This window comes from Malaclemys terrapin, chromosome 7, assembly GCF_027887155.1.
Source record: "Malaclemys terrapin pileata isolate rMalTer1 chromosome 7, rMalTer1.hap1, whole genome shotgun sequence".
Lineage (NCBI taxonomy): Eukaryota > Metazoa > Chordata > Testudines > Emydidae > Malaclemys > Malaclemys terrapin.
Window position 1 is genome coordinate 37,516,418 of NC_071511.1, and position 72,089 is coordinate 37,588,506.

The window sequence follows — 72,089 nt, forward strand, 5'->3', positions numbered from 1 at the left end:
AGAAGGATGTGGAAAAATTGGAAAGAGTCCAGCGGAGGGCAACAAAAATTATTAGGGGACTGGAGCACATGACTCATGAGGAGAGGCTGAGGGAACTGGGATTATTTAGTCTCCAGAAGAGAAGAATGAGGGGGGATTTGATAGCTGTTTTCAACTACCCGAAAGGGAGTTCCAAAGAGGATGGATCTAGACTGTTCTCAGCGGTACCACATGATAGAACAAGGAGTAATGGTCTCAAGTTGCAGTGGGGGAGCTTTAGGTTGGATATTAGAAAAAAAATTCACTAGGAGGGTGGTGAAGCACTGGAATGGGTTACCTAGGGAAGTGGTGGAATCTCCTTCCTTAGAGGTTTTTAAGGTCAGGCTTGACAAAGCCCTGGCTGGGATGATTTAGTTGGGGATTAGGTCCTGCTTTGAGGTCCCTTTCAACCCTATGATTCTATGATCCATAAGATTTGCCATACCAGATCATAACAATGGTCCATTAAAATTGGGGTCCCTGCTCCAGTAGTGGCCTTTGCTGGATTCTCCAAAAATAGGCAAACTTCTTATATAGTGCACAATCTAATTGTGCAATGGTATACATATGTAGGAGACTCTCTTGACACCTTACATATGCTGTTTCATTACCCCTATCTTAGCTTGGCATATCCACAAAATATTGGGTATAAAATTATCCAGTCTCAGTTTTAGAATTCAGTCCAGATCAGTAGAACAGGTCAGCCACCGACTCGCCGCTCGCCTCCTCAGCCCCCCTCCCCCAGCTTGCCTACTCACCCCCTGCCACTGCCCACCCACTTGCCTCCTCTCCTGCTGCTGGCTCACCTGCCCCCCCGCCACTGGCCGCCCGCTCGCCTCCTCAGCCCCCCACACCCCTCAGCTCACCTACTCACCCCCCCGCCACTTCCCGCTCACCTCCTCAGCGCCCCTCCCTCACCCGCCGCTTGCCTACTCACTCCCCCGTGGGCCGTACAGTGAGCCCAGGTGGGCCGCATGTTGTGCAGGCCTGCTCTATGCTATGGCCTGCAGCCATATTGCAAAGCACTCCACAGCATTCCTAGGTAGAGGTTATGGCAGAGTCAAAAGGAGAAAGCTGGAGTGAGTGGCACTAAAAGGGTATTTGTGGGTTTTAAATTGAAAAATGTACAATAGCTCAGGTCATAAGACTAATGATATCAAACAGAAATGGAGTAGTCAGGATAAGATTAATATGGTCATACTGCTAACTGATGGGAGGAAAGTGTTAATGCAGATGAAGGATGTCACACCGGTACCCAGCTGGCAAGCAGAACAGGAACAAACCAACCATGGTAGAGTAATCCTATTATGGACTTCTAGCTCTCTCATCCTTTGATATAGTAATGAAGACAAGAGAAGGTCAAAGATAAAGCTTCTTAGCGGAGACCCAAAAGTATGCTAAATAAATTTGCAAAGCAAAGTATCTAGAAAGAAGGAAGCAAAAAAATATGAAAACAATTTTAAGTTGTCAAAGTGGAACTGAGTTAAGATGAGATATAGAGTTTAAGGTATTATACCTACACGAACAGGCAAAAGAATCTGAGTAGCTAAGGAGGACAAATAGTAAGTGTGCAAGACAGTAGGGTCTCTCAGAATGTCCTTCATCTCCTGTATCTGCATTTCAGAAAGGAAAATGTTATGGTAATTTTTTGTTCAACAAAAAATGGGACAGGCCTGAGTTTTAATTTTATACTTTATCATGTGAGATACAGCCACGTGGTAGCATGACTGACCAACACTAATGTAATTGTATCTAATTAAGAAGTCAGCAGATGCCTTAAGGGAAGTCATGCCCCATGTGTGCAGTACAATAATTATAGGACAACAAGGCTAGGACCAGACTATCTGCAGGCTTTCGTGATCAAAGGCATAACTAGAAAGTGCCCTAGACCAGTGCTTTTCAAAATGCGGGTCATGACCCAGTACTGGGTTGCGGAACGTAAGTCACTGGGTTGCGGCAGCTCTGGTCAGCACCGCCAACCAGGCCGTTAAAAGTCCTGGCGGTGGTGCTACCCAGCTAAAGCAGGCTAGTGCCTACCTGTTCTGACACCACGCTGTGCCCCGGAAGCGGCCAGCAGCCGGTCTGGCTCCTAGGTGGGGGGCCATAGGGCGTCGTGTGCTGCCCCCATCCCGAGCACCAGCTCCGCACTCCCATTGGCTGGGGGGAAAGAGGGGCGGTGCCTGCGAGAGAGCACCACATGGAGCTGCTTGCGCACCTCCGCCTAGGAGCCAAACCTGCTGCTGGCCACTTCCGGGGCTCAGTGCAGTCTGCAGTGCCAGGACAGGTGGGAAACCTGCCTCTGAACCCCCGCTGCGTTCCTAACTGGGAGCCACCCAAGGTAAGCCCACACCTCAACCTCACATCCCAATCCCCTGCCCCAGCCCTAAGCAGCCCCCCAAACCCAGAGCCCCTTCCTGCACCCAAAACCCCTCATCCCCAGCCCCACCCCAGAGCCTGCACCCCCTGACCCCTTCCCACAACCCAACCTCCTGCCCCAGCCCAGAGCCCCCTCCCACACCCTGAACCCCTCATTCTCAGTCCCACCCCACAGCCCTCACCCCCAGCCTGAGCCCCTCCCACACTCCAGGGGAATCAACAATTTTCTTCAACTGGGTTGCAGAAAAAAAGTTTGAAAACCACTGCCCTAGACTAGGGGAGAGCAATTAGAACGCCCACTTTTGGAACATTCATGTCAACAGTTCCATTGGCTTCAGTGGAACTACTCACATGAATAAGGGTTGTGTGAGAGGCTCAGAACTACTGTGAATGATCAGAAATACACCTGGGGAGGTAGGTGAATTTGCTGAAGGTTTTGAACCCTAAGAGTAGGAGTATGGGGGCTACAGGATTGCAGGATCTTTCCAGATACAATCTGGAATAATTTTAACAGTCAAATTATTTTGGCAAATCCTTCTGGTCACTCTTCTCTCTTCCCAGGATACTAGGATTTGGAGACTGGGACTGACAAGGCTATAGTAAGCTGCCTGCTATTTTACTAAACTCCGAGCCCCATTAATGGTTCCTTACCACTGGGGAGAAGAAGCCGGCTCTTCTAGTACCCCTCTCACGTTTCCTTGGCTCAGGTTCAGGTACCTTAGTTGAGCCAATGTTCCTGGTTCATAAACATGGGTGCTAAAGGATCTCTCTACCCAGCATGCCCTCTTAAAGGGCCTATTTCTAAGCAAGTTTCAGAGTAACAGCCGTGTTAGTCTGTATCCGCAAAAAGAAGAACAGGAGTACTTGTGGCACCTTAGAGACTATCCAGAGATTGACTCTTGCTAGCCAAGGAGGCTCCAGGGCAGGAGCCCTGGGGAAACAGTATTGGCATCTGTCTTGTGTAGCAAAGGAGACTTGCTCACAAAGCAGTCAGTAGCTCCTACCTGCAAAGCAACAAAAAATTAAAGAAAAAGGTTATGAGCAAAAGCTGATAGCATCATACCTTTCTTGGTTATCCGCTCAAGTATATTTAAACATTAATGTAGGCCAGAAATTAACTGAATAGCAATTGAAGTTTGTATGACCCACTCCCCAGGAGTCAAACAGGTATTGGGGAAGGATCACAACCACCCTGCCCTTCCCATATTGCTAAGTGGAAGATGAGTCCCAGCATGCAAGGGGTTGAGAACCACTGCTTAAGAGCTGCATGTAGCTATATCCTTCATATGGCATAACAATCAAACAATGTGCAATGGTTGAATTCTGTAATGTCACGCACACAAACCTGCTGAGGAGGTTCATTCCTCCAGAAGATCTGCAGCTTTTCAAAGACTCCTAAATTGAGTCTCAGTACTCAATCTCATGGCTATGCTCAGTGGGATGTTAATACTAGATTTTTTGCATAAGCCTACTGAAATTGAACTCTTAAGAGAAAAAACTGGCAAAAGCCTGAAAGTGCTGTGAAGTCTTTAAATGAAGTGAAAGGACTATAGTATTGAATGTTATAACACAAATACTTATGGTGCTCATGTCTCTCATTCATTAACCCTCTTCTACAAACAATTACCATGACTTTCCCATCCATGTTCTTTGCAGAGAGAAGAGGGGGAATTAAATTAAACAAGCTTGCTAAACAAACTGGTTGAGTCAAATCTTGGTCATGAGCCTAAAGTCAGTCAAATTAACCCAATTAGGCAAGATATTAATGCAACAGTCAGCCTAGAATTATGTTCTATAATTACATACAATATCTGTTTTTCACATTAAAACTAAATGAGCTTTCTTCAGTTGCTAACTGGAAACAACCCTTTTCAGCAGCTGGTATTCTTCTCATGACCCATTTTCAAATTTCTTCTGAAAAAACATCTTTTCCCGCTACCTCTTATTGGCTCTCATTTTACCTTAACATACTGTAATTCCATGTGTATGGGGATAAAAATCACTGCATACAACCATTTTCATAAAATAGTTCAGTCATGTTGCTAAAACACATGGAAGCCCATTACATAAACCACGTTATGATGTAATAAACACTACTCTGAAAATATCTGAAGTCCTTATAGGCTTCACTGACCCTACTCAATGCAATTTTACCCCAGAGCATAGCATAGACATCGCACTGGGTCTTGGTGGTAGGTATTTGTGGAAGTAGATAAAAAAATTAAAAAGCCTCAAGTGTTCATATTGCCTTTACGGTCACTGAGCACAAGATGGTGTTGAAAAGCTGCAGTCCCTGTTTGAAGAGCTCCATTTTCAGAGGATCTAGAGGACAGCACTGAGCAATTGCTCATCTGTTCCAAGGGCTCTCTTAAGCAGATACAGTAGGTTTCTGTCAATCATCCTGTTCAACACAAGATGCTGCCAAGAAAGTTAGTGAAGTGGTACAGGCTGAGGGGCTTTCAATATGCAGGTCACACCCAGCTTTACATTTGTTTCAATGGACCTGTATGGTAACAGCTGATGGCCCTTGCCACAGTGGCTGACCAATATCAGAGTTCAGATTAGGGCAAGATGGCAAACGCTCTGCCAAAAGAAGACTGATCTTATGCTGGCTAGCTAGGGAAAAGACTCAAGAAATTGTGGTAGTATCAATTCCTTTGATTGAGGTAGATATGTATTTGTTACTCAGGTTTCCAATTGAGGTGTTGTCAGATTCTCTACTCTTCTTGTAGGTCCAGAAATAGTGGTAGTGGCCTTGAGTGCTTTTATTTTTTTTTAAACATGGATACTAGACAAGATACAGACCTCATCACAGGAATCCATACCTTTGCCACCTTCAGACTGGATTACCACAATGCGATACACAGGGTCTACATTTTAAGACTGCCTGGGAACTTTAGCTAGCACAGAATCTGCCTGTTTGTTGAACGCTACATTTCTCACAGACTATGTTCTGTGAAAAGGAGTGACTTCCAGTTAGTCTCCATTCATGCCTGTACACCAAGATATTCAGGTTTCATAAGTTATTAAAACTACATAGCTTGGGTACCTCAGAGATTGCCTCTTGTCATGTGCTACAGCAGCCAAAAGCAGCTGGTGATGAGAGAGTTAACAGCCCTCTGGCTAAGGGATCTTATGACTTTCCTTCTCTGTTTATAGTAAGGAAAACACACATTATTTTGAGTCAGACTGAAAACAATATAGAAAAAAATAGTTTGTATAAAATGCTTTACTAAAAAGATCTGAGTAACTTATTACAAAGGTGAAAAAGTAATTACAATAATTGCTGAAATATCCAGCACTCTAGCAATCCATCCGGGAACAGTCATGAATCAGAACAGGAAAAGAGTTTCAGACAGACTACAAGAAAACTGCATCGCTTGGGCAGATAAATGAGAGTTTACTTCAGAGTTTGAGTGATTTTTCTGAAATTTATGAAATAGTCATAGAAACTGTCTTCAAACTCCATCTCAGACTAACAGGTTATAGGCTAGCCTAATAGTTTAGAATTAGCAGACCTCCATCTAGAGGTCACCATAGGACGGTAGAATTAATAGTCAGAATGTGGAGGAATGAAAAGTATTTGCCAGCCATGTCACTCCTAGGGCATCTCCTCTGGCTTCAGAAGGAAACTCTTTGGTTTGCTTTTCTATTCAAGAGTGGTCGCTATGGAAGTGACCACTAGAGAAAGGGAAAACACGGAAGTAGGGGAAATAAATGGAAGCTAGAAAAAAAAAAATAGTACTGAAAACATGAAGGAGGCCAACTTATTTTTGTTGGTCATTTTTTGAGACTGAGGGACAATAAATACATTCCTTAGGGTGGAGACAGAGGAAAGGACAAACCTATATGGAGTAGGCAGGAGGATCACCTTTTAGTCTTAGCATTAGGAAAGACTAACACAGTTGCTGATGAGTCTATATTTAAGGGATCAAAGTAATTGCTGTCAGGATGGATTGTAAAAAATAAAAAAAAAACATGCCACTAAGTGGTGAGACACTACAACCCGAGAAGTCTTTTAGCGTCTTCACTTTGGGCCATGAGAGTTTCACTGGCATACTTCTGGAGAAGCTCCATCTTCTTTCTCCGGACAAGAGCTTCCTCAATCTGTAAATACAAAATATAAAATCATTCATTCACTATTCACAATTCAATCACTAATACCCAGAGATTCTAGATCAGGCAGAAAAGAAAGCAGTCTGTGAAGGCTGGAAGAAGTTGGCCTTTTATCAGAAAGTGGTACTACACAGGGACAGAAGCAGCAATAGCATTCATATTGCTCTCAACGTTCAGCTAAAAAATAATGTTGGTCAGCAAAGGCTATCATTGGAACGGAAGAGACTGAGGACTTTACACAGCTTTGCTACTGCACATTAGTATTTAAAAACCTTCCGTGGTTGACTCATTTTCCATTATTTTGGATATGATGTTCCGCTCAGAACTCCGATTGGATAAAATAATTCAAGTGAGTCATTTTCCCGCTACAGGGCTTTGCAATGAGATTTGGATGCACAAACATGACCGCTCTTAAAATAGGCTAAATCCATACCACAATAGGTTAATTAATTTGCACTGTTTACTCTTCATTTCAAAGTCTTGAAAACAAGACTAGTTTGTTTTTTTATCAAAGAAAACTGCCTGCATATGTTGCAGTCTTAATAAAATCACCACTATGTTCCCGACACAATTACAGGATTAAACATCCCCACTTGAACTCTATATGCTCAAATACATGCAACAATTTTTTTTTAGAAAGAGACAGCCCTTAGCCACAAAGTCTGGATCTGAACTTCCAGCACATGAGAAAGTTCAGATCCTGGGTTTTGGTCTGAACCAAACTCTAGTATTTCAAAAGTTTTGTGCAGAAATTCCAAGTGCATGTAAAAAATATGGATTTTCCGTTATTTAAGAGGTTGCCAAGGAGAAAATGATCAAGAAGTTCTACATTTGTCCTAAGGATATAAATCAATAGGTGCAATTCCACTTATTTTTACAATCAGTGTTGTCATTTATTTTCCCCCCCTCTCTTTAATTGTTCTCTCTGAAAGTCAAATATGACCACAATGAGTACAAAATAAGAAGTGGAATTGCAGCTACACTGATTTAAATCTTTAGGATAAGGCCTTGTTATTGATCATGCCTTTTTCAGGAACCTTTACATCATAAGAAGTTCAAAGCTTAGTTAATGTAAAACGGCATTTCTATACAAACATCACAAGATAAATTAAAATACGCTCCTCATTCCTTTTCAAATCCACATAATTCTTATTCACAGTACACTGCAAAATAAACGTTATTCCTACTAAAAAATATTACATATTTATCTAAATGAGACTGTACCTAGTACATGACCTTTAAAAAGTTCATTCAAATTCCAGAGGATGAACACCATTATAAATGATATCCACACTGATTTTGATTAAAAATAACACTCTCTTCAGCTCTAGGCTGCAATAGGCAAACCTCATTAAAATAAGAAATGGATGATTTAGTCATTAGAAACAGATTATTATATTCCAGTGAGTAACACTGACAACGGAAAAGGGTCTGGTCCATTAACACTTGCATATATTTACCCAAGAGACAACTTTTCTGCTTTACAACTGGAATCCCCCTAGAATTCCCCTTGCCTACATCAACAGTAGTTCAGCATCAGATACCCTGTTCTGACTGTTCCTCACAGTGCTGTACTCACTGAATCAACAGTACTGCTATTCAGTCTGCAGCATTTCTCTCCCCTATAATTTTGCCATCTCATTTTAGCATAGATTAATACTGTATGCTTCAACCGCTTCATATGGATACATTACTGTTGTCCTTTCTTTCCTCTGCAGCTCCGGTGCCAAGCATTATGGGGTATGTGTGTGAGGCAGAGGCACATGTAGTGCTAGGTAAACAAACTGGGTGAGAAGTCTCAAGAGTTGTTTCAGGCAAATTGATAAAATTAAGCTAAGTTGTACCCTAGAACAGTTTCAAAAGTGAACAAAAAGAGTGACTGATTTCAGGCTCATCTAATAAGGCCCATTTTTAAGAATGGTCACTTGATTCCCTACACAAACAAACAAAGCAATCAAAAATAGAGGCATTAAAAGTGAACAAGAAAAAAAGCCAGATGCTAAAACTCCAAACACAAAAACTTAGAAAGTTAATGGTAGCAAACCAGGGCTATCTTTCGAGTAACCCATCATAATGTATATTCTTATTTGCACACTACTTTACAAAACATTTGAGACTCTCAGATGAAAGCATTTGAAACTACAAACTTTATGTCTCATAACACTCCTGGAAGGTAAACATCCCCATTTCAAAGATGGGTAAATGGAAGTGAAGAACTTAAGTGATTTCCACAGCGAGAATATTCAGGAAAAGAACCCAGGAGATCTGCCCCCTAGTAGGAAACACTTTCTATAGGATGCCTGCCATTATTTAGGTCCTGAATTGTAATAGCCTGTGAATGTCCCATGTGCCTTTGTCTCCCCGTTATTTCTTACCTCTTGTTGTGATGGCACTGGAACATGGGCAATAAATTTCTGCTGGCCTTCTTCGCCTTCTTTTTCTTTGCCGCTTTCCTCATCAGACTACAAAATTAAAGAAATTTACACAAGCTTATTTTGCAGTTTCCATCAACAGGTCACTACAGCTAAACCTCACTGATCTGCAGTAGTGGAGGCAAACCCAAGGCAAATTAATGAGGCTTGCGAACCACAAAGTGCTGGGGGCATGACCACTGCAGGAGACACTGCACTCCACGCAGCAATAGGGAAGCATCACACCACCCTGACCCTGCTTCTTAAAGTCCTAAAACAGAGTTGCTTACTTTCCTCTGTACCAGGTGCCATCCCTTGTGCTGCTGATGTATGGATGTGGGGCCACTTTCTTACTTTTCCCACATTTCTCAGCTGGGGCAGTGCAGAGAAACTAGTTAACTCAGGCAGGGGATTGGGGCCTTTACAGAGACAGCCATGCCATTTTTCTGTTGAGTGGTTGCTCAAGAGCTGGCACCACCACCCTCCTCGCTCCCCACAGCTGGGCTCAATGTAGCCATGGGAGATAGCATAGATATAGATAGAGCAAGGTGGTGGGGAAACAGCAAGGCAAACTTTGTCAGCTAGACTAGTTCCTATGACAGGCCCAGAAGAGCTGCATGCAAGCAATAAGAACATGCTTCTGCAATGCTGCTGACCTCCCAGGAATAGGGCTACTTCTGTCTCCTATCTCAGGGTCTCAGTGAGAGTGGGATAGGGTTAGGAGTGACATGCACTCCCCCCGCATTGCTCTGCAGGAAGCATGATGTCACAGCAGTACCCCTGCTCGTTAACACCAGCAGAAACTTGCTAATCTGTGCTTCACAGAAGAGCAAAGCTGGAGGATAGTTTTGTAGTACATCAAAGTGTGAATAAGTGAAGTTCTACTGTACACAAAACAACTCGAGTTCAACTACAGACACTAAATATTCTACATATTGCACACTGTTGTATCTGTACTGATAAGTAAAACCTTTTGAGAGATTCAGAGTCTCAAATGCCATCTACATCAATATCCCCCACAATAAAAACTCAAAATTAGTCTTCTTACTTCGTTTTCATCATTCCAACCACTGGAAAAAGCCTTCCCAGGCTGCTGACTTTGGTCTCACTCTAAGCATGACTTAGAATCAAAAGCCCCATTCTAGTGTTAATTTTTATCAACCACAAACATTTATGCATAGGGCCCTAACAAATTCACAGCCATGAAAAATGCACTGTGAAATCTGGTCTTGTGTGCTTTTACCCTATACTGTACAGATTTCATGGGGGAGACCGTTTCTCAAATTGCGGGTTCTGACCCAAAAGGGAGTTGCAGGGGGACCATAAGGTTATTTTAGGCAGGTTGCTGTATTGCCACCCTTACTTCTTCGCTGCTTCAGAGCTGGGCATCCAGAGAGTGGCAGCTGTTGGCCGGGTGCCCAGCTCTGAGGGCAGTGCCCCGCCAGCAGCAGTGCAGAAGTAAGGGTGGCAATATCATACCATGCCACTCTTATTTCTGCACTGCTTCCTTCAGAGCTAGGCGGCTGGAGAGTAGCAGCTGCTAACTAAGGGCCCAGCTTTGCAGGCAACAGAGCAGAAGTAAGGGTGGCAATACAATATCATGCCACCCTTACTTCTGTGCTGCTGGCAGTGGCTCTCCAGCTCTGAAAGCTGTGCCACTGCCAGCAGCAGCGCAAAAGTAAGGGTAGCAGTACCACATCGCCCCTACAATAACCGTGCGACACCACCACCCCCAACTCCTTTTTGGGGCAGGACTCCTACAATTACAACACAGTGAAATTTCATATTTCAGATTATCAAAAATGATGATTTTTTAAATCCTGTGACAGTGAAATTGACCGAAATGGACCATGAATTTGGTACGGCCCTACTCATGCAGAGAATACAGAAGGTAGCAAAATTCTCCTCAGAACAAAGCTGCCACTCTGCTTCCAAGTAATTAATGCTGAAGACATCTAAAAGGATACTCATGCTATCCAGGCTAACATTAATTGCTATCAAGACTTCAGTCTCTTATTCACTGGGGTACCTCATCATCGACGGCATAGATGTTTATTTCCTCTTCTTCCTCCTCCTTGTCACCTCCCGCAAGTCGTGCCTCTCTCTCTACTTTCCATTTTTCCACTGCTTCTGCTATGACTGGTTGGAAAAATAAAGTGAGGATACTATATAACTAGGTTTAAAAGCAATGTCAGACAAGAAAGTCAGTTCTAGAGCTGACGCTAATTCTTCTGAGCGCTTGTATACAGACTTTTACCACGCACTTGTAACAATGCTCCTGGTTAGATCCACAGGGATTGAACTTGGGACCTCCATCTAAAAAGCATGAGCTTCTGCTGATTGAGCAAAGGATTAGGTCCATTAGTTCAAAGGCAGAGGAAGACCCCAAACAAGTAAAGGTAGTTATCCACCAGAGGGAGAAAAAGTCACACTTAGGGCACGTCTTCACTACCCGCCGGATCAGCGGGTAGCAATCGATCTATTGGGGATCGACTTATCGCGTCTAGTGAAGACGCGATAAAATCGATCCCCGATGGCTCTGCCGTCGACTCCAGAAATCCACCACGGCAAGAGGTGGAAGCGGAGTCGACGGCGATGCGGCAGCGGTCAACTCGCCGCCGTCCTCACAGCCAGGTAAGTCGACCTAAAATATGCAACTTCAGCTACGCTATTCACGTAGCTGAAGTTGCGTATCTTAGGTCCACACCCACCCCCCACGTCCCCCATAGTGTAGACCTAGCCTTAGTGTGAACTGCACTGTAACCAGGCTAAACCTTGGACGTGATCAAGTTGTTAGACTGGTTACAGAACATGGTTAATGGCCCAAACTCCACACTATAATTGTGTTGTAACCAGATCCAGGGAACACTGTTCTAAATGGATTCCATACCACAGCTATATTTATAGTGCAAGCAGGCACAAGAAAACAGGCTGCTTGATGGCAGTTATTGTACCATAAGACTGTCAAATACAAAATTTCTCTTACTTGAGTAATTTCTACATGGTTTAACCATGTTCTCTTTGACTTATTTTTATTTTCTCCATTTTATAATCCATGCCAAATGAAGTGTACTTTTTTTTTTTTTATTAAGGTAACTGGAATTGGTTGTAGAGACTTTATGATGTGGATAACCGCTGTTGGGCTACTATACCTGGGGTACTGCAAATGCTAATACACCCTTAACTATAAGAGTAGCAGTGCTACTTCAAGTTATAAGTAGTGTGAACATTGCTTCACTCCTCTTTTCTTCATGCCTTTACCTGATATTGCAGCCTTCACGTTAGGGTCCACATCTATCTCAAATGAGCCTGCAAATATCCTGCAAGGACTACCAACGTATGCAATGACAGCCCATTTCAACCATTCAAGGTTAGTCAGTCTCCTAGCAAAGAAGACAGCAATGTCTCTAAAAAGCCCATAGAGATTTGCTAATAGCTTTCTTATCATGCAGTTAGAGTTACAATACCCAGAAAGCAGCAATTTTTCATCTTTGACAGCAACTGGGGAATTACTAGCCCCTCTTTATTCATGTAAAGAAACAAAACTACAGGAGGAAAAACTGACCACAATCATATAGTTGTTCTGCTATGTGATAGCATCAGTAATGAAAAAGAAAGCTATTGCTAATTAGGAAAGTTCAAGTAGTGTATAACCTTTTAATTCTATATCTCACATGAGCAGACCATAAAAGAGCCTGGATGATGTCTCACATAACTGGTGACCTTTAATATTTTTTAATAAAAAAATAAAGATGTCATGTGCTGTTACTTTGGGGCAGTCCGTCACATTTTTTTTCCTCCCAGTATATCTGAAGCACCCATCCCAACAATTCTAGGAGCTTTTGAAACACACACACAGGTTAAAAATCCAAAATATTATTTTCCCAAACTCCAATGAATTGCCCACCAAAATAACCACCTTCTTCATGGGACCCCATAACCCTGAACCTCCACCCAATCAAAGGATGCTAGAGAAAACATATACTCTTACAGCATGCTCCAGAGGCCAACAAATTCCACCTTACATGAACCAATTAAATTCCCTGCCTCCCCGCATTCAAACCAAAGGGCTTGAGCATCTCCATTTATTACAAATGGCACAGCGTCACTTGGGGAGAAAGTTTCTTAGGCAGTCACGTGAATCTAGTATACTGCCACTCCTGTCTGTAACCAATGATGCCAAGATAAAACACTAGAAGTTTTTAATGTTTGCAGTAGCCCCTATATGCTCAGATCTTGTTTTCACTTTAATGCTTCACTCCTTCCTATGTATTTGAGCTCCCAGACCCTCCCTGTTCCCACCTATTGCTACCTTCCACCCACTTTAGGCTCCATCCCACAACACTCAAACTGTTGCTACTCTCATATCCCTACAAGAGTCTGACCCACTCCTTCCACTGTGCTCTCCCACTATTCCCTCCACAAAGGATCCAATCCCATTCCTGCCAAATGCTTCTATCCCATGGTCAATGGCAGCCCAGTCCCATGCCATTACTGCTGCCTTTACCCACCCCTCTTGTGCGCCCAGCACCCTGCTCCTCTCACCGCTCCAACCACTGCTGGATCCTCACCCTCTCACTTAGATCAGCTTGATCTATTCTTACCTACTTCTGGTACTCCCTCCACATTCTACCCAGGAGCAAGCCAAATTGTGCTCCGACCCCAGGTTTGCAGCAAGACTCTGATTTGAGGCACTAGCACTAGATCCTGTAGTAAGTAGGAAGCTAGGCAGCAGCCTGCAGTCTTTAGAGGCTCTCTTAACATGGTTTCCTAAATACCTCCCCTTACTGCACAGCTTTCAGCATTCCTGTGCTACTGAAATTGCAGGTAGTGAAAGGGGACCTGGCTTTGCAGCTGAATTCAGGTGCTGTGTACTGTGCAACACATGGGGCCTGCTCAAACATATTACAACTGAATGTTTGCTCCTTCTAGCTGCAGCAAAACATATGCAAGTTGATGAGTACACAGCCTGGATTAGCATTTATGGTAAGATCAGGTCACAGAGTGGCTAGCCAAAAAGAACAACTCTGCAGGAAAAACAAGGGGGGAAAAGCCATGAAAGAAAAGTCTGTTGTAAGGGACTTGAAAAAAGATTGAATGCATTACCTGTGGCTCTGACATCATCATCATCATCATCATCTGACTCACCTGAAGTATATAATGCAGATTTGTCTCTATGTATTCAAAAGAGACTGAACTAAACCAGAAAGGGACGAAGTCAATGGAATAATATCAAGTCTACAACTAGAATGACACAGGCATTAAATTCAAGAAGGTAGAACCTGAGACTTTTACTGGTTGCTATGCAGATGAGCTAACTCAAGTCAACCTAATGTTTTCCCCATAAATATTGATGTCATACTGGGGAGAGAAACCAGGTGAAAGGCAGTATTTCATAACTATTTATAGAGCTTCCCCCTATAATCAATTACAGCAGCTCGGCTATTTCCTCTGTGGCTCATCTAATTCCCTTTAGACTCATTCCTTCCATACTATAGGAATTAGTTTTCCCTGTATCCTTGTGATTACAAACATAACAGTTTGGAGTATGCTTAGGCTAACTGGAGTCAGATGGTAAATCACACAAATGGTTTCTACTCCTTTATACAGGAAACCATTTAGGATCAATAAATAACTTAACCAGTTTTACCAATGCACATTTCTAAATGCTAAGTTTAGGTTACATTCCAATGGACTTTTTTTTTTGTGCAAGATGTTCTACTGAATTCATGTATGCCCCACCATAGCAATACTAGCAATCAGGGCTAAGTATAGACCTTTTCCAGTGGACCTTAAAGTGCTACACAAAAGCAGGAAAACTGGTATCTTCATTTTACAGGCAAGGAACAGAGGTACAGAGAGGCTAACGTGCCCAAAGCCTGTTCGTGGCAGTACCTGGTATAGTACCTAGATATCCAATACCCACTGGCTTCAGTGGAAAGGTGTAAACCAGCTGGCTTCCAACAAAAATTAGTCCTTGCAGCTTTATACTTTTGTTTGGAAGCAGATAGAGGAATGAGAGAGATTGCATCCCCTCTTTAAATGAAAATATGCTAGTTTTCCTGAATTTGATTTTTATATAACTAAGTCAAAGGTTGCTGAATAAAGTTTTACATTGAGATTTCAGCAAGAGACATCCAGAAAGAGTGACAGGAAGATGCCCACTTCCCTTGCCTATCCTTTTATTTTAAATGGAAGCATAGTAGTTAAATGGGACAACAAAAATATTCCTATCAAAGAGCTGTACAGTACACTAAGTTAAAAAACTATCAAAGGTAGGAGTACTGCTTACTCACTGTAGTTAGAACTATGTACAATGAAGATCTACAAACCAGAAGAAAAGGCAGTGAAGCACCATTTTAAAGAGTAAAGGCAAAAAAAAAAAAAAACCCTTCTGCTCTAGTAACATGCAACTTGGAGATGGTTACATGTAACAAGCTGGGGACACCAGAAACAGCCTTAAATGAAACTGCACCCCATTTATATAGGACTTTTTGATCTCACATACCTTTCTTTTCATGTTCCTGTTCCAATGGCTCCAAGACACCATCATCTTCATCCCTGTAGCCGTAATACTCCGCATCAATAGCCTTCATAAGCTCAGCTCGAGTCTTCCTTGGAGGAGGGAGGGCTGAAGGAACAAGTGACCATCACACTTTCAACCATCCCAAAAAAAAAAAAAAAAAAAAGTGACATTCTACTAAATTTAACAGCTGGTCCTGCCCTCATGGATCACATCAACCCTGTACCATTTGTCTAGCAAGGCAGATTAATTTGCATTCAGATTGTGTGATTTCTGACCATCATCCTAACCCCTCACATTCCCATCAGTTTCCACTTTCTGGAATTTTCTTTAGGTTGATACCAGCTTCATGCTGCCAACCAGTGCTCCTAGAAAGTAGTTTTTCTTTGAATTCTACAAACCCTACTTCAGCTGTGGATGACAATATCTAAAAGTGGATAGGGAAATCCCACCTGGCCCTCTGTGGCTATGTCTAGACTGCAATGAAACAACTGCAGCTGGCCCATGTCAGCTGACTCAGATACACAGGCTCGGGCTGTGGGGCTATAAAATTGCAGTGTAGAGGCTCAGGCTGGAGAGCACACTCTGGGACCCTGCATGGGGGAGGATCCCAGAGCCTGTGCTTCAGCCCTAGCTCAAACCTCTACACTATAGCCCTGTAGCTTGAATGCTGCGAGTCCAAGTCAGCTGAGACAGGCCAGCTGTGGATGTTTTATTGCAGTGTAGACATACCCAATGAGATTCTGGAGCAAGGCTTCCTGAGGAAAAAGTTTAAAATGGTTCCAGTTGGGCTTTTAGGCCCAAGTGCCTCTTGACCAAATTATGCAATATTTATACATAAGATTGGCTAGGACCAGCCAAAGGGTAAATAGGTCCACATTACAGGAGATATCCATTGATCACCTGCCTCTTAAGAAAAATAAATGACTGAGATAGAAGATTAGATAAGCCATTGATCAGTAACAGTATAGCAGTCTATATATAGTTTCTGATTAATGGCCTATCTAGTTCACAAGATAGATTAAATCCAACTCATACAAATAAAGAAAAAAAAACTTTTTCTATAGGATATTTACCTTTTCCTTTGACTACAAAATTAGTTAGCGTTCTTAAGCATTACAGTGAATACAAGAAGCAACTTTTCATGAAGATTTAGTCAATATGAAACTTGTAGTGGAGGGCTGAACACAGGCAGAGTCATTTTAACAGGACAGCATCAAATAGTTTTAACCAAAGGTTAGTTTTATGAGCTTACAGGCATGTCATCCTCTCTTAGAAAAGTAGTGTGGTCCCTACTTCATACTAAATACAGGAGGTGGAGCATGAATTTAAAACAAGGAAGGGAAGAGAAGACACACAATTTCCCCTTTTATCATCCTGCCCTTGTTTGAAACAGTCACTGAATTAATATAAAATATTTGAGCTTTGGGAGTGCAGAAAAACAATTTTATCTAATTCCATTCAAGATAATCATGGCTGTGAAAGAATAGGCATGTAAATAAATGGGTTTCTTCTCAGTCAAAGAAAGAGCTTTTAATGGATGATGACTTAGTTATACTGTGGTAAATGTTTGACTAGACTGATATGTACACAAAGATTCTTTTCCCCACCTCTTTCGCTAGGATTCACCCTACATTTCAGATGACACATTTTGTATGACAGGAGAGATGCTAAAGAAATTACTCTGATGTTATCCTGGCTGAAAAAGTCACAATTCTGAAGAAGGGAAAACTTCACATCTGTGATAGTGACCCATCAATAGAGAAATAATGAATAATTCTGAAAAGTAGCTAAAGTTACTTACGTTCCTTTTCAAAGAGCTCTCTGACACCCGGTAAATCTTTAGCAGCTCCAAAATATTTGTAACCCCTGTTTCCTGGAACTTCCTTTCCTTCATGATCTAGCATTTTAGGACCAACTCTCTTTAAAAATAAAGCAGATAAAAAAAATCATTGCTCCTGTCCACGGTCATTTTTCTTTCCCCATGTTAATTAGCATTACCCATGCTCTGGTTTACTAGGCTAAAAAACTGCTCTCAATCTATGTCAGATGATTCAGGAGTAGCAGCCCACTCAGACAATCTTTTTATTTTTCAAAAGAGAAAATGTCCTTTTACTGAGTGCCAAGCAGTTAGAAGGACTATGCAAAGCATAGAGTACTCTGACCCACGGCAGACCCACCTTGTCACCCCACATACTGGATTTTACAGTAGAGGAACAAGGTGGGATTAAAATGCCATACACAGAAGTTTACTATCTGGCTCCCTATGTGATCCTTATCAGTCCAACTTTTAATAGACGGCCCTGATAAATCAGCACAAAATTACTAGAACTGTCAAGCAATTAAAAAAATTAATTGTGATTAACGGCACTGTTAAACCATAATAGAATATCATTTATTTAAATATTTTTTGATGTTTTCTACATTTCCAAATATATTGATTTTACTTACAACACAGAATACAAAGTGTACCGTGCACACTTTATATTACAAATATTTACACTGTAAAAAACATAAATAGTATTTTTAATTCACCTAATACAAGTACTGTAATACAATCTCATCATGAAAGTTCAACTTACAAACATAGAATTATGTACAAAAAATAATTGCGTTCAAAAAAAAAAAAAATCAATGTAAAACTTTAGAGCCTGTAAGTCCACTCAGTCCTATTTCTTGTTCAGCCAATTGCTCAGGCAAACAAGTTTGTTTACATTTGCAGGAGATAATGCTGCCTGCTTCTTGTTTACAATGTCACCTGAAAGTGAGAACAGGTATTTGCATGGCACTGTTATAGCCGGCGTTGCAAGATATTTAGTGACAGATGCGCTAAAGATTCATATGTCCCTTCTTGTTTCAACCACCATTCCAGAGGACATGCATCCATGCTGATGACGGTTCTGCTCGATAATCATCCAAAGCAGTGCGGACTGACGTATCTTCATTTTCATCATTTCAGTCAGATGCCGCCTGCAGAAAGTTGATTTTCTTTTTGGTGGTTCAGGTTCTGTAGTTTCTGCATCAGAATGTTGGTCTTTTAAGACTTTTGGAAGCATGTTCCACACCTTGACCCGCTCAGATTCTGGAAGGCACTTCAGATTCTTAAACCTTGGTTTGAGTGCTGTAGCTATCTTTAGAAATCTCACATTGGTACCTTCTTTTTGTTTTGTCAAATCTGCTGTGAAACTGTTCTTAAAACAAAAAACGTGTGCTGGATCATCATCCGAGACTGCTATAACATGAAATATATGGCAGAATGCAGGTAAAACAGCAGGAGACATACAATTTTCCCCCAAGGAGTTCAGTCACTAATTTAATTAACACTTTATTTTTTTAAATGAGCATCATCAGCATATAAGCATGTCCTCTGGAACGGTGGCCGAAGCATGAATGGGCATATGAATGTTTAGTATATCTGGCATGTAAATACCTTGCAATGCCAGCTACAAAAGTGCCATGTGAATGCCTGTTCTCACTTTCTGGTGACATTGTAAAGAAGAAGTGGGCAGCATTATCTCCTGCAAATGTAAACACACTTGTGTCTCTTAGTGATTGGCTGAATAAGAGTGTAGGACTGAGTGGCCTTGTAGGCACTAAAGTTTTACATTGTTTTGTTTTTGAGTGCAGTTATGTAACAAAAAACCCTACATTTGTAAGTTGCACTTTCACAATAAAGAGAATGCACTACAGTACTTGAATGAGGTGACTTGAAAAATACTAATTCTTTTATCATTTTTACAGTGCAAATATTTGTAATCAAAAATATTAATATAAAATGAACAGTGTCAACTTCATATACTGTGTTGTAATTGAAATCAATATACTTAAAAATGTAGAAAAACATCCAAAATATTTAATAAATTTCAACTGGTATTCTATTGTTAAACAGTGCGACTAAACTGCGATTAATCACATTTAAAGTCGCGTGAGTTAATTGCTATTAATTGACAGCCCTACAAATTACATTTTGATTTTTCATCATGAGATGTTTTGTGTCAGAGACCTGAATGTCAAAAGTCAAGTATTTCATTATTTCATGATCAGTCAGAGCCATTTACTCTCTGCTAAACACCTTTACACACTGACATGTAATACAGGACAGTGGAACCACAGAAAGTGGCAGGTAGAGTTTGTGTCTCTCTTCGGATTCTGAACAAAAAGTACTAATAGCCTTATCTTAACAAGGCCCTAAGGCTGAAAGAAAGTCATCAAATAGTCATTTTCAGAACCAGGAGAGGGAGAGAAAGATAAGACATCACTATTTGATCTAACATGCCATTCAGCATGTTTAGAGGTTGAACAAGATTTGTTGATCATTGAAATACCAGCCACTAGGAAAAAAATAACCAAGTGTGTTTAATACATCTCTGTTGTACGCACTATGAAACAACGATCATGCAATATTCAGTAGATTAAAGTTTCTAGTCTTGGGTCGATGGGCTTTCACTTTGCTAGCCATTCACAGTTAACTGCAGAGATGCTGTTTGCCAACACAGTTGTTTTATACTTACTGCATAATCAGGACCTCCCAGCTCCTTTATCCGGACCTCCCAGTGCCCCTTCTCTCTTAGGAGTTTGTTAATTTCATCATTCAAGTCTCGAATTCTGAATTCACCTAAACCAGCTTCAAGATAAAACAAATCAAGAAGTTCTTATAGAGACTGTATATTAACCACTTCAGAAAGACTCATTTCTCTCTGTTCCTCTATGGGGAATGCTCCCCAAACTCTTGTTGGAGTCCCAGCACTTTTCTTGCTTTAACCAGAGGTCTTGCCTCATAACGAGCAGTTTGGGGGCTCAAAAGACTTAACTTGAGCACGCTGCTCCTGCTTGGAGAGAAAGACACAGTGCTCCTCCTTGGACCAGGTACTGACCCTCCTATATTTTTTTCTATAGGAAACTCATTTTTATCCACTTCGCCAGGAAGCAAAATCTTAAATGGGGATGAAAAGTGACTGCTCACTGGTCCATGACCAGTACTTAAGAGTACATTATTCCTAAAAGCACTGGCCTATCTATTTTCAGTCCTGGCATGTCATGAAGTGTATAATGCCCGGGTGTCATTTAACTTAATTTTCTTCAATATTTGTAGTTGAATACTGACACCTAAACGTCAATAGTTTCACAAAACTAAATTAATGAAACCTTAAGACATGCTTCAACAGCACAGTTAGGATAAAATATTGGACTTTTCTCCCTTATTTAAATTGGGCTATTGTAGCTCTTCATGAAAGCAGAAACAAGAACTGTTCATAACAGCAGTTCACATAGCCTCTCAGGTTTCCTAGTGCAGATAATCCCAGTGGCATTAAAGATTTTTAATTCGTGAATTTTTAAAGGTAAATATTTACCAACAAATATTGAAAAAAGTGTAAGAGTTAAGCAAAACAACACAACACTTTAAAAACTAGGTCTAGCCATAGATAGCATTAAAAGCATCCACTAAAAGCAGGTCAGAATTGATGTGAGGGAAGGAGGTAAGAGGGCAAACAGAATGATGCAGTTTTAACATCAAATCATTATTGCTAGAAACAATTGCTATGCCCCACTGCAGAGGTGGAGTTCCTTCCAGCTCTAGTGGCAGATATTGAGCATTAAAATAGTCACCAGGACCACTGTCCAGCAGTGCTATTTTGAGACCAATCCACAACTTAAAAACAGCAGCCAATATGACTTTATAGCCAGGTAAATTGCAGCAGTGAGTTAACTGACACTGGAACCAAAGTTTCACACAAGTCAACTGCAATTAAAAGATGCTCACCATTTTGAATCTGTGCCACTTTCTTGGAAATTTCTCCAATAATCTATTTAAATAAAAACAATTATGCAGAAATTAGTTTTTCTTGATGAGTCAGAAGTCAGGGTAGTTTCAACTGTTAAACCATTCTACATGCTTAAGAGAACTCATATTTGAAATATCAGTAAGATGTTAATAAAAGTTTAATTTGGGCACAAATACTACTTATAATGAATGAAGAAGTATCCATACTGGGAAATGCATCATCCATGACTCCTTTTTGTTCAGGCATTTGCACCTTTGTGCTAACAATAACCTGCAGTCTATCCTTTAACTTTCTGGTCATTTTGGTTAAAACATGACACACACTATTTTAGCTCAGACCTAGGTCAATTCTTAATTTAACTGTTTACACACAAGCTAAGGAGAACAATTCTAGCAGCAAAGAAATATTAGACTTAGTTCAGTGTTCAGTACAATTACCTCATTAATTTTAATTGTATACATATTTTGTTAAAATTATGCATATTTCCTAATTTGATTATTTACCAGTTCATCCTCTACAGAATTAGAAAAGCCTGATGTTCACTGACTATATATGCGATGCATACCTGACGTCTCCATTTCTCAGCTTTAGGCAACTCATTACATTCTGATGCAAGAAAAGGTCTTCGTTCCTGTTTGGGAGAAAGACATGTATAGTAACTCCTCACTTAACATTGTAGTTATGTTCCCGGAAAATACAACTTTAAGCGAAATGATGTTAAGCGAATCCAATTTCCTCATAAGAATTAATGTAAATGAAGGGGTTAGGTTCCAGGGAAATTTTTTTCGTCAGACAAAAAGACTATTTTTTATTTTATTTTTTTTATATACACACACACACACACACACACACACACACTATAAGTTTTAAACAAACAATTTAATACTGGTACACAGTGATGATGATTGTGAAGCTTGGTTGAGGTGGAGGAGTCAGAGGGTGGGATATTTCCCTTACTGCTAAACGATGAACTAGCAATTGGCTGAGCACTCAAGGGTTAACTCTCACTTTACAAGACAGCAGGAATGGAAGGAGATAGGCGCATTTCCCCTTTAAGTACACTGCTTTGTTAATTAGATCAGCTTGCTGAGACCTTAGATGCTGCAAGCTCCCTGGTGTGTCCCCCCTGCTCTATGGAAGATGGGGTAAACGGGGTGCAGGAGCAGGGGAGAGTGGAACACCCTGACATTAGCCCCCCTCTACCTTCCCTGCCCCCCACACAGCAAGCAGGAGTCTCGGGGAGCAGCTCCAAGGCAGAGGGCAGGAGCAGCACATGGCAGTGGGGGGAGGGACACAGCTGAACTGCAGGCATCTGCTGCACAGGGAACTTAGGGGAGCGGGGAGCTGATATGGGGGCTGCCGGTCCACCCTGGTTCCAAGCCCCCACCAGTTAGCTGCAACAAGCTGCTCTTCCTGCAAGCGGTAGACAAAGCAGGCGGCTGCCAAATGATGTTAAAAGGGAGCATTACACAACTTTAAATGAGCATGTTCCCTAACTGATCAGCAACATAAGAACGAAACAATGTTAACCGGGACGACTTTAAGTGAGGATAAAGCTTCAAACCACCTAATACTGAAGCTTGACCTGTTCCCAAAGCAACTGATATTTCATGCTCTGAGTGTAACATGCCTCCTTACTCGAGTTTCCTCTGTTCCCATCCCATTTTTAAAGATTTCATATAACAGCCCTGATGAAAGAAATTCTATTTAACCACTGAACACAGCCACCAATTCAAGCCCAGCATGTACAAAATAGAGCCTGTCATCTTCCATTCAAACCCTTTTCCCTCCATTCTCCAAACCCTATTCTCTCCATTCTTCATCACCAGCAATGCTCCAGTCAGTGTGGCTCAAGCATAGTATCACTTTTGATTCCTCTGCCCACATCTAGTCCACAGGTAGATTCTATTGCTTCTCTGTACATCTATAAAGTCTATCCCTTCCTTTCTATTGCTGCTGCTAATATTCCAGTCCATGCTCTAGTTTTCTGCATTAACAACTACAGCTTCCAACTCCATGGCCTCTGACCCTTCTAGTTCATTCAAAAAGCTGCTACAAAAATCATTCCTTTCCTGCCACTAGCCACTTCACCACCTTTGTTTGCATCCTTCCGTTAACTTGTTATTCCATACATACGTTCATAGTATTCCTCACCTTTAAGTCTCCCTACTTACATATTTGCCCCTACAGCTCCTCTTACTCCCACTTCTTATGCTCCTTCCAGGCCTCATTTTCACATAATTTATGTCTCCCCTTATGTTTGGAACAGCCTCCCAATTAGTGTGTGTCCCTCAACCCCAAAACACACATCATCCCTTCCTCTGGGAAACTCCTGAAAAGCCACCTGTTCGAAGTTTTACCTGCAATAGCCACTGTTTCCTACTACATTACTCTATATCAGGGGTTCTCAAACTTCATTGCACCGCAACTCTCTTCTGACAACAAAAATTACTACAGGATCCCAGGAGGGGGGACTGAAGCCTGAGCCCACCCAAGCCCCACCAGGGGTGGGGAACAAACCCAAAGCCCTACTGCCCCAGGCCAGAGGGCCGAAGCCGAAGCCCAAGGGCTTCAGCCCCAGGCGCCTGTAACCTTAGCCCCGACACCCAGGGCTGAAGCCCTAGGGCTTGGGCCCTGGTTCCCAGCAAGTCTAAGCCAGCCCTGGCGACCCCATTAAAATGAGGTTGCAACTCACAGTTTGAGAATCACTGCTCTATATTGTCCCCATAGAGTTTATAAATGTGTCAGCTCTAGGGAAAAGATGCAAAATTATAACTCAGAACAAAGCCCTTTAGAGTAGGTTGTGTGTGTCCTTCTAAAAAACTTACTCCAAATCCTTCCATTGACCTGATCCTGCAATTCACTTGAAGAGGGTGGACTCCTGCACCCACACAGAGCTCCAGTGGAGTCAATGCATGGCTTCTCCTGTGGAGTCAGTTAAGAATCAGGGCCTAAGATTATGGGGATTTTAGTTTCAGAATCCAGCCTTTTGACCAGTGGTTTTACACAATATAAAGCCACTGGCATCAACTATTTTTCAAGTCATGTGGGAATCTAACTTGATTTGAGGGTTAAAAGTTTCTCCTAGGGTGCATGGTTAAATTTAAGTATAGATGTGATAGGAGACACCACACATGGCTGAATAATGGCACAGCATGCTGTGTCATGTGCAAGCCCCGAGTTCAGAATAGCCCTGGAAGTGGAATGCTTAGCGGTCGCTACTTTGGTAGTACAATACTAGGGAAGTGAAAAGATTATAAAAGGGCTTTTCTAGCTCTCCTGAGCTAGTTGGGAAAGAAGCCAAACAAAGCCCATGATCAAAACCAATGACAATGAATGTACAGCCAGTTAGCAGAAGGAAATCTCTTATCACTACATTTATATTTTTAGAATTGCCTTCTGAGTTACCTTGCTTGTATCTCCTTGTTATTCTTCCAATATCAAGGCATATTGCTTATACTGTGAAATGCCAACTTGGCTTGGCCATATGGACTATTTAAGCATGGTCCACTGTATGCCTCTCCAGCACAGTTTTTTCAGCCCTTCCCCAGCAATAACTGTTACTTGTGAGTTTTGTTGCCAGACTGCTTTCCAGAGCTTCTCTCAATTTAAGCCCCTTTCCCGGTGACCAACACCTAGCCCTTGTGCAACAATTACATGTGTCACATTCCCTCTGCTCGCAGTTGTTGAAGCAGCACTGCATGTGGCTTTGCATTATGTGCCGATAGGTGAGGACTAATTTCTTGGTGATTCATTTAAAAATAACATAGAAGACCTATTTTTCTCCAGCCTACCTTAACTTTTCCTTCCTCAAGCTGAGCTTGGCGAAATCTCGCCAAGGCTGTCCTGAAAGGAAGAAAGGAAATTAGATTACTTTTAAACCTCTTCATTCTAACAGCAGTGATCTTCTAAACCAAGGTTTTCAAAGAACTTAACTGGTTAAGTTTTGCATGGATACACTATATTATATATAGGCTTTCAAAAAAGAAAATGATAGCTACTGTTTCCATTAAGAACATTCCAACACTGAAGAAGCCACCAGTCAAAGTAGTCAACACCAGTTACCAGTGCAGTCACCCAGCCATGAATTTTATGGAGCTTACTATTAGAAGTACCAACAGCCTGCTAGGGGGCAGGGAGACAAGGATATCGAGCTTGTTAATTTTAAAGAAACATTTCTCAACAGCTCAGGTAGACTCCATTTTCATTCTGTGGCTGATTAATATACATAGCTTGTTTATTTTAAAAATAGGTATGTCAAAAATTTCTGCAAGTATCTCTACCACCACTGCCAAGGGGTTCTTCAAAAACCCATCCCTCCATTGTTCCCAATAAGCAAAGCTACAGCACCCCTGACTCTAGCCAAGAGGACTGCAAGGTACTTCAGACTGTGCTCCTCTAGTGAGCTAAAGAGGACACAGTTGCTTGAGACAGATGAAACAGCTCCTAAGGGTACAGGGCATAATAATGCTGCAGTCCTCCCATTATGGGAGTGAGGGACTGAATCAAGCCTTGGTTGCATCAGGCTACTTCTACGTTAGTTTCTGGTAAATTAAAAACCCAAGAACAAAACACTTTCCAATGAGCTAAGAAACTCTCACAGGACAAAGTACTTTGTGCAACATCTCTGTTGTATGCACTATGAAATGCCGATCATCCAATATTCAGTAGATTAAAGTTTCTAGTCTTGGGCTGACATACCACATTGATTCATAATATTTTATCACACATCTCCAATGGGGGTTTGCAATTCTGTAATAAATTCACGTTTACAATGCTGAAGACAATTGACAGATAAGAGACACAGGTGCCATGATAATGCAAGCAAATACTTCAAACCAAGGGCTCACCTCCTGAATGCTCAATATTAATCTTGCATGTTCACCTCTGCCCAGCCAAAACGACAACATAGCTGTTCCAGTAAGGCCCACTAAAAGCGCTACCACACCTGCATCTGACATCTAACTTTAGTAACACTTCTAGAATCCAGAGGCTAAACAGCACCACTGGTTCATGATTTCTCATCTTGTAATGTCCATAATTGCCATAACACGCAATTGATTAAGTAGTGGGGGAGCATTACAGAAGTCCTGATACTTGGAATGCCATCACAAATTATACTTTACAGGTACGTTTAACATGTAATATGACTGTGTATTAACCAGGGCTCCTTGAATTTAAGTCAGTGTGGATGGAATACCACTGCCTTTCAAGCATGGAGCAGATCATCAGTCCTGTTCGTACATCAAAATACATATATGAAAGAGTCATTTGCATATATATACTATTACTTTGAAATAAAAACAAGTACTTAATTTAGACTGTAAGCAGGAGCTGGAAGCACTGTACATGCTGACAGAATTTATTAGCTAAATAACACATCTAAGTGTTCAGTTACCAAGATGATAGGCAACAAATATCAATAGGAGATGCACTGTGACAGACACTTTGAATGACAATCAACATAACCAAGTTCAGAGCTGTACTTACATAGCCTTTTCTGCATTTCGAGCCTAAAGAAAAAAAAGAAACAGATTAACATGCTAACTAATACTTCAAAATTCAGTCAGTCTGGCACAAAAATGACTAGAACTAGTAAACGCTTGCAAATAATGAAAATAGGAACAAAGTGCCCAGATTTGTTCAAAATCTCAAACTAACACCTCCCCCAGTCCCCATCTCAGGCCTTAATGCTTATGTATATTATTGTTGCACCTAGGATGGACCAGGACCTCACTGTGCACTGTACAAACTCAGAAAACAGAGTCCCTCTCCAAAAGATGTTACAATCTAAGTGTAAGACCAGAGAACAGATGGCCAACCAGACAGGCAAAGGAGCACAGGGAAATAATGTGACGCTGCTTCAAGAAGAGGGTGAACAAACTGGATTTTCCGGGAAGCCCACACGTGTCCTGGGAGCTGCTGGCAAAGGGCAGGCAATGAACACACTGGGACCGTGAGAGGGCACACAGCCTATATGAACTCCATGCTGCCGGGGAAGAACGTTTGTACTGCGCCAAGCACAAGGGTCTGGGCCCATGCCTAGGGTCCAAGGCTCTACCACAACACAAATCACAGCAGCAGCCCCGGCCCCTCCTCCTTGCGAGCCGGAGCTACTCACAGCGCGAACCCATCGCCCCAGACACAGCTGAGAGGAACGTGGGCGCGCGGGGCCGGCACAACACAACCGGGGAAGCGGGGCGGAGCCGTCTCTAGAGAAGGCCAAGGCCTGCCTGGTGGAGGGGAGCCGGGCGGGGGCGGCCTGTGTGGAGAGGTGACCGTGGGGATCCCCAGGGTGCGGGAGGGGGTCCCAGCAAGACCGTGGGCGGAGCTGGCTGCGGGGCCCGCGGCGCTGACACAGCCCGTCACTCACCATGATCCCCGCCGCCTCACGGGCCCCGCAAGTGGCACCTTCTTCTCCGGCCGCTTCCCACGCGCGGGCAACAGGAAGCGACGCCTCGGCGGGACAGATCAGAGGTCAGCGCAAGCCGCCAATGCCCCGGAAGAAGATTGAGGAGGTGGCAGAAGCAGGAAGTTGGCTACGGAGCGTAAAGTGAGCCACATCGGAAACGGAACTTCCCCTCCAGAGTAGTCCGGCCGCTCGCTGGATCGTGCCGTAACGACACTTCCGGCTCTGCCCCCCCCCGTGCTCATACTTTGGCGCTTGCGCAAGCTGTCTTCGCTCAAGTGTAGTGTGTGGTTCTCAGAGGAGCATGCGCATGAAGCGCTCACCTCCCTGGCGGGATGCCTGAAGGCGCAGGCGCAGTAAATCTGCGGAATGGGGGTGGGCTCTACGGTGCGTTAAGCTTTAGCCTTTCCCACGCCGGCGGAGGGTCTTGTGCTGCACCTGCGTTAGGGCCAGATGGCTTCAGGCTGCAGCGCAGCCACCTGCCCCCTTTCCCCACCACTAAGGCCCAGGTCCTCAGAGGGATTTAGGTGCCTAATGCCTATTGAGGATCTGGGTCTAAATCCTCCACTAGGCACAGGAAATTACAAATATTCTTTGTCGGCCCCCCGCACATTAACTTTGTTATCCGGCCTTCTCTATAGTAGAGGAGTGCAAAACCCTTCCCACCAGAACAGTTTCTCATAATCTAATAAAAACTTGGAGAGTTCTATTTGTCATAGAAATTTCTGTCCGTTCCAGCTGAGGAATAAGGAGAGACGGACACAGCTAACCAAGCAAGGAGTCCTGGGAGGGGCGATCTGTTTATTTCAATTGCAATTGGGTTCGAACTCATAAGTCAGCAAGAAGAAAACACTTACACCAAAGCATTATATGCAGTTGCTTATGATAATTTATCGCTCTATGATTGGCCAAAATTTGCCATCATTGCCATACATAATTAGCAAGCTACATGTATCTGCCCCTCTTATGACCCCTTATTGTCTATCTACTTGCTCCCTTCTCCTTGCTTATTTTGCAAACTAAGTGGTTAGCTATCTACAGGACGCAGGCACAGAAAGGTCCATTGTCTCCAGGTTTGGAGTTTGGCTACATTTCCTCTTGAAGGAACTTCCTGACTACCTATAACTGACCCTGCATTTTGTCCTTCTTCTTTCTCCCATGTGTATGTGACAAATTTGCCCCCTGGCAGTTATAAAATTATTCTACTTATCATATTTTTTAAAATGACTAAGAAACTAGTATTGGGGGTTTCTGTGTTCATTGAAAAATGAACAGGAGTACTTGTGGCACCTTAGAGACTAACAAATTTTTATTAGAGCATAATAAATGTACAGCCCACGAAAGCTTATGCTCTAATAAAAATTTGTTAGTCTCTAAGGTGCCACAAGTACTCCTGTTCTTTTTGCGGATACAGACTAACACGGCTGCTACTCTGAAACCTGTGTTCATTGAATCTGTCTGATTCCATAGCACAAGTCCTTTATTTGCATGTAAACAAATTCTTTCGTTAATTGCCAGCCCCATGAACTCTGGTGGTCAAATAGGGTTCTATTCATCTTGCACATCTTCTCCAGTAATACTTGTCTATAGGCCAAATTATGCCTTCATCTATAAAACCAATATTGTTATTATGCAACCACATTAATTTACTATTACACTGGTGCCCAGAGGCCCCAACCAGATGTAGTAAGATGAGTGCCTGAAACATAAAACCTTGTATCAGAGGCCTGGTATGAGGCCTGGGGCCTGAATTAAAGTAATGGTCAAGACTTTGTTAACATAAAGCAAAGTTAAACTGTAGCAAGAGGTAGGCCCTGCTCCTAGTCTGGCAAGGAGAGGGCTGATGTTGCAAAAACACACATACCTAAAAGGTACTGGACACTAGAGATATAAATAGGTGCCAGTACATTCCACGCAGATGAGGAACATGCTGACCCATCCCAGAGACAGGGTCAAAAGGATAATATGATGGATAGAGTTGTTTGTTCGAACCAACATGTACCAGGAGGGAGGCAGCACTCTAACGCATAGAGGGGTTGTACCTCAATGCATCAGGAGTGATGTGTAACTTGTTTGTACCCGTGTATAAGAATGCATCCCTGAGTGGATGTCTTTGTCTGGCCTAGGGGGCAGTGGTAAATCCCACCACTGACTGAGCCGGTCCATTGTCAGGGAGCACATATGTACTAGCAAAACTGTAGACATCTGATCTGGGGAGCTAGAGACTGTGTTTTGGTTGGCAATAAACCTGGCTGGGTGCTTTTGTACCTTATCGGAGTCTGTGGTCATTGGGTGATCTGCTGTGCCAGCTATCTGTGCAGAGCTGTGACAGCACACCGGGAGAACACGCATGCACACAGCTGACTGTTATCAACATTGTATAGAGCAGAGCACCACATCGGTGCCATCTGATGACACCAGAATTGGTGTCCCACTGTACATGTAGATTAAGCCAAGTGATACCTGTGCAAATCTATTTAAATTTAATGTCAGTGTGAGCATGATGGATGGAAATAATCTGTTTTGACGCTCAGAGCGAGTTTGCAGGGACAGCAGTAAAAAACCCCAAAATATCTTAATTCTTGCAAACTTCGCAAATGTAAATCAGTAAGAAATTAATATAGAACCATAAGAACAGCCATATTGGATCAGACCAATTGTCCATCCATCCTGGTATCCTGTCTTCTGACAGTGGCCAATACCAGATGCTTCAGAAGGAATAAACAGTACAAATCAAGTGATCCATCCCCTGTGAACTGCTCCCAGCATCTGGCAGTCAGAGGCCTAGGAACACCCGGTGTGGGGGTTGCATCCCTGACCATCTTGGCTAATAGCCATTGATGGACCTATTCCCCCATGAACTTATCTAATTCTTTTTTGAACCTAGTTATACTGAGTATTATTAGCATATTTCAGTAGTGTCCAATCTCAAGGCTGACAGTATTAAGAAAACGTGCCTTTAATATGAATGAAAATACATTTCCTGATCTGCCCCTGCAGTTTTTAGTGAAAGTGTTTGAGAGTTAGCCCCATGGTTACCAGGAGGAAATAGGAATCTCACCTGCCATGTAGCCCCAAAAAGCAAAACAGGAGTTTGCCCAGAGGAGCACTTAGCAGAGGTTGGCTCCTTTCCCTTTCCCACATTGGTGTCATAGGGCACCCCAGGAGACGGGAATAAACAAGAGAAGCTAGAAGAACCAACAGTCAGTTCTGGTACCTTGATTCTCTTCCCCAGGCCAAGTTAGAACAAGTAATATATGGGCTGCTCCAGCCAATCCCGTCTACCCTCAACATGCCTGCTGCACCAATGGCTGCAGAGAGGGCAGTGGAACAGCTGCCTATGGTGGCTTTTTGCTACAGGTGACTCCACAGGGATTTTTGGGGAAATCCCAAGCAGGGGACTTGTGTGTGGTTTCTGCTCCCTTTCTGCCTGAAGGTGCAAAGGGAGCAGAGCAGGACACAGAACCTGCTCTCAGATATTGGGTGCAATCCCTTTCCCTTTTTGTAATAAAGTGTTTGCCCCTCAAGCTGAAAGGTTTTGACAGTACCAGTATACCGCACCTATATCCATGACCTATAAAACAGCCATTCCTCCTTCCTAATAAAATCCTCTAATATCAAACCCTGGAGCTGCCACAGAGCTTTAAAACTTTTATTTTTCACAGTGGTTGAGCACCCTGCAGATGCAGACATCTGAAGCCTGGCAAATGCCTACAGTTAGGCTAAATATACCCTGCTAAGTAAACCATGTTGAGCATGGTTTAAGATGTTCACAGGTGAAAGTCATGGGCAGTGCATGGAGTTAATATTCCCAGATGCTGGGACAAATCCAGTATCAAGATTTTAAGATGTCACAGCCGATCCTCCGCTAAATCAGCAAAACTCCATTGACTTCAGCTAAAATTGGTGCAGACCTATGCCAACTTACGCCAGCTGAAGATCTGGTCCATAATTTAGCTGTACTTTGATACCTGGTTTTAGACCAGCGGTTCTCAAACTGCGGGTCGGGACCCCAAAGTGAGTCTCAACCCTGTTTTAAGGGGGTTGCCAGGGAGGCGTTAGACTTGCTGGGGCTCACAGCCAAAGCCCGAGCCCAAGCCAGATGGCCCAGGGCCAAAGCTGAAGCCCAATGGCTTCAGCCCTGGGCAGCGAGGCTCAGGTTATAGGTCCTCCGCCTGGGGCTGAAGCCCTTGGGCTTCAACTTTGGCTCCTTCCCCCACCCGGGGCAGTGGGGCTCAGGCTTTGACTTTGGTCCCTCCACCTGGAGTGGCGGGGCTCAGGCAAGCTCAGACTTTGGTCCCTCCTGGGGTCATATAGTCATTTTTGTTGTCAGAATGGGATTGTGGTGAAATGAAATTTGAGAATTACAGTTTTAGACACATTATTACCTTCCATGGAGTCAGGAAACTAAGACAAAGCTAATAGGGGGGTATCCAGAGTCTATGGTGGTGAGGACCATGTACCCACCTCGATAGATGGCTGTGTGTATGCCAAGGTACTGTAACACTGCATTTGCATTTTTAAATGTAACCATAACAATGAATTTCCTGGCTCTCAGATGCTCATGTTTTTTCAGACTACAATTAGATTTCAAGCTCTTCAACCACAATCTTCAAAGCAAGGATTGTGTATTCTTATGTTTGTATAGCACCTAGCACACAGGGAGCCCAATCCTGACTGGAGACTTAGGTACTACCACAATACAAATAAAATAAATAAATAAATAATAATATAATTATTACACTGGTACCAGTACTGACAACCTTAACATTTTTTGCTCTAGGAATACTATTGTACACTTAAGCTTTCTTTGGAAGAGCTTTCTAAAATGTGAAGTGTGACCTGTACACAGTTCTGTACTGCTGCTGAATTCTGTGGTGAGTATAACCCAAAACACATGCCCAGTCACGTCAACATGCTAAATGCAGCACCTGAGTCAGCAGCAGTGGAAGCAAATTTTGAAAACAGTACTTCAGTATACTAAGCATTGCAGGAATGGAAGAGAATGCTCAGTTGAATCATGATTTATATACTTGTGCCACCTGATGGATGTTTGCTGTCACTACAACAAGAGCAACAATCCACAATGCTGTAATAAATCCACTGACATGCTGATCTACCACGAATGGTTATATTTTCTTTCAGCATTATGTCTAAGGCTCCAGTTCAGCAAAGTATGTGCTTATCCTTAAGCACATGTTTAAGTCCATTCCTATTCAGCAAAGATACATCAGAGAGTCAGCATTGAACCAATTTCCCAGCATGGTGTCAGAGGCAATCTGTTGCTGAAGGTGCTGTCTTCAGATGAGATGGAAATCTGAGGTTCTGACCATCTGTGGTCATTACAGGTTCCATAGTACTTTTTGAAACAGTTTAGCTTCTAGCAAAATTCCAACGTAAGTGATGATATTGTGCTACCTCCATGTCTAATGAATTCAGCACAGGCTGAGAGAGGGACATTGTAGATTTTATCCTTTACTGGGTGACCTTGGACATGTCAGGCAACATTTCTGGGGGAAATTCTCAAAGGTACAAATGGCAGGTAGGTGCCGAATTCTCATTGAAAGTCAATAGGAGTTAGGTGCCTATCTGCCATCTGTGCTTTGAAAATCTCCCTCTCTGTGCTCAGTATCCCCATTTGTAAAGTAGAGATAATACTAGCTCATCTTAGTGAAGTTCTTTGATTAAACATGTTATAGAAGTGCAAAGTATTATCATCCTATACAAAAAAACCCAACAGTGCTACTTTAAAAGAAAAAATGCTTACTTACCTGTACAGTAACTGCTGTTCTTCAAAATCTGTTGTAAACATGTACATTCCGCTGCAGGTATATCGTGAGCCCAATGCACTCAAGTCGGAGACTTTTGCCAGCAGACCCAGGAGAAGGCGCATTTGCTCCTACTCTCCACATGCACTCATCCAAGGACATAAAAGGGGAATATCCACCGCCTGCCTCTCCATTCCTTCGCACTGCTGTGTATCTAATGTCCAAAGCAGTGGGGAAGGTGGGAGGATTAGGGTACACGTGCACAACACATCTTGAAGAACAACAGACTGTAGAGGTAAGTAACTGTTTTTTCTCCTTTGAGTGATTATGCACATACACATCCCACTGCAAGTGACTCATCAGCAGTTCCCTGACAGGTAGAGGGACTTCGGATCATCTGAACAGATTGTTACCCCAATTTGCAGAAGTTTGCATCATCATAAGCGCCTTGAGTGATGGCGTAATGTCTGGGAAAAGTATGTACAGATGACTACATGCTGTTTTGCACATATCTGATATTGGTATATTGCTCAGAAAGGCTGACGAAGCAGACTGAGCCTTCTCCTCTCAGGGGAGGAGAGACTTTAGCAAGGTTGTAGCAGAGCTTCATGCAGTCAGAAATCCAATGTGAGAGTTGCTGAGTGGACACTGATTGACCCTTAATGCTCTCAGTGTAAGCAAGAAGAAAGCCTTGGAGAGGCTGTGAAGGTCCTAGTACAGTGCAGGTGGAATGCCAAAGCTCTGTGAATGTCTGACGTGTGAAGTTTTTCTGCAGCTTTAGAAGAATGGGGCTTTGGGGAAAACACCAGGAAATGGACAATTTGGTTCAAACGCAAAGGTGACAGTATCTTTGACATAAACTTAGGGCGTGGCTTAATGGAAACCTTGTCTTTATGGAACACCGTGAAAGGAGTGTCAGTCAGAAGAGCTTGAAGTTCTGAAACCCTCCTTGAGGAAGTGATTGACACTGGAACCACCATCTTTTTAGACAATAGAGGTAGGGAGATTGTTGCCCTAGATTCAAAGGGGGGATCCCATGAGTCGGGAGAGGATCCCATGAAAGTACTGGATCAGACAAAGGAAAATATATGTTGAGTAGAAATCTGGAAAGCGGAGGGTGAGAGATAATGGAAAAGCCCTCTAGTCAATATTGTGCAGATATGGAAGACAGATGGACTGACAGGCCAGATGACTTCAAGTGCAAAAGAGAGTCCAATGCATGTCTAAATCCTGTAAGATTGGGACAATAAGTTTTGAAATTGTGCCCAAGTTGAAAACTGCTTCCACTTTTCTGTGTACCTGGTTCTAGTGGATTCTTTTCTTCTTACCAAGATGGTCTGCACATATTAGGAGCATGATCTCATGAGTATTCAACTAGAGAGTTTGGAGGTTGGGATGCAATTGCCCTGGTTCTGAGACAGGAGATCCTCAACTAGAATTAAAGTTATCCCGTGGCCAGGCAGAGAGTTGATGTAGGTCCATGAAACAATATTCCATTGGCCAAACTGCTGTCACTAAAAATCATCCTTTGTCTGTTTTCATTGTCCTGGCTACCCTTGGAATGAGAGGAACTGGAGCGAATGCATATATGACATGACTGGATCAAGGGAGAAGAAAGGCAACTATGATGGAACAAAATCTCCTGCATTTGTTGTTCAGATTGGTTGTGAACAAATCTATTACTGGGTAGTCCCATTGGTGGAAAATCTGGAGAATGTCCTTGCTGATTAACCACTCATACAGATCTATGAAATCCCTACTGAGGGCATCTGCACTTGTTTTTCTTATTCCTGGAAGGTGGAACGCCTTCAGGGAGACTGTTTCTTATGCATAGATTCCACAGGTCGATAGCTTCCTGGCATTGCTGAGACAACCTTACACTTCCCCTGCATGTTCAGATAAAACATAGCAGAATGTTGTCCATTCAGACCTGGTTCTTGATGATGGACATAAATGTCTCACAGGCCTAGTGAATAGCTTCGCACACTTATATAGAGCAAAACTTATTGGGGTGACCAAAGAGCTTGAATCTGAAGTTGACGGAGGTAGGCCCCCCCAGCCTTTGGTAGATGCATCTGTTACCAGAGTTCTAGTAGGTTCTGGGGACAGAATGGAACTCCTTTGCATCTATTCCGCAAATCCAACCACCAATCCAGAGACTGAAGCGCTCATGCAAGTATGCAAATCCACAAGTCCAGAGAATGCCTGGTAGGACAATATTCCAATTGAAACCAGGCCTGCAGACAGTGAAAGTGAAGTCTGGCATGTGGAGTTATGTATGTGCATGAGATCTTGGGACCCAGGAGCTGTAGACAGGAATGCACTGTTGTTGTTGGGTTGGACATGGGGCTTCTGGACAGACTGGCTATCACCAGAAATCCTTCCATCAGAACGAAAACCATGGCAGATGAGGCATCAAGGTCACCCTGATAAAGCTTATGCGTGGTGTTCGTTGTAACTCTCATTTCTCCAAATTTATCATCCAGCCCAGACAATAACTGCCTGATGACATATATATGCTGTTTTGGACTTGGTTGCTTGATGTTCTGTGAACTAGTCAATCATCCAGGTAAGGAAATATTTGAATGCCTAAATGGTGCAGGGGACCACTACCCCTGCCATGCAGTTCTTTAGGACCCGTAACCCTGCTATGAAGTCTATAAGATGATCTAAAACAGTGGCTTTCAATCTTTCCTGACTACTGTACTCCTTTCAGGAGTCTGTTTTATCTTGCATACCCCAATCCTGAAATGTGACACCCAGAACTGGACACAATACTCCAGGCCTAATCAGCACGGTGTAGAGCAGAATTACTTCTAATGTCTTGCTTACAACACTCCTGCTAATATATCCCAGAATTATTGCTTTTTTTGCAATGATGTTACACTGTTAACTCCTATTTAACTTGTGGTCCACTATGACCCCCAGATCCCTTTCTGCAGTACTCCTTCCTAGGCAGTCATTTCCCATTTTGAAAGTGTGCAACTGATTGTTCCTTCCTAAGTGGAGTACTTTGCATTTGTCCTTATTGAATTTCAGCCTATTTACTTCAGACCATTTCTCCAGTTTGTCCAGATCATTTTGAATTATGGGCTGCTTTCTTCTGAAAAGGGAGCAGTCCGTGACAGGATCTGAGGTGGTCTGGGTAAGGGAGAAACCTGGGGATCCAAAGAAAGGAAGGGTCAAGGTCGTTGGAATAGCAATGAGATGATTGGCGCTGGCAGTGCCAGCATGATGGTGTGGAGAGACGGTGCTCTCTGTGCAGACAACATTGAAGGGGCTGGCGATGTTAAGTGTGTCAGCAGTGCCTGTTGTGCCTAAGGCACTGCTCATGCAGGCTAAGATACCCAAGTTACCCTGACTGGAGTTGGTTGTAGCAATGGAGAGTCCTGTAGGAAGACGTACAGAAGATCTCTTGCAGACAAGAAAGCTTGAGGAGCGAAGGGCACCAAAACAGATAAGCTTTCATCCATCAATGCCGATGTTGCCAAGATAGACTTGATCAGGTGAAATCGTGAAGAAGGACCTGATAAAGGTGAAGACACTGTTCTTGAAGGCCCCAAAAGAGCACATGCACCACCTATAATATCTAAAGTATTCTTCTCAGCTAAAATAAAAATAATATCTTAGCTCAGAACTCTCTTCAGACCTATACTGCGAATCTCTGGAGTTTGCAATTACATGTCTTAGTTAGATTGCCAGCAGCTTTCCTGCTAAACAGTTGGATTTACAGCTATTGTATTGTCCTCCCAAAACTAAGAGACTTCAGATCTGAATCTCATTTATAGATATGATGGCAGAGCTCTAAAATGAGGTGAAAGTGGACTTAGCAAAAATGCATAAATTCTTCATCTGGTGCTCTTGATAACAAGATGATCTGGAACCAATTTATGGAACATAATTCATTTCAGACCATTACTGGAGTAATTTACACCCTGGAGTCTCCTTAGATATATAATTGAAATGGAGTTGTCTGGCTACATGCATTTTAAAACATTTATCATCTAAATCAGAGATCAACATTCAAATTTTAACTCCCAGGGACATCATTTTGAGGTCAATTTACCAATGATTGAATTACACTGTGATCTATGTCTTTTTTTTTTTTTAAGCTCTCACAGATAAAATGGAAAATATTCTTCATGTTAATATTTAGTATTAGCTTGGAATGTAACCTTTTTGTTTTTTTAAATGCTGAATACTCTGGATGCCAGACAACCTAAAGCTATATATACAGTATTGTATCAGTCTCTACAGTTGTGTGGCTTTGCCATTTTATTAGGTATGGTTTGTTATAAAACTGGGGAAATATTTTCCTATTGTCTAAGCATTCTCTCTCTCTGCTCTTTTTCTCTTTGCTGGAAGAATTTGGCAACATCTTTGGAAGAAATGAATAATGAGGTCACAGTAGGGGGAGATGCAGCTGCAACTCATATTTGATCCTCCAAGTAATTTTCCAAATACAGCAAAAAGCAAGCGAGGACCTGATAGGCCAAACAAGGAGGGAGCAAAATTCCCTCCTCCTCCCCCTAAACCTAAACCAGGGTGTCTTTATACCTCATAAAGAAGCAGTAAAAGGCACTATTTTGTTAATCTTTGCATTTTACATTTAACTGTGATCCTGTATTCCTGAGCCCATCCAATCAATCTTACCCAGTCTGTAGTTTCTCATATTATCTACAGACATACACACCAGCACCTAAACTCTACATAATGGTTTGTGAATCATCCAACCCACAGACCCTCCTACTGACCAACCTCCTGCTATAGTCCACGGATCAAAACATCCTGCATCTTACCCTTCACATAGGGTCCACAGATTTCACTACATGCTGAAGACTCCAATCCATCCCTTCCATCCTCTGTATATAGCTTAGAAACCACATTGGGGTAGATTCAGATGCAATGAGGAGAGGTCTTTGAGAACCTGGTTATGGCTCCCTGATCTCACATCCTCCAATCCCAGAGCAAGTGAGACTTGCACAGCAGCACCTAAAGAACTCCACTTCACCATGCCCCTTTCCCTTCTACTCTGTAGCTAGATGAGAGGCAGCAGCTGGCACATGAGGCAGAGGAGCTGCCACTGCAGTAGACTAGAGAATCCAGCCCACTATATCTAGCTCACCCATCTTACACATACAAGTTTGATATGCTCCATGAACTCTGTGACCAAAGAACTTACAAATTCTAACTCTTAGGGACATCATTTTAAGGTCTATATACCAATGGTTAGATTACACTGTGATCTAAAATTTTTTTAGCTCTCTCAGATAAAATGGAAAATATTCTTCATGTTAATATTTAGTAATAGCTTGGAATGTAACCTTTTTGCCTTTTTTATGCCTTTATACTTTTATGCTGTAGAATTGTGCCTCAGAATCTAAGGCTTTTATTTTTTCCTGAAAGAAAAACCTTCCAAACATGAACAAAGTGCAAGCCAATGCAGTTGTCTTCCTGAGTTTGCAGACACCTTGACACAATATCTGAGAGGGATATGAAATTTCCTCATTCCTCTAAATGGGGTGTATTAAAACAAACATAAATGATGAACTTTTAAATGTCAACATTGTTGACTATTTCACTTCTGATCATTTTATCAGAGGTGTCCAGTTACAGTACTGTCCTTATCCTTCATCGCTGATTGCAGTGGCAAATATTGAGGCTGGGACATTCGAGCAGCTGGATGCGAGGTTGGGGGAAATAGTACAAGCCACTCGCCTTCCCCTCCTATCCCCCCAAAAAACACTAAAGCCACAAGGGGGATAGAAAGAATAGAGTCATCACCACATGTGGTCTCTTGCTGCAAGACTCCTTGGTTTCTGTGGCACTGGTGCAGCAGACTAGAAATTCTGCAGCAGACAGCAAAATTCAAAACGGGAGGATTTACTGAATTAAATATGAAAACAATGATACTTTAGAAAGAGCCTCATGCAAAAGTACCACATTCACTAAAACCAAGACCTTATTACTTCTATATGGAAAAGAGACATCATTCTCTCAATGCATGTAAAGAATATATTACATTAGAATTTACAATCTATGATGTGAAGAGCTTCTAAAGCTATTATACCACTTTGGTGGCAAATAATATGGAGCCAGTTATAGGTTTATGGAACCTTAATTGAAAAATCCTTGACTTGGAAATATTTTTTATGAACTACAAAATTCCAGTGAGATTTTCTGTAATTCTAGCCTTGACTCACTCTTCCTAAAGTTTTTGGTCTAGAAATACATTGTTTACTTACTGAGATTTTTGTTTGTTTTTGTTCTTTCTTAAATAAAACCAAACTTCTTAGGTGTCTATTTCTTTCTTACACTGCTTATAGTGCTGCTTTTCTTGTAAAATAATTTTCAGAAAAGAAAGTTGTATTAGTTTTCAGACACAAAAAAAAATGAAGCAGGAGTGTCAGTAAAGCCAGAACAGCTGGACTACACCTAATTTTGAGAGATCCAAAGATCATTAGCAGCAGCTTCTCTCTTCAAGCTAAGACACTCCTGTTCAGTCCAAGGGGCGCAGATTAGAATATTCCCCCATTACTACCGTGGAATTTGTCAAATTTTTGAGCCCAGCGTGGTGACTTCTTGAGGAGGTGTTATTAAGGCTCCACCAAGTATGACTGCAAAACTTTGTTCCTTAAGCCATAGCTATTGGTTTGGCAAAGCTATCAGGATCTACAAGTGTTGCCTAGGGAACTCACAAGGCCTGTAGGCACAGCCAGGCGCTTACAGTATTCACTGGCCTCATCTTGTAAGAAATATGAGGTGTCAACGATCAAAATGAAGTTTACAATGTGCCAATCTTGTAAATTCCATAGCAGTAGGCAAGTGCCGTATAGTGGCAGATGGTATCCGTTGACCATGTAAGACCTGGCAAGTCCTGCTGACCTTCAGAGATTGGTAGCAGCAGCTTTTTAAGTTCCTTTAATAGAAGCTATTGCATTTTCAGTCCTAGAACATTTTTGTCCAAAGGCTCTACATTCATTGAAACAGACCGTTTGTTTTTTGAAGCTTCATTCTGCAAGGTGAGCTATGATTAGTCCTCCTGTGCTATGAATGGGAAGACATTCACTTCAACTGGCAATTTTTTGCCACTATCTTTTCAATTATACCACAATTTATTAATCATGTTCCTGTGGTTTGTTTTAAGCATCTGGCTTCCCAAAAGTGGCTCTTACCTGATCATCCTTTTTTGGGGATGGCTGAACTGGTGCTGGTGCAGATGAGATGGGCTCTTCCTCAATGTGCAGCTCAGATATGCAGTATCCATTAGGAAGAGAATTTTTGCACCATCCTAATAAGAACAGAAGGGCATATACACAAGAGGAAAAAGGCCAAGTTATGACAGCTTCCAGGTGGCCTCCCTTTGCCTGTGTCTGCTGTAGAACCTTTGTTATTTGCAAGTTTCTTCTGTAGTATATATAAGTCTATGGCTAGATTGCCTAGAAAAATCCACTACTGTTTGGGAAGCGCATACTCAGATGGATTTTCTTGGGGCTGAAGCAGTTTCACATCAGGTTTTATTTCCCTGGAATATAAAGAACTCAAAACTAGACAGATGGTAGCTTTACTGCCTTGATTAGGGTTTTCAGCTTGCTCCACCTTGATGACTTAAGTCATTACAACAGCTTTGTCTAACCTGCAAACAATGTGCTGATTCTAGCAAAACTGTTGCTTAACCAGAGCTATTTAGGACTTTCCTGAATTCTAGAACATGTGTGTGGAGAAATGCCTCTGCCAAAAGACTATTTTCTTTGAACCAGATGAAGTTTCATTAAGCTCCCCAAACAAGGAGATTGGAGTCTCTCATTACATGAAGGCTTTCACAGATGATGTGGCGTCCCCTTCATGGTTTTCCAGTGGTCAGCTAAGCAACACACCTTGAGCTGAGCTGATACTATCACTTCCAGTTCAAGAACTTAACTGGGTGGATCTTTCCTGAAGAGAAACCATGCAGTCTGCTCCTTAGGTGAAGCTGACCCAATAGCACTACTTTGATAGTTTAATGCCTATTAGGATGAATGGTCTCCTAACAGATTTCTAGGAGAATGTGACAATCACCTTCCACATGGTTTAAAACCCAAAAATGAGCAGTTGAACTGATTGCATGCTGTGTTATTGTACTATAAAAGCACATTGAATAAGCTCTTATGAAAGTTTGTAATGTTCTGAACTTGATCATTATGAGCTGTATACAGACTTATGAATTTATGTATATAGAAAATTGTGCTCATAACCCATACATCATCTTCAACTACACCTCACAACAGGTAGGGGCACCTCCCAAACCACGAAAACCAGTTCCAAATAACCACCCACTGTCCAGCTCAAGAAAAGACAATAATGGACCATTACAGGTAACGGGAAGACAGTGAGACACCTTGGCTATCAAGTCAAGAGGGAATTTACCCACTCTAAATAACTGAGAGTCACCATGGAGAGAGATTTGGTGGGAGGCAGGAAGAGAAGGAAAAAAACTTTAAAAGCAGGCTTGGGCCTGTGGGCTTTTATTCAGAAATTGAGGGACAGACGTGAGGCTGGCTGAACATTGGATTCCCTCATACAATGAGCAGGAACAGGGGGAAACTAAAAGGTAATAAGTTACTTAGTAGTAGAGGAATACCTAATAGGAAAGTATAAAACCTGAGGTTGCAGCTTTTTTTAATCTTATGTAACTTGTGAAATATTAAGGGAAAGCAAATGTATCAATTTCAAGCTGGTTTTTCTCAGTAGCAGCTCTCTAAGCATGCAAGCTGTGTTGAGTGTGTATGGTTACTATAAGTTGGCAGCTCAGAAGGCTGGTTTCACACCTTTAAACCTTTGGGGAAGGGTGATAAACCCCAGCCAAACAGTCTGAGTGGTCTTAAAGAATTTGGGAAGGACACATCTCGGGAGGCTTTGGACTGGAAAGGCTGATAGCATCTCCCTATGAAGAGCAACTAGGCCAGTGGAAACCAGGCTGAGACCTTGTGGGCAGACTATGTGTCAGGCAATTGAACCACAGTGACCCAGCATAAAAGTCCTCCAGATTACACCACTTATGGGTCTAGGTATACCTTTTGGTGCTCACAAGGGCATTTACCTTCTTGATCAGTCCCAAAGGCAAAACAGCAGCTTTGAGCTGGTCCCAAGCCTAGCTACCCAAATTTAAGTACCTTAAAATTAGCTAGTTGTCTAGCTACCTGACCACAGCAAGCCATACCAAACACAGGCAGCAGCTAGTACCACCATAATTTTCTTAAAGGTTTTTAGGGCTGTGGCCAAACTTGAAGGATAGAGCTTTATTCTACCCACTTTTTGGATTTTTATAAATCTATAAAGGGGGAAAATAAGGGATGAAATACAACATTTTTCAAACATCAGATAAGTCTCCTAAAGGTGTCAGCAGCTGCTATCAACTTGAAGCACCCTCTTTTGAGCTACTAATGACAGTGCAGCCTTTAAGTTCCACAGCAATGACACTCGAACAAAATGGGGTAGAAGATGGGGAATAATATAGAATACACCAGAGAATCTGAGGTTGGGGACAGGAGAAACAACCTACTATTCAAGAAATTCTATACAGTTGAGTTGAAAGCTTCCTTTTCCCACCCCTCAAGGGAATTAGTTTGTGGGTGACCAAATGGGAAATTCCATGTTGTCCTCAAGGGTATCAGAATGCTGTCAAGTAGGACCAAGCTTCTCTGCAGAGGGTATCCTCCCGCTTGTATTTGGGCAAGGAGCACGAACATGAACGGAGAGCCTAAATCAGTTGCTTTAAGGAGCTTAATGACCTGGCTAGGGGGAAAAAAGGGACCTGCTATTGATAGTTCAAAGAGCTATTCTAACCAAAGTTAGTCCTAGAGGATTTGGGTATTATGGTTTATTGGTGAGTCAGGGCAAGATGTACTGACATCTTGTGGTAAGGACCATCTAATAGGGTCTTAGTTTGTGACAAGGGCTCCTATGTACTATGGTAATACAAAGATGTCACCTTGCCTCAAGCTAGAACAGCTCTACTCCCAAAACCTTAATGCCATTTAAGACTAGTTTTTTCTGTCCCAGTAAGGAGCCAGATAGGGTGCAAGACTGAGTTACAAACGGTGAAAAACCACATTGAAAAGCTTTCCAACATTAGAAATTAAGCTCCAGTCTGTTAAAAGACAGACTTGATAACTAGTGAAATGGCAATACTGACCCATGAGAGAGCTTGGCTGAGTTAAGAATTTTTAGATATAAACTGTTGCTCTAGTCTATTTAGAAAAAGCAGGTTAAAAATCATTTAGATTCAAACACCCTCCCCTGTTCAGTCAAGATGAGTGCTCAAAGGCACTGTATGAACAGTTATACCATAGGGAGCAAGATTATGACCTGCATGTCTGGCTGCTGCTATATAAACATCCAAGAATGTAATGTCACCTTTAAGATGCATAAAAAGCAGTTAACTAGTCAGACAAGGGGAGCCATCTATGAATTAAAAGACATTCAGATTGCTATAAACTAATTAGGAACTCAGCTGCTGCTCCAACTGAAGCTGTTTGATTGCATCCCCAAAATGGAACACAAAGTGAAAAAATGAGTACACCCAAGAGCAGAAAGGATTTTTTGCAGACTTGATTTAGTGATGACCATATTAAAGCTACCATGGAAATTTAGGTAGTAGCACAGGCCATTTAAGTTCCAGTCTTTAGTATTAGACTAACCAGCCCTGAATTTTTGAAAATGCTCCCCTCCCCACAAAGGGACTTTGTTTGCCAAAGTGAAAAATCCACCAATTTGCAGCTTTTAGTTTCTTCTGAGATGGCACATTTACTGTTCCAATTACATTTTAGCATGAAAATAAATACTACCCCCTGGCAGCTTCTGTGAGGTAGAAAGCTTCACAGCAGTCACCTGTAAATCACCAAGTAGACATAGTAAGGCTGGCATTCAAGAAATAACTGTCAGGTTTGTAATTTAAGAATGGTTTGTTTTATGTGTCTCAGCTGAGGTAATGATTTTCCATGAGTTATTTTGGCTAACCTTATCTAATGGAAAAAAAGGATCACTTATATAAAGTTTATCTTCACTTAAAATAGAATCTATAATGTATTTATTTGCTGTGAGATTAGAATTAAGAAACTAGATGTCAATAAACTTGAGTTTGATGATTGCAATCATCAGATACCAAGGCCTTGTCTACACTAAAAAGTTTTGACAAAACATTGAATGCTTACATACTGCTGTCAAGGCTCCTTCCCCACTCTGAACTTTAGGGTACAGATGTAGGGGCCTGCATGAAAACTTCTAAGCTTAATACCAGCTTAGATCTGATCCACTGCCACCACTCCCAATGTGCTAATTCCCTTCCCTCGGTAGCATTGGGAGACTTCACCAATTCCCTGGTGAATACAGATCCAAACCCCTTGGATCTTAAAACAAGGAGAAGATAACCATCCCCCTTCCTTCCTCCCACCAACTCCTGGTGGATCCAGATCCAGCCCCCTCAGAACTAAAAACAAGGAAAAAAATCAGGTATTAAGAAAGGCTTTTTATTAAAGAAAGGTAAAAGAAAACCCTCTGGGAGAGATTAGCATACCAGCTATTCTCAGACAACAGATTCCAAACACAGAGGATGTTCCCCTGGGCAAACCCTTAGTTACACACAAAAAATACTCAAATACCCAATTTGACTATTCCTCTAATTGCACAAGACAGGTTACAAAGAAATAAACATAAACCTATTTATTTCCTTCACTAATACTCACTACTTAAGAGGCTGAACTCTAGAGCTTTCCCACTCCTGTCCAAAGTGAAACTCAGACAAAGGGAACTTTTCCTTCCCTTTGAACCATCTTGTCCTCCCATTGGTTCCTCTGGTCAGGTGTCAGCTAGGCTAGGTGAACTTAATCCTTTACAGGTAAAAGAGGCATTAACCCTTACCTGTTTATGACAACTGCAATATGACTTTTTGGCAAAAATGCCATTTCCGTGACAAAATACAATCACCCTAATGAGAGGTAAATCTTTTTCCTTTGAAGGAAAAAACAAAACAAAACAAAAAAAAAAGCACCAGTGTAGACACACTTGATTTTAAGTTGCCTTAATTGGCCTCCAGGTGTCCCACACAATGCCCAGGGTGACAGCTCTGGTCAGCAGTTTGAACTCCCCTGCCCTGCAGCCAGCTAAACAACTATTTGCCCCTCTCCCTTAGAATCACCAGGAATTTTTGAAATTCCATTTCCTGTTTGCTCACAGTGAAGAGGTCTCATCTCATCTTCCCAGGTGACCATGGCAGGTTACCACAGCAAACACGCACCTGGCTTGGACCACTGTGAAACTGCTCAGATAAACAAGCACTTGAGACAGAGCAAAAACATGTTACAGGAGGTAGGGCACTGCTCCAATGCAGAGAAAAGGGAATGCAATGAGTGCTGGGAAGCCAAAGGGCAGGACAGAAAAGAAAATCAGTTTAAAGATACTACTGAGCATATGATTAAAGTAATGGAGAAGCAGATGCTGAAGTCCTTAATAATGCTGCAGAGGGAGTAGATCTGTGCCTGCTCTCCCCTGCAGCACATTCAGAACTCTTTTCCATGCCCTGTCCACAACTTCTGTTTGCCCTTCACTCCCCCCCCCCACCCCCACTACTTTCATGATAGCTGGACCTACACATAGCTCTGAAAGTCTGCCCTTCCCTGGTATCTCCTCTCCTGCCAAGCATCTTTGTGTGCCATTCCTTTTTGAATTGTAATTCATCTTTGTTTTCTGCAAATTGAGATAGCAGGCACTACCAATACATACACAGGCAGTTTATTCATGTGCTTGCTGGAATATAAGGCCCCAAAAATGTCACCATTACTTCCTAGGAAAACTACATGCAATATAACATTGCAGCACCAGAGATATACATGACTGGTTCTCATTTTCAAAGTGTTGCCTCAAAGTCTCCCTGATTCAAGTTGTCCCCCCTGGGCTCCTGCTAACCCAGCTGGCTGCTCAAAAGTCAGCCACCAAGTAGTCTACCTCAACACTCCACCCTTGAGCAAGCCTTTCACCCGTAGCTTCACAAAGGGTATGTAATGTACAACATGTGGCTAGGACCATGGGAATTCTCATGAAGGTCTAGCCTGCCATAAAGGCATCACCAGCACAGCTTTAATCTGCCAAATGCACATTCCACTGTCATCTAGCACCTACTCAGCCTGTTGAACTGCTCATTACTGCTGTCTAGGTTTACTGTGTAAGGTTTCATGAGCCACAGCTGTAAGATATGCTGGGTCTTCCAGGATCACTATGGGCATTTCAACATCCCCCACTGTAATCTTCAAGTCCCAGTTTGTAGCTTTCTATACAGGCCAGTGTTCCTGAAGATGTGTGTCATGCATCTTCCTGGACCACCCATCAATGTCAGTGAAACACTCATGGGTGTTTTGCTAGTGCAGCAACATCATGGAGAAGTAACCCTTCTTATAGATGTACTCTGCCCCAAGGTGGTCTGGTACCAAAACTGGCATATGTGCCCAATCTATCCCCCTCCACAGTTAGGGAAATCCATTTCTACAAAGCCATCCACGATCATAAACGCTTCCCAGAATCACAGTCCTTTGTAGCAGGATGCAATTAACTGCCCTGCACATTTGCATTAATGCAGCTGCAACTGTCGACTTCCTGACTCCAAATTGATTCACAAGTGACCAGTAGCAGTCTGGTGTCACTAGCTTCCACACACAGAATGCCACACACTTCTCTACTAATAGAGCCGCTCTCATTCTGGTGTCCTTGCACTGCAGTGCTGGGACAAGCTCTGCATACAGTTCCAGGAAGATGGCTTTCTACATACAAGAGTTCTGTAGCCACTTATCCTACACCTACCTGACTACACAATCCCACCATTCAGTGCTTGTTTCACAAGCCCAAAAGTAACTGTCTATGCAGCTGTTCTGTGAATGCCAAAAGCAATTTAAAGTTACTCGTATCAATATTGCACAGTATGTCAGGCAACTGGAAGTCTTCAGTTAGAAACTTCATGATTAACTGAACTGTGATGAAGACCTCACAGATGGTAGTGAAGCAGCATAGGACAGCAGTGCAGGATCCATCTCTTCTCAAAGATGCTGAGGTGCACAGCACAAGGGAGCCATTGGAAAGCATCATGAAAGAAAGCTGGAAGCCAATAGTGTGCTGGGACAGAAAGCAATGCATTGAGCCCAGTCCCAAGATGCACTGTGATTTGCTCTGCCTTTCCACAACACCTAAGGGCAGAAGGTGTCAAGCTGGACTGTGGGATAGATACCCACAGTACATTGCTCACACTGTCTATGCTAGTGCCCCAACTGTGGCTGTGCTCTGCTGACCGAGGAAGTAAGCGTGAACATGACCTTCTGATTTGTATTGTGTTTCAAGTGTCAACACCACTTTTGTTGACAAAAAACCTTAGTGTAGACGAGGCCTAACAGTTCTCCTACCTTTGTCAAATAGGTTGGCATTTAGATGAGAGTTTAAAACTACATCTTAATGCACTGCCATATATTCTGGGGGCACTTGGATAGGCCAAAATACTAATTCTTCTTAAAAAAAAATCTAGTAAGGACATGCTTGCCTTTGAAGAGTCAGGCTACTTCACACAGGAGTTAGTATTGCAGCATGATTCATAAAGCTAGTCTCTTCATGGCCCTTTTACTCTGCCCAATCACAATGCTTGTAAGAGACACATGTGAACTTACATTTTAATGGGTAACCAGTGCAAAGGTTGGAGAGCATAATGCAAGTAGGAACCAATTGTTTGCCAGAGGCAGTGTATGCAGAGAAATTAAGGCCTGTAAGTAGTGCCATATTTTGTGATTTTATGAAATTCTGAATGTTATGGGACTGAACTTTACACCAGATAAGATTTCATACAAAAGAAAAGTCCAAACCGTAAGCTTTTCAACACCTCCACATTCCCCTCTTTAATATGGTGTTTTGCACTATGTACATGAACAAAAGCTAAACAAAAGGAACTTTAGCCAAACTCCCCTTCCTCCTCCAGCTTTATTGATAGTTTAAAATTACATTTCTATATTCTAGGACTTCAATTGCTTTTACCATTTACTTTAAAAACTGATTACAAGCAAATGAAACTCAGTTGGTCTAAGTGATATAGTATACAAAAATAACATCTTGATTTCTGTGAAAATGCATTTCTTTGCAACTCCTGAATAGCTCCAAATTGTGTATGTTATAACTGATGTTCTGGGTTTTAGATTTAGTTTGAAATACTTATTCAAAAGCTTCCCATTACCTTCTATATTGCTGATATTAACATTCATTGACTGAATTATTGTTACTTTGTTTTAATTATTCCTGATTTCCCTCTCTCTCTCGCTCTCATGGCCACTAACAGGCACGTACATCTGTTTGTTTTGTTTACTCCCACTCAGCTATATGCTCTAGGTAGGGCCTGATAAAGACATTACTTGATGTTATTAACAGCTACTGAGGTCAGACAATCCAAGGCCATCATTGTAATAAAATTAATGTTAGTTACTTGTGGAAGTCTGGACACTTCCAGGATTTATTCTTCCTCTTGCAAAGGATCACTCCCATGGAACCTGGAGAGCGTTTGCTGGTCTGACTCAACTCTTCCCACTCAATCCCTATTCACCAGTGGCATGGAAAGGGGGTTCTTTAAGAAAGCATTATACATAACACCTCTACCAAACTAAACATAAACATTTTTGTAGTTAAATGCAGAAAGTCGATTTTTCCACCCCTTTCCTCCTTTTACACGGCAAGTAAAGCTCACTGGCCTGGGAGTAGCCTCTATCTGCCAACCTTTGGCCAGTGAAGAGGATTCAGAGAAAAATAATACAACCATCAATCAGAAAAAGGAGGGGCGATAAAGGAAATAATTAAGCTGTAGCTTCAATTGTGCATTCCCGTGCAAGGTGCCCTGACTCGCCACAGCGATAGCAGTTGACTTCACTTGTCTTGCTGCAGTTGATGGCTACATGCCCAGTTTCACCACACCTGAAGGAAAGAAATATTAATATTTTATTCTTGATAAATTAAAAGTGGATTTGTTAGCCTCTTCAATAGGATCAACGGGAACTACTCAAAACTGCCATCACAGTACAATCTGATGTACCACTAATGCATTTGAGGCTTTTGCTGTATAACTGTTCTAATACATTTGGAAATACACCCTTAGATATTAGGCAAGCTCAATTCTATACCAGAGAAATGTGCAGCACATTCAGTGAGGTCAGTCAAGATATTAGAAATTGACCACTACTATACATGCTGAACCCTGTTTAAGTCAAAAGCAACAGGAAGAAGTTGCATCAGACATCAGTCTAAACATTACAGGCAGTGAGTCAAAGTTAGTTTCTTTAAAAAGATCACAAGAAAATAGGCATATACCCAAAACAGATTAAACAAGCTAACTTGTATAAACTGCAAGTTAGATTAAGGGTAAAATATACCTTAAATAGCTGTAGGATAATTGTTATACCTTTAGTGCCTTACCTATAGCACTTAACTTTGGTGCAGTCTTTTTGAATGTGTCCAAATTCCCCACAAGAATAGCACTTCTGCTCATCTGCATGGTCACAGTCACGAGCCAGATGGCCAGGTTTGCCACAGTTGTAGCAGCACTGCTCTCGCTCTCTCTTCGGCTCCTTGCAGTCCTTAGCAATATGGCCACCTCTGCCGCAGTTATAGCAGGCTTCCACAATAAGAAAACAAGCCAAACAAGACTATAAAACCTTGATAAAGTTACAACACACATTTAACAGAAATAAATGATCAGTTCATATTTAATGATCTGACAAACGTGTTCAGTTTTTTGCCCTTCCACCACATTATGAGTAAATAAAATATAGAAAATTTAGTAATATTTACCATCCTCCTGAAGATCACAGTCCTTGGCAAGATGGCCAGACTCACCACAGCGGTAACAGATGTCTGGGAGAGATGAAGACATGAACTGGAAGCCTATTTTATATAGGGAACATGAAAAGCATTGTTATTTAGGGATCAAAATATACAAACAACTTGACAGTATAAACACCAGGGTTAGGACATTAGCAAAAAGAGAATCTGCAATCTACAATCCTTCCCACAGCAACCTCACTGTTCTCAAAGATTTAGTAGCAGAGGGTTGCAGTAAACCCTCATTAAGACTTAGCAAATGTACTCTGCAAGTATGAAAGATTACCAAATTAAAACTGGAACTACACCTGACAAAATAAGGTTACCAGAATAGATTTAGTGTACTATACTTGATCTGTGTTTGCTCAGTCAACAAAGCAATACTTGTAAAAATATCATTAGTATCACATTTGCAATTAGTGAGATTTTACTGTTCGTTCAGATACGTATAAGTTAGAAACCTCTTGCGGAGGTAAATCCACCTCTGCCACGGCTTCGCATCCCACGGCCACGGCCAATTCCAGTAGGGCATTCCCGAGCCCAATGACCAGTACGTCCACACTTGAAGCACTCGTTGCTGCTCATCACTGCAGTTTATTTCCTATGTAAAAAGAAAATTTTAAAATTTACAGCAGATATTTAACTTATGGGCTTTTTTAAAAAGTAAGCCTACTGAAAATTAAATTTGAAGCTGACCGCTTCAGTGAATGTCTAAACTTAATATATTTAAATAAATATTTATGTATGTACATGCTTGCTGTCAAAAAAAGCTTTAAGCAGCACATGGTGGCCAGAAACAGTTCTACTCACTAACTACAGTGAATATTTCCTATAAGTCTATTTTAAATGCAAAACATGTTTTGATGACATCAGGACCTTTAATAAAGAAACTAATTAAAAAAATAAAATGCTCTTTTGCATTTAATTAAACTTCCATCCAAACAGAGCTTGATACAAGTAAAAAAAAAAAAAAAGTTACTCAAGTGTAAAAAAACCACACCCCACAAATTGCCATTTTCTATCATTGTAAAAGATAGAAAAGAATCAGAAGTGTGTATAGGTATAGTGTATCCTTATTACACTAAATACGGTGCTTGTTTGCCAATAGGTAATGTTTAATTACAAATCAATGTTTTAATAGCTACCAAAGAATGAGAATCAACCTTGTAGAAAATTAAAGTACAAATATGAGCCAATTAAAACCAAACCACCCAGGTTTACATAAAGTAGCTATTAGAGAATCTTCCAGAACACAATAGGTGTTTAAAGGGAGATCATCAATTAAGTTCTGACAGAAATGTAGATCTTAAGATTTCGAAAGTTTTCTGTATTTTAGTTTAGAAAACAAAATGGTTTCACTTTCAAATCTCATGCACTACACAGTGCTAGCATGATGTACTTGTAAACACAGTACGGGAATTATCTTTAATTCAGAAATTAAAAATTCCTGGAAACAGTCTTAAATTTCTAGAAGCTTGCTTAGGCCAAAAGTTAGTGTTGAACCCTGTTTGAGTGTCTTTAACTGTGGCACATTAATATCTAGGGCTTATGAAACGTAGCTTATCACTTTACTGCAAAAGTTATTCATGTGTAAACCAACAGCATATTTTCAGCTACCCTCTACCCTGATATAATGCGGCCTGATATAACATGAATTCGGATATAACGTGGTAAAGCAGTGCTCCAGGGGGGCAGGGCTGTGCACTCCAGAGGATCAAAGCAAGTTCAATATAATGCGGTTTCACCTATAACTTAGTAAGATATTTTGGCTCCCACGGACAGCATTATATCTGGTAGAGGTGTACTTTGCAGTTCAGTATTGTCCAGGTGCTACTTTCAGTGACTGAGGGAAATTTTCTAGTATAAAGCTTCAGACAGCAATTTATAACAAAGTTAATCCCACACAAAGGCTCAAACTATGATAAACTAAATATACAGAGCACAAGTAACTCCAGCTTTTATGAAGTCTGCTTGATTAGCAGGACAGAAACCCCACAGAAAAAAACCTCAGTTGTTATGCACCTGTTTATGTTGGCCATTACACAAGTCTATTTTATAACATTAGCTATGCAGTTTCAAATTTTTAGCTTTGAAATTATGTACTATTTCTGAAGACTCATTATTAGACTATTCAGGTATTAAATTCTTCAAATGCTCAGCCATAATGCTAGACTGCTCTTAACAGGAAATAAAGTACAAAAAAATGAAAATTAAAACTTGGTCATGAAGATTAAACTTGCTGTAGAACTAGCTAAAGATTTGTAATTTTCTAACTAAAAATTGTCATTTCTACTTAGATGACCTTTGCATTAACTTAATTTTTGCATAACTGAAGTTGTACTGCTGATCTGACCAAGGACAGAGACATGGATACAAAGGAAACTTTGCTATTAACAAAAGTCATTGATGTACACCTCTACCCCACTGTAACATGACCCGATATAACACAGGTGTGCATATAGCACAGTAGCAGTGGGGCTCCAGTGGTGCTTTAAAGGGTCCAGGGCTCTGGCTGCTGCAGGGAGCCCCGGGCCCTTTAAATCACTGCTGCAGCCCTGCTGCCCCTACCCCAATAGAACGACGTTTCACCTATAACGTGGTAGGGATTTTTGACTCCCCACCACCATGTTGTATCGGGGCAGAGGTGTACTACTTAGCATGATTGTAGCAAACAGCTGGATTTGTGTGCTTGCTAACACTGTTACCAAGGTTTCTTTCTTGACATTTTGTTGAGCTGCATCATGCTGCATGGGAATATTAATCTAAACTTGTACAGTACTGTATGCAAGACAGACACTAAAAAACTACTACACAACCTGCTGACCAGAAGTATTTTGTACTGAAACATCCAGAGCCCCCCCAGTTTTACTCATCACTATGCAGACATATAATCAAGTCCCTAATGCAAAAGGGCTTACAACAAAAGTTAACATGCAAAAATTGGTGTAACAAAACAAGCAAGAAAGGGAGGGGAAAGGATCGAGAAGGGTCTCAGGGTACGTCTATACTTACCTCTGGGTTCGGCAGTAAGCAATCCATCTTCTGGGATTGATTTATTGTGTCTAGACAAGACGTGATAAATCGATCCCGAAGTGCTCGCCATTGACACTGGTACTCCCGCTCCGCAAGAGGAGTACGTGGAGTCAAGGGGGGAGCCTGCCTGCCGCGTGTGGCCTCGTGGTAAGTAACTTGTAGTTCGAACTAACATACGCAACTTCAGCTACGTGAATAACATAGCTGAAGTCAAAGTAGCTTAGTTCAAACTGGGTGGTTAGTGTGGACCAGCCCTTAGGCTTACAGTATTGTAAATTTCTGTAACAATTAAAAAGGAAAGCTGACAAAATCCTTATGAGCCACTTGTGTTAAGTATTAGAATGGCATCAATACTGATCAACTACTTGATATGAATTTTTTTTAAATCCACCTGCTTTTATGTGGCAGCTGGATTAAAACTATAGGAACAACTACACAGCAGCTAAGTTTTGAGTACCTCTTTTTTCCCTGTATCTTTCTGGTGGGGGGAGGGAGGGGAGGCACACATGCAAAAGTCTGAGCACTGCTGATTTAGAGCATGCAGTTCTGTATGTTCAAAGGTACCTCTGATTGCAGCATCTACAGCTTATGTTAACCTACCTTGACAAATCACTTTAATTAAACTACTGTATTTCTCTGCACCAAAATTCTAATGTCCACATGTAAGTTTGAGTCTGTTTCAGGGCTTCCATTGTGATGCTTACACACTTAAAAATAATCTATAACCTGTAACTGGAGACTTGATGAAGATGACAAGTGTATTATAAAAATGTTATAATAAAAATAATTTGTCCACCTTTTAGGAGAAGCTGCTACAGAATTCAGAGAACTGCACTGCTAGAAACGAGGACTGAGTTCTAAAAAAAATTTAGCACGCAAACAAGCCACCTAGGGTCAGTAGTCCAAATATGGCTTATTGCTGTCCCTCAAAAAAGTATGCACCATATCTGAACAAATGTAATTCAGTAGAGTTAATGATTTTATTCATTTTAAGCTACAATATATAACCATGTTTCCCTTCATGGCTGTTTGCAGGTTGGACAGCACAAGCATTTCTTCATCTGTAGCAATCAATTCTTTGTAGAGAGGCATCAGACTTTCAGAATCAGGGAAAACTGACCAATTTACATGTTCGTCATTAGCATTACTTTTGTTTGGACCCACCCAAAGAGTTTGTTAAAAGTGGCCTGCAATAAAAAAAAAAAAAAAAAAAAAAAACAGTGTTTTCTGTAGGATGTATCATGGCCTGATCAAAAAAATTAAAATAGAAATAAATAAAAATCCACCAACCTTAATATTCCAGGGCAGACCTGAATCTTAAGGGACTCAATTACCAGAGAAGTCAGAGCTTCAAGAAACTGCAAGCTGAGCCCAAGGTGGGGGAAAAAGGATTTTTAGTTGCTCTCTAAACCTTTGACATTTACCCCAACAAAACTGACATTAGGATGTTTCAAATATAATAGACATCCTTTTCTCCTTCAGAGAAGGCAGTTTGTTATACACATCTGACATAAGTCTCAACACGAGCCCCTTTGCCAAAGCACAGAAGGAAAAAGAAGATAAAGGAAACTGAAAAGGTATTTAGGCCTTCATGCTTCACAGTGCAGCAGACCAAAAAAAAAAAGATATACAATACACTAACTCAAAGCAATACCTCTGCAAGTTACCTTAAGGTTACAGTCACACCTTTACTGTAAAAGTTATTTTCATTATACTCAACTTAAAAAGTTACTTTCAGTGTGCACTAGAATTTTGGATGAATTAAATAGTCAATTACTTAAGTTTGATTTTTAACATCCTATTCAGAGGAGCTGGATTTTCACACCATGAGTATATGAACAAGCACAATTGGTGTGGGGGAATAAGTGGGGAGATGAAGCCAGGACAGTCAAGGACTTGAACATACAAAGCTCAAAGGTTTCACAACACAAATAAGATGTTATGAACCATATACCCAATGGAACCCAAAGCTTCAAGGACAATGTCAGCTAGGGAAATATGGGTATGCAGAATTTAAGTTTCTGCAGCACAAGACAGTGAGTGGGAGGAAGGCGAGGACCTTGCAGAACACTTGAAGTCCACAGCCAGAGTGGAAGGACTATTACAAGGCATCAGAGTTAAGGCTTTTTTTATTTAATGTCCAAGTGTCAGTGTGATTTTTACAACAGATTTATCAACTGTAAAGATCTGAATATCTTCATTTCCCCATCTTTGAATGTTGGTATATTTAAGCTTGCACACCACAATATAGTAGATCAGACAACCAACTCTAGAACTTTGTTGTTCATATCAAAGGTTAGACAGTTTATAGAAAGAACTAATGATGGGCAACAAGGAGTTAGTTATTGCTAATTTGACCTTCAGTGTTGTGTTAGCTACTGGTTTATCATAGTTCTAGACTCTTCTGTAAACAGACTTTCCAAACTTAAGTTTTAAAGTGCAGAATAGTAAGAGTATGTTGTCTTCCTTGTAGCACTATGGCCAAAAAGATTTTCCTTTAGAATATCTGGAAGTCAAATTGTTAAGTTACAGAAAGAAGCTACTGATAACCCACTAGAAAGCAAGCATAAGTAACAAGATTTAAATTACCTTTTTTCCCCCCATGGGTTTGAAGAGCTATAAAGCTCAATTTTTTTTAATGCATTAGAAGGTTTTACAGTCAGTCTGCTTAAATCCTTATGAACTGTTAGTCCAGTGTATCATTGTTTGTTAGAAGTCAAGTTTTGTAAGCCACTGTTATGGTCATAAAACTGAATGCACCTGCTCTCACCTTTCACACAGAGAACATGATCTAACAAGCTTTTACTATTCTTTGTAAGAGATAAATTAATATTTCTGTCATAAGCAGAGTTAGCTCAAAAAAGGAATGCAGATAGCTCATAATGGAAAGCTTAAGCACAGGGGGAGGGGGAGAAGACAATGAGTAAATATGTCTTTCAATCTATTGTAAGTTTTTATTTGAATAAAATGGAGCTAGAAATTATTTTCTAGAACATAACTGAAAAAGCAACTAATGTTTTAGTATCTTCAGTTCATTCTGAGTTATAAATCTAATCCTCAATTATGGAATTTGACCTGCACCATTGCCTTCACTGGATATTTACAACAGCAGATACATAAGCCACACACACCCCAAGAGCAAAGATAATAAGTGAAGACAAGCTACCTTGCTGAATTACTTGTGAGCAGAGCAGCAGTTTCAAGGAGTTAAGACACAGGTCTGTCTAGGGGAGGGGAAAATACAGACTCCATGGGGGGGGGGGGGGGGAGTAGGGGGGGAGGAGAAGAGAGCCAGGGACAAAACACACAACTTACCCCTTGCTCCCCTCCTTCAATTCATAGGGACTTTCACCCCTCCCCCTCCCCCCCCCCCCCCCCCGTTGCTTTATAACAACTACTCAAACATTTCCTAAATACATTACACCTAAAATGCTGACTAATGTCAGCCAGCCTTAATACAAGGACAAGCTAGCTATATTCAAGAGCCAACACAATGCCCCATCCTTCTTTCCCTCCTATTGTACTGCAATACAAGCATTAATGATCCCTGGGGCTAACTTCACTAAGTAGATTGTTAACTTCATTCTGTACTAAAAACAACAAGGAGTCTGGTGGCACCTTAAAGACTAACAGATTTATTTGGGCATACATTCTGTACTATAGTAGTGTCAAGATATCTGATCAGGTCATATAATAACCGAGACCTGCTGGGAGGTCCGCAGAGAGATGTTAGCACTACCTTGGAAACCAGAAGTGCCCATAGTGAACTTTTTTGGCAAGTACAAACCACCTTTTGTCAACAATGGGGGCAATTATCTTCAGCAAACTAAATATTTCCCTCAACTTATTAGTATTACCAGCATCTTATACTAGAAGAAGTTCAGCTTCTAACCAGGTACTCTGCTGTCTGCTGGTTGCTCCAGTAGACAGCAACACCCAGTTACAATGAAAGTTGTAGACCAGAATACGGATCACAAAGTCCAAGTCTATTCTTCCCAAACATAAGCAGTACACAGTATAGATTTAAAATGCGGTGGAATTCCAAGGGCAAACCAGCAGGCAAAATTACTGTTCCCAAAGCCACCTTCAGTATTAGAAATGAACCTTCTAATGCATTAAAAAAAATTGAGCTTTATAGCTCTTCAAACCCATGGGGGGAAAAAAGGATAACCAAACAATAATCTACTCAAGCAGGGTCCAGACACAAGTCAACACTAACAAAAGCAGTGAAACTGGAGAATCAGTAACAATACTTCACATATTGTTACATCAACCTTCATGGCCTAGCATTTATGTGCCACAACCTAATCAAGGGACAAAGGTGGCAAGATACTAGCCAACCATCTCTGCAGTTACCTCCCATGAGCTTCCAGAAGGGAGGGTAGGGACAATATGATCACTGGCAAAAAATGCCAGTATTAACTAGCAGGGTAGTCAATATCCAGATTCAGCCCACAGTCTGTACCACCAGATGCTTTTGAACAGACCCTGACATTTTTATTACTATCATTATAGGGGCTTATTTTCTTCTTCTCTGGAGTCTAGACCTTGAGTAAGAAATTCGGACCTTGGGAGAAGGAGGGGAAGGGGAAAGAAGAAAAAAAAAAAACCAGACTACTCCTGTTCTAGAAAATGGCCTATACGCCACTTATTCGAGGAAAGGTGCCTTCTAAAAAGGACTATTTACTTCCACCATAAGAATTAAATTCTTTAATACCAGTCAGGCTGATACAATGACTGTCACTGGAACCCTAATGGGTCCCCAATTAATGGGTCTGTATATCATGTGACCTGTAAGTATGATACTGAAAGAGGATCTTTGAGCCAGTGAGTTATTGGCTATTGCTAGCATAGCCTTAACAATGGAGTTCTCAAATTGTGATCCACAGACCACCAGTAAATAAGGCCTTCTCATAGCCCACCACATGAAAGATGGGAAAGTAGGGAGATTGAGACAAAAGGAGTCAATGAGAAAAGGTACTCTGCAGAAAGAGATTGCAAATCACTTGCTTGGATGAAGCCTCATCTACATGGGAAATCCAGCCTTCCTGATCCAAGTGCATCTAAAGTGAATTCAGCCAGGAGGTGAAGATCACCAGTGTAAGAAGGTGTCAAGTATCAGGGGGTAGCTGTGTTAGTCTGTATCTACAAAAACAACAAGGAGTCTGGTGGCACCTTAAAGACTAACAGATTTATTAGAGCATAAGCTTTCGTGAGTAAAAACCTCACTTCTTCGGATGCACCAAGAATTGTAAGAAGGTGTAAATTTCACTCTAGCCCCCACCTCCTCACTAAAAAACAAACCACAACCACTGTTCAAGAGTCTATGTTGAAAGAGTTACTACTTACATTAAAAGTTTCACGCCCTCTTACATTAACACACCCTAAAAAATAATTTGGGATAGACTTGTTTTATATAACTTGAACTAAAAAAAATTAACTAGAACTCTCCCAAGCAAAGATATTAGACTGGGATGACTTAAAACTAAGTTTAACAGGCATTCAAATAAAGCGATTGCAAATCATAAGTGCAACCTTTATCGCGAAGTTACTCTATTAAGTTGCAGGGTTCACAGAGAGTGGGACACCTCCTAGATCTCTAGTCAGATGTAAACAGATTGACCACCCCAACACTCCTGAACCGAGCACATGGAGAGGCCACATGGTGCAGTCACACCACGACCCGCCGTCCTGGCCATTACCGCCTTCCCGACCCGCACGAGGTCGCAACAAATGAGAGAAGAGCGGCAGAGCAGACGGCAGCTTGAACACAGAGCACGAGTTCAGCCCCAAACTGCCTCCCCACCCGGATCGCACAGCCCAGACCCGCTACTGCGCCCAGGAGCAATAGGCCCGACGCAGGCGGCTGACCCTTCGCCCTAAGCCCGGCCGGACGAGCGTGTTCATGCCGCCCGCCCCGCAGGAAAAGCTGCGGCCCAGCCACCAGCCTCCTCCATCCCCACGCACCGGGAAGAGGCGCCCGAGCGGTTCCCCCCCGCCTCGGACCGGGCGGAGGCTGCTCCGTCCCTCTCCGCCGCCGGGCTCCCGAGCAGCGATGGCTTCCTCTCACCGCCGCCCAGTGACTCAGCCCGGCCAGCGCGCCCAGCCCACCCGAAGGGCCCCCTCACTCGCGCCCCTCTCCAAACTGCCGGCCACCTCCCCCTCCAGGGCTGCAGGCAAGCGCGGCCAAGGCTCGGGTGGTTTCCCGCGCGCTAGGCCGGAGTGCGCCACGGCCACCATCCCCCGCAGGCCGGGGCCAGGCCGCGCCCCCGCTTGCTCCGCGAGCCGCCTTGGCGGTTACCTGCAGGCTCCCGACCCTCCTGCGATAGGTAGCGCGTCCGGGCGACGATGGGCCCGGTTCTCTTTCGATCTCCCCCGCTTGATACTAGAGCCCCGCTGCCTGCGCCACACGCGGTTTGCACACGGCCCCACACACGCACTTACTCCCTCTCACCCCGCCCTTCCCTATCACTCTGCGCACGGCTCATTATCCCGTTCGCACAACCAATGGGCACCCGCCGCTGCCTCCGTACGGCCAATCAGCGCTGGGAAGGGGAGGACCAATCAGCGCCGTCGAAAAGGGGGAGGTGCCCGCCTACTGGGTCAGGCTTGTCTCGACTCTTTTTTGCCTTACTGCACTGTGCGGGTGCGGGAGCAGGGGCGGGGGGTAGCGATGCGGCCACCGCCGCGCTAAGGTCACGGGGAGATTGACGACTCGGAGGGTGCTGCAGTGCGCGGAGGGTCCCCTGGGTTCCCGCAGCACCTCCCTGCCCCTCCTCTGTTGTGACTCACAAGCTAGGAAGTTGCGGCTCCCCTCCCCCATCCCGGAGGCAGTCCAGACGCAGAGCTCGGTCCCCGCCCGGCCCCGTCGGTCTCACGTCACGCGGGGTGGGGGTGGGGTGCACGCTCGGCCGCCCTTGTGAGGTGATGCGGCAGAACAGGGGAGTCAGCGCCCGCCTCCCGCCAAATCCTCAACAGGGCTTGAGACTCGCACGGTGGGCGAGGAAAGCCAGTCACTTGGCGGCCCCTGTGATGGTTATTTCCCGCCCGCCACGTGCGGCAGCCGCGATTCGACCCGAAACACAGGGCTCATGGCCAGCAGAACCCCGTCCCCCAGCGCCTAGGCCCTGGGCTGCGGGGAGCTGCCATTCCACCCTTTACCCCGTTCCCTCCCTTTCCCCCCGCCGCCCCCTACAGGCTCCTCTCCCCGCCTTGCCCCACAGTTTGTCTCATTTACAGTCTCCTACGCCTCATGTTTTCCTTCCTCCATTCACTACACCTCTCCCGGTTCCCTTCTGCGCCCCACATTCTCATCCCCTTCAATGGGCACTTTCCCCAGATGCCCCTCCACCTCTCATTCCCCTCCCCCCTCAGTCTCTCTACTGAACCCCCTCAGCATCCCTCCTGCAGTGATTCCCCTGCACAGGACTCGGTCTCCTCCACCTCACCTCGGGGGCGCCACCTGTCCAGGCTTCTAGCTATCCTAGGAAGTCTGGAAGAGTGCTCAGGATTTGTGTGCTCAAGATCATCCTGGAGGGCCTGTATTTTTGCATCAGGGCATCATATTCCCTGCACATCATTTCTACAGCACCTCTCAGTTTCCTTCCTCAGACTCCTTCCTGCTCCCCATTTCCCTGCCTCCTTGTGGATTCCTGACCAGCCTCTTAACCTTGAAGGCATCCTGTCTCCAGTCTCATTAGAAACAGGAGTTAGTGGTCACCTTTATCTGAAGTGTTTGTATAGCCCCCATCAGTGCAGTATCTGAGCACCTCACAATCTTTAATGAATTTATCCTTAAAATACTACTGGGAGGTAGGGAAGTGCTATTATCCCCATTTTACAAATGGGGAACTGAGGCACAGAGATACAACTGATTGCAATGGGATTTAAGTGCTTAACTACCTTTGAGGAACTAGGCCTAAGTTACTTATCCAAGGTCATATAGGAAGTATGTGGTAGAGCAGGGACTTGATCCCGAGTCCCAGGTTAGCTCTATCCTGTGGACCATATTTCCTCTGTACTGTACTAGGGGCAGATGCACCTCCACATGCAAATAGTCTTGGGAAATGGTGGCCGTCTTGACTACAGGCAACGTGGCTTCAGTGCTGTTAGCAGTAATAGGTGATTGGTGGGCATTGTGAATAAGTGAAGATTCTTAAGTTTAATGCCAGTAATGGGAAGCTTAATAAATTCCACCAAATATCATTAGAGTCACCATAAAATCATGAGAGTTGGCAACAGTGGTTCTTATCACCTCATCATCAACCGAATTATCAATAACTGGTCAGGTAATATTGGGGGGGGGGATTAATTTATTTAGTGCTATGGGTCATTAGATTCCCAAATATATTTGTCTCCTTATTTATATATTTTTTTGGTATTTTGCATAATCTCATACATATATTACAATATACTATCTACCTCAATCTTCAGCTGCAAAGACCCTCTTATGTGACTTCTCATCCCCCTTCTTCTAGGTACTTCACAAATGAAACACTGGTTAAATATTATACCCAAGTGCTTTTTGGATTTAGATGTCCGCAGGGAGTGTAAAAGAACAAATAACATCCCTAACTATTCCTTTTCTTTGGTCATCACCAACACCCTGAAAATTCCAGCATCTCAAGCCTATATTGCAATGTGATTCCCTAGCAATAGGTTTGTTGCATGAATGAGAAAGCTGCCACAAGGCTTTAAAATGTATAAACATGAGTCAATAAAATGACAGTGCAAAGTTGATTTTGGAGATTAATAGTTTATAAGGCCAGAAGAGATCACTGTGATTATTTAGTCTGACCTTGTATAACACACAACAAGGGATTTTTCTGAGACAATTTCTCTTTGAACTACAGCATATCTTTTAGAAAAGCATCAAATCTTGATATAAAATGTCCAGTGATGGCAAATCCACTACAACCCTTGATAAATTGTTCCTGTGGTTAATTACCACTGGAACTGGATGGTCTAGATAATACTTAGTCCTGCCTTGAGTGCAGGGAACTGGACTAGATGACCTCTTGAAGTCCCTTCCAGTTCTATGATTCTACCCTCATTGTTAAAAAGAGAGAGAGCTTCTGATTTACCTTTCCTCTAGATATAAATCTACTTTGTGTTATATCAGTATGGCATGGTGTGTTTGTTTGAACATATGATTTACATAAATATTAAAAAAACCAATTCTTAATATTGACAATTGTGATCTCTTTCAAATTGGTTGTCAATCTTATCCTTTGTTTATATTTTTATAATTCTATGCGTCATACCGCCTACCAAATTAAAATGGTTGGAACTCAGTCTCAGAGCATCAAACTTTGCTAGTGAAAGGATCTTTCACTCCATACTCCTGCTCCACTAGATATTCAAAATGTCACATTATTGCCTTAGGAGCACTAGCTATTGTTCCAGCAATGTAAAAAATGTCAACAGTGACAACAGACTTTGTATAAACTATTATGTCTTTGCGCTCCCAATAACAAACTTCTCTTTTATCTTTAGTTTTGTGCTAAGACTTAAACAAAATCTTCCATGCCCTTGGTTTGGCTGCCTCAGATACACTGCGAAATTAAAACATGTAAGAGGTGCCATGATTGGTAGCATTCACCAATATTCGTACTTTTAGTTTTATCTCCTGCTGAGTTTGGGCAATAAAGAAGACAAGAAAATTAATTACTGTTACTTATTTTACAGAAACACTCAGAGGCTTCAAAGAGGATTGTGGCTTTCACTGTTCTGATTGCTCTACAGATACATATTAAAAAATAAAACTGTCCCATGCCTCAAAGACCAGAGGAGTAATATAGAAGAGAGACACTCATTTGTCTTCAAATCTTTTAGAACACGTATTTGACTGCCCTAGAATCATAATTGCAGTCTACCAGCAATGGATAATAGTCCATTCTAGGGGGATCAGTTAGGGTATGCTTAGAGAACTGGAGGGACTTTTGAAACCTGAAGGACCATATGAGTCTATATAATAGGTCTCTAGAACTTTGGGGTTACACAGTATAAGAACAAAAGAGCTGTGATACTGGGTCAGACCATGGTCCACCTTGCCCAATATCCTTCCTCTGACAGTACCCCATACCAGAGTTTTAGGGGGAGTGTACAGAACAGAGCAATTATGGAGTGATCCACTCCTGTCTTAAATTTCTAACTACAAGCTGGGAGTGTAAGGTGGCCCCTATAATAATTTCAATTTTTCTTCCCTAATTCTCTGTCCTATCTTCTTAGTTGTACTTGTGATACTTTTCCTTAGGCTAGGGTGGAGGTGCTTAACATTCCCAAAACTAATTCCGGTGCTGTTCCATGGATGAGTTGGCACTGGAAGCATTGTGACTGATGCAGTCAACACCCTTCCTCACAGCGTGTGTGAATCACCTGTGCAAAAGCACTGTTTGCATTATTGAAGGGAATCTCAAGTTGTTTAAAGGAGTCATACAAGGTTTTCAATTAGTTTAACTGGAAATAGAGAAACAAATATGGTCACCCAGAAAGTTTCCATTATTGGTGGGAAAAGGTGTTGGTCATCTCCTGTGAACCCATGGGCCAAATTTAGGATGTAGGAATTTTAAGCTCTGCTTACTTTGGGGGAGGGATAGCTCAGTGGTTTGAGCATTGGCCTACTAAACCCAGGATTGTGAGGTCAGTCCTTGAGGGGGGGGCACTTAGGGATCTGGGGCAAAATCAGTACTTGGTTCTGCTAGTGAAGGCAGGGGGCTGAACTCAATGACCTTTCAGGGTCTCTGCCAGCTCTATGAGATAGGTATATCTCCATATATTATATTTATAACAGACCAACTTAATCCCTTGTAGATTATGCATGACTCCATTGACTACACTGGAGTTGTGCATGAAGGATGAATTTGGCCTGTTACAGGCTCAGCTAAGCAGAGCTTGCAGTTCCTGTTTCACTGGTTCCTCTATGACATTTAGGGAAGGACAGTCTTGCAGCTAAAGCACAAAATTGGGAGTCATAAAGCATGACATCTCTTCCTGGCTCTGCTAGTGGCTTCCTATGTGCCTTGCAGTGAATTAGTTAATTTCTTTGTGACTACATTTCAAGGTTTGCAAATGGGCATAATAATGCTTAGGAGTGTTGCAAACTTTAATTCTTTTCTGTAAAGAGGTTTTAAATCTTTAGATAGAAAGCACAGTAGAAGTATGAAGTATTTTCATTATTTATAAGTAGGGAGTAGATATGGCCCTAAACCACAATGTTTTGTTTCAGCTCCAGTTCTAATAAAATTCCATCTCTACCAAGTCTCAAGAACACTTTATGCAATGGTGCTGAAAGTAGTTTTGTCCTCAGGATAGTAGCAGCTCTGTTTCCAAATGCAGACAGGGCTAAAAGCATTGGTGTGCAGATGAATGAAACCATTTCAAGGACAAGCAATTCAACAAAACAGTTCATGCCATCAATGTCCCTACAGTGGTTTCCTCCCTTACTGCAGATGCACCCTGTCACAACCTAGCCAAATCTCCCTCTGCAAGCATGCCAGTCTGTTGTGAGTGAACCCAGCTATTGGATCCCAGTGACTTCAATCTAAGCCAAATGAGATCCTGAAAGAACTATGTCACTGTTCCTAGCTCTGGGTCTCTAAGGGTACATCTACACTACAGGGGGGAGTCGATTTAAGATACGCAAATTCAGCTACGTGAATAGCGTAGCTGAATTCGACGGATCGCAGCCGACTTACCCCGCTGTGAGGACGGCGGCAAAATCGACTTCTGCGGCTTTCTGTCGACGGCGCTTACTCCCACCTCCGTTGGTGGAGTAAGAGCGCCGATTCGGGGATCGATTGTCGCGTCCCAACGGGACGCGATAAATTGATCCCCGAGAGGTCAATTTCTACCCGCCGATTCAGGCGGGTAGTGTAGACCTAGCCTAAGACACATTCCCAGCTGCAGACCTTATGTCTGCATCTCTTCCTTGGGATGTGGGGCCCAGCCACCTTAAATCCCAGAACCAGTGCCTGTGCCTTCCTGAGCCTCCAGTTGCTTATACACATTCCCTCAGAGTTTCATCTTATTGTGGGTACTGAACTTCTCGATTAACCTTGTCAGGGACAATGTGGTAGACTAGCAAGGAATAAAGGCTTAGCAAAGGAATTTATTAATCACTGGCACTTTACTCTTAGTTAAAAGTACTTGGGAGTTACAGATCTTTGGAATCAGAGAGGTAGCCGTGTTAGTCTGAATCTGTAAAAAGCAACAGAGGGTCCTGTGGCACCTTTGAGACTAACAGAAGTATTGGGAGCATAAGCTTTCGTGGGTAAGAACCTCACTTCTTCAGATGATTGCATCTGAAGAAGTGAGGTTCTTACCCACGAAAGCTTATGCTCCCAATACTTCTGTTAGTCTCAAAGGTGCCACAGATCTTTGGAAAACAACAAATGGTCCTGAATGCACTTCCCCTGAATCTGATCTTACCCCTTTTGTGAATCTTGGATTTGGTCACTTAGAGAAGCACCCACCTTTTAAAACAGTTCCTGACCTGTTTGGTCACATGCCCAACAGGAGAAACTGGAGAGCTCCCAGCCATGTGCTCTTCCCCCTCTCCCGCAGGCAGGCTGCTGTGCAGAGAGTTCATTGTTCCAGGGGTTGGCTGGCTAGTCATTGACAGACAATCAGAGTTGATGGCAGATTGCTCTGTCATAGTTTCTCAGACATAGGGTATGTCTTCACTAGAAACAGTACGGAGGCACAGCTGCACCACTGTAGCTACACTGCTGTAGGGCTTCACTTATTACAGTGACAGAAAGGGTTCTTCCATCACTGTAGTAAATCCACCTCTCTGAGAGGAGGCAGTTAGATCAATGGAAATATTTTTCCATTGACCTTGCACTGTCTACACTGGGGCTTAGGTGGGCTTAACTACATCTCTCAGAGGTGTGAGCTGAGAGCTGGGTCAACCTACCTTTCTAGTGTAGATGAACAGGTAGTCATTTCACCAGGTGTCAAGCCCCTAACACAAAATGGTTACTCTAATTCGCAATGGAGAATGCAATACAACATGAGGGTCACACCCCAACCTGAAAGGTTATAATACAAAGTGGCGGTCACAATGAAGGTTACCATCAAATTTAGAGAGACAAGGTGGGTGACATAATATCTTTTACTGGACCAAATTCTGTTGGTGAGAGAGACAAGCTTTCGTGCTTATACAGAGCTCTTCTTCAGGTCACTAGTCTCTAGCATCCTGGCACCAACATGGATACTACAACACTGCAATACAACAACCAAATCTGGCATTCACAAAACAAAATGCAGTTCATAATTTGACACAGACATATACCCATTCTGTCACACACCCTACTATTCACACTTCAGTTTCTCAGGGGCAGAGGCCATAAGAAATAAAAAATGTAGATATCTGAATAAGTAATAATCGTATAAAACTTTTAATTCAAAGATCTTAAAATTCTTTTACAAACAGTAATTATAATCTCATGACACCATTAGGAATTAGGTCCTCTAAATTATATACTCCTTTTTCAGACAGGTAGACTGAGCTACATAGAGATTCATTGACTTGTAGAGTGGCAAAGCTGTGAACAATAAATAAAATAATAATAATACCTGGGTTTTATACAGTACTTTTAATCAGGCGATCTCAAAGTGCTTTATAAAGAAGGAAAATATCATTAACCCCATTTTAAAGGTGAGGAAACTGAATCACACAGCAATGAAGTTACTTGCCCAAAGTCACCTAGCAGTCCAGTATCCAAGCCAGGAATAACACTCGGGTCCAGTGGTCTATCCACTAGGCCACACTGCCTTTCAAAACTCATAAGACTTGACTCCCAGTCCCTGCACTCTAACTATTAGAGAATATTTCTTCTCAATACATGTTTTTGTTAATGGTAAAATAAATCTTACTCCATCTTGCAAGTTACATTTTTGCCAAATACAATAAACCAAGCAGAACCTAAAAACATTCAATATGGATTATAGCTGAGCTTCAGAAAATTATAAAACCCTACTGCTTTTATGTAACTGAAATATTGCTAACTTTAATCCCCATTTTAAAGAAAAAAAGAGTATAATAAAGGGGAAAGGATTTGTGTCCAAATATTGAGTAGTGACATTATCTAGCTGTCATTATGTTCCTCAGAGTCTTTGTAACACACTTGATCTTAAATCATGGTCTACAGGCTAGCACATATTGTTCCAAATTCTCATATCCTGTGGTTCAGCAACACGCACATAGCACACTTAGGAAGAACAGGCATCATTTGGTCCTGGGAGGAGCAGGGAAGAGCCTTCTCCAGTGCTGAGTTTGTATTTCCTAAGTGTAAAAACAAAGTCAAGTAGCTGCTGAGGGCCTGATCCAAAGCTCATTGAAATCAGTGGAATATTTCCATTGACTTCAATGGGCCTTGTATCAGTGATCAGGACTATTATTAAGGCCTAGGTCTAGATATTCCAGCAGGTAGCAAAGGAGGTTGGGAGGAGCCAGGGAGTTCTGTGAAGCACACATAGGAAGACTGAGCTTCTTCTGTTTGAATAACCAGGTCCCCATATGTGCGCTCTGCATCAACAAGCAACATAGTATTTGCTGAGTGGCAACAAAAGCACAATACAATGGTTTGAGTCTCCTCAATCATACATGATTGTGAGTGGGAGGAGAAGAGGAGCTCTGCTGTTTGAAAAAAGTAGCAGCCTCCTCTCCCCATTTGGCATTTAAAAATGTATATCATAATATTTTAATATATTATTTACTGCAGTATTTTTCTTAAAATCGTGACTTTCCCATCAAGTTTTACTCTAGAGAAAGGATGACTGGCTGCTGACTCCAAGTGGTGCTTGCCTGCTTAAAGGGACAGTTCAGTTATATTTCAGTGGTGATCTTGAGGGATTTCTGAAATCCGAAAAGCAACAACAGCACATGGACTTACGTAGCAATTACCAAGGAAAATCTGCAAGCTTCTTTCACAGAGTATTCACCTCTGTAGTCAGGCTGAGCCATTCCTTCACGGGCTCATTTATCCATTCTCTAACATACTTGGCGATGACACGTCCCTCCTTCTAAATTACCCAGACTGGTTTCTTAAGTTAAGCTTGTTCTAGTACAGGAGAAAGAACATGAAATGGAACTTTGCTGTGCCAGGTTTTCCTACATTTCTAAAAATCTGTAATTACTTTGAATGACTAATGAAACTTAACTATAATATGATTTATGTGCTATGGAGGCAGCAGCCTGAACCCAACCCTGAGAGGAGAAGGATACCACAAGACTACGTGAACATACTTCTCTTCCTGCTAAACAAAGGGTAACATTGACAGGTTCCAAAGGAAAGCTTGTCCAGGCCTATAGCTGCATCAGTGACCCTTACACAGAGAGTTTAAGTAATATGCAGCATGGATAGAGGTTCTCAAAACTTGGTCCAAGGTATAAGCCTAGACCAGTGAATGCTGGTGGTATATGAAAGTGGAAAGCATAACTGACATACATCGGTATATTTAGAGCTAATGCCTAGCATAGTGATCACTGTATCCGGCTTAAAAACATGTTGGGTAAAGTCTACCTTAAGGAGCCTCTACTGGCCTGAAAAACCTGAAGTCTTTTGCTGCTCCTCTTGTCCCATTCTTAAAGAATTCATGGGGGTGGGGGTGCACCTTTTCACTCCTCACTAATCAAGACATTTTAATTTCCCACCCTATTCCTGTACTGTCTCACAATGCCATTTAGAAGCAGGAGCAGTTGCACAATGTTTTCATGGCCATCGATATGTGTAGGTCAGTCAGCTTGCATTTATTCAAATAGTTATATTCCTCTTAGCCCAAATGATACATTTAAAAATACTTTGGTGTTTGGTTTGACGGTATGACCACCATTAAAAATATCCTGCAGCTCTTATTCACCAGAATAGTCCCATTGAACTCCTTGGGACCACACACATAAATAAGGGCTGTAGACTAGCCTAGATAATCTGAAGTGTAATATAACATGGAGGCCATTCCATGATAATAATAAGACACAAAGTATGTTCATTTATTAATTCAAGACATACAATTTCTTCATAGACCTCTGATGCCCCTAACACTTAAAGAGGATCTTCGACTAGAAAGTCAGATTTTGTAATGCTGCTGTGGCTGCTATCTCAATGTAATGTTCTAATGTTAAAACATTACAATGCAGAACCAAGGTCATGAGGTAGTCTTGATTTTACAGATGAATGCATTGAAGCAGATGGAAGTATATTATCAGCTGTCAGATGCTAAAGCATCTGCTGCAGTCAATCTGTAGCCTTGGCTGCTTTCAAATACTTTTCTCTCCTAACCCAGTGATTAATACAAGTGATTCCAGAGCTCAAAATTTTGCTGAACCAGAAGCAGCAGATCAATATTCTATTTTTTTTCTGAAACTATCTGACTCAAAGCAATTGTGAATGTTTTTGATCTTTGACTGTTAATTAAGATGCCCTCACTCTATGAGACTGATTCTCCTCTCATGTACATACCAGTTTAACACAAGTGTAACTTCATTTACTTCAGTGAAGTTACTCCTGATTTAGACCATCAGGAGAGGAGACTCAGACCCTATAGCTAAATCTTGCCTTTACTGGGCAGCTATGCTAACCTGTATGGACATAATCTTGGAGTCCTTTCTCAGGGTCCAATTCATGGTTGCTATCCCAGCTCTGCCAGCCTAAAGCTGCTGTATAGCCATTGTAACTGGGCACTGGAGAATTTTCCTGGTATAGAGGGACTCTTCAGGTGGCTACTGTGGTAAGGGGGAGTTCCTGGAGGGGAAATAGCATGGTCTGAGCACTGCTGCAATCTAGATATTCTCACCTGCTAGACAGCCCCTTGGGACTACAGGCGGCTTAGTGCAAGGTAGAGAAGACCCTGAGGCGGCTCTTACTCTGCTGCTGGTGGGTGAGATGTCTCCAGCCAACCCCAGAAGAGACATGAAAGTGAGGTAAAGTTCCCTTTGCCTTTCCTGTCCCCAGCCCTCCAACTCAGTTTGGTTGCAACAATGAGTTGGGCCTTCAGTATTGACTAGACTTCAGTTGATTTCAGTGGGAGGAAGGCTGGGTAAGAACTTGGCCCTAGTTGTACCAGAAACTTTTAGCAATACTTGTTTACTCAATATATCTCATTATGTTTCTTGTTTATAGTCTGATAAATTGAAATGAAAGAAGGCTATTTATTACTACATCTCAGACCGGTGAAATAACCCGCCAGGAAACCATTTTACTTATTGTTATTATGATGAAGACATTGCTTGGCTAAGAAAAGTTGATCAGCATGATAATTTAATGAAAAATATTATAGATACCTTCCTATCAAATACACACTCTACAAACAAGATGTTCATTTAATTGGAAAGAGGAAGTATGTTTCTGTGACTCTGCCATGGTATTCATCTGTTGTGACAACTGTTAAAACGTGTTGTGAAAAGATTAATCTGACTTTTTGGCTTTAATCTTTTCAAGTTTGTTGTTTTACGTATATCTACTCTAAAGAGTGTAATAATTTAGGCAGCACAGAACGACATGCATAGGATACAGTTCAATAAAGTTACACAAAGCTCTTACATGTTGTGGGTATGAAATTGTATGTCCTGTGACTACTACAAATGAATTTTTTTTAAACCCTCACTAATACAAAGTCTCCATTGGTACCAAAAGGTTAGAAATTTTTTTAAAATATAAATGGTTAAAAAAGCAAGCATGTGTAAGGTATTTATAGTTATTTGTCTCATCCTATACTAGGGTGGTATGCTTTCAGTGAGTAAGCAGTGTGGTAACTTCTAGGCAAGGTTGACATTTATTTAAAAATGTAAATCTTAATATATATAACAACCCCCCCCCCCCAGATTTTGTTAGAATACTTCTATGCTCATTTCAACCAAAAATGAAGACTATTAGGCTCCACCAACACAGATGAGGAAGAGTTTTGTAGTTCTTGCATATTTTATATGCTAAAAATAGCCATGTTCTCATTTTAGTACCATGAGAAACCTCAAGCTGAGGGTTAGCAAAGGACCATAAAAAACTGTATGATTAGGAGGTCAAAACAGCAACAGAGCAGACAGTATCAGAATGAAAAGTTAGGAGGGAGATGGGCAAGTCAGATATTCTGCATGATTGAGTTAATGGAGTTGCTTTACCGCCACAGCAAAACGCTTATAAACTAGACCAGAGGTGGGCAAACTATGGCCCACGGGACCATAGGCATGCACAGCCCATTAGGGTGTGCACCCAGGGAGCCCCGCCCTACCCCCGCCCCTGCCCTAATCCCACCCCCATCCACTCCCTCCTACTTCCCGCTCCCTAACTCCCCCCCTCAGAACTCCCAACCCCCCCGCTCCTTCTCCCCCCCGACTACCTCCTCCTGGGACCCCTGCCCCTAACTGCCCCCCAGGACTCCACCCCCTAACTAAGCCTCCCTGCTCCTTGTCCCCTGACTGCCCCCCTAGGAACCTACCCCCACCTGTCCCCTGATTGCCCCGACCCTTATGCACACCCCTGCCCCCAGACAGACCCCCGGGACTCCCATGCCTATCCAACTGCTCCCCACCCCCTGACAGGAACCCCAGAACTCCCGACCCATACAACCCCCCTGCTCCCTGCCTCCCCCAACCCCTCTCCACACCCCTGCCTCCTGACAGCCCCCCCAGAACTCCTGACTCATCCAACCCCCCCAGCTCCTTGTCCCCTGGTCACCCCCTCCAAAGACACCCCCCACTTACTGCCCCCCCAGGACTCCCTTTGCTCCCTGTCCCCCGACTGCCCTGACCCCTATCCACCCCCCCGCCTCCTGAGAGACCCCGGG

General features: G+C 42.3%; 2 protein-coding genes across 5 annotated transcripts; both read right to left on the reverse strand.

Moving 5' to 3' along the window:
* Positions 1 to 5,605: 5,605 nt before the first annotated feature.
* On the reverse strand, positions 5,606 to 27,731 carry ISY1 (ISY1 splicing factor homolog). The gene is made up of 11 exons (XM_054035271.1): positions 27,601 to 27,731; positions 26,718 to 26,740; positions 25,022 to 25,073; positions 21,793 to 21,858; positions 21,206 to 21,248; positions 19,956 to 20,068; positions 17,249 to 17,366; positions 15,430 to 15,552; positions 10,951 to 11,060; positions 8,886 to 8,972; positions 5,606 to 6,501 (listed from the first exon to the last, which is right to left on the reverse strand). The coding sequence occupies exons 1-11, from the start codon at positions 27,601 to 27,603 to the stop codon at positions 6,394 to 6,396; spliced, it is 846 nt and encodes a 281-aa protein (XP_053891246.1). The 5' UTR covers positions 27,604 to 27,731; the 3' UTR covers positions 5,606 to 6,393.
* Positions 27,732 to 48,279: 20,548 nt separating this feature from the next.
* On the reverse strand, positions 48,280 to 59,753 carry CNBP (CCHC-type zinc finger nucleic acid binding protein). 4 transcript variants are annotated; one of them, XM_054033435.1, is made up of 5 exons: positions 59,608 to 59,753; positions 50,756 to 50,874; positions 50,244 to 50,336; positions 49,869 to 50,067; positions 48,280 to 49,370 (listed from the first exon to the last, which is right to left on the reverse strand). In XM_054033435.1, exons 2-5 carry the CDS (start codon positions 50,856 to 50,858, stop codon positions 49,253 to 49,255), a joined length of 513 nt encoding a protein of 170 aa, XP_053889410.1. In that variant the 5' UTR covers positions 50,859 to 50,874; positions 59,608 to 59,753; the 3' UTR covers positions 48,280 to 49,252. The 4 variants fall into 4 exon arrangements, with proteins under 4 accessions (XP_053889410.1, XP_053889409.1, XP_053889407.1 ...); XM_054033434.1 differs by having other exon boundaries at positions 49,869 to 50,070; XM_054033432.1 differs by having other exon boundaries at positions 50,735 to 50,874.
* Positions 59,754 to 72,089: the final 12,336 nt, after the last annotated feature.

Excerpts from the sequence above, each read along its gene's own strand:
- ISY1 (XM_054035271.1), bottom strand. Across the intron at positions 21,859-25,021 it reads TTGAGGAAGGAAAAGTTAAG|GAACGAAGACCTTTTCTTGC; the intron begins GTAGGCTGGAGA and ends TCTCCCAAACAG. Across the intron at positions 8,973-10,950 it reads TCTATGCCGTCGATGATGAG|TCTGATGAGGAAAGCGGCAA; the intron begins GTACCCCAGTGA and ends TTAATTTTGTAG.
- CNBP (XM_054033431.1), bottom strand. The coding sequence starts at position 50,858 with ATGAGCAGCAACGAGTGCTTCAAGTGTGGACGTACTGGTCATTGGGCT. Across the intron at positions 50,071-50,243 it reads CTGTGATCTTCAGGAGGATG|AAGCCTGCTATAACTGCGGC; the intron begins GTAAATATTACT and ends TTCTTATTGTGG. Across the intron at positions 49,371-49,868 it reads ACCAAAGTTAAGTGCTATAG|GTGTGGTGAAACTGGGCATG; the intron begins GTAAGGCACTAA and ends TCTTTCCTTCAG.